The sequence below is a fragment of the Cucumis sativus genome, chromosome 1, assembly GCF_000004075.3.
Source record: "Cucumis sativus cultivar 9930 chromosome 1, Cucumber_9930_V3, whole genome shotgun sequence".
Lineage (NCBI taxonomy): Eukaryota > Viridiplantae > Streptophyta > Magnoliopsida > Cucurbitales > Cucurbitaceae > Cucumis > Cucumis sativus.
The window spans coordinates 8607803-8679891 of NC_026655.2; the positions used below are offsets into that span (position 1 = coordinate 8607803).

The 72089-nt window shown below is 31.3% G+C and overlaps 8 protein-coding genes across 12 annotated transcripts; 5 read left to right on the forward strand and 3 right to left on the reverse strand.

The window, feature by feature from the left end:
- The first annotated feature begins 3868 nt into the window (after positions 1–3868).
- LOC101217529 (formin-3) lies at positions 3869–5390 on the forward strand. The gene is made up of 2 exons (XM_004147231.3): positions 3869–4079; positions 4170–5390. The coding sequence occupies exons 1-2, from the start codon at positions 4026–4028 to the stop codon at positions 4812–4814; spliced, it is 699 nt and encodes a 232-aa protein (XP_004147279.1). The 5' UTR covers positions 3869–4025; the 3' UTR covers positions 4815–5390.
- A 10478-nt stretch (positions 5391–15868) lies between these two features.
- On the forward strand, positions 15869–18165 carry LOC101217765 (protein NUCLEAR FUSION DEFECTIVE 4). Its single transcript, XM_004147232.3, has one exon. It carries the CDS (start codon positions 16060–16062, stop codon positions 17842–17844), a length of 1785 nt encoding a protein of 594 aa, XP_004147280.1. The 5' UTR covers positions 15869–16059; the 3' UTR covers positions 17845–18165.
- A 1919-nt stretch (positions 18166–20084) lies between these two features.
- LOC101205122 (uncharacterized membrane protein YMR155W) lies at positions 20085–21770 on the forward strand. The gene has a single exon (XM_004147264.1). It carries the CDS (start codon positions 20085–20087, stop codon positions 21768–21770), a length of 1686 nt encoding a protein of 561 aa, XP_004147312.1.
- Positions 21771–25223: 3453 nt separating this feature from the next.
- Positions 25224–30453, reverse strand: LOC101205365 (SHUGOSHIN 1). Its single transcript, XM_004147265.3, has 9 exons — positions 30094–30453; positions 29928–29965; positions 28196–28304; positions 28086–28109; positions 27926–27994; positions 27100–27138; positions 26883–26985; positions 26376–26436; positions 25224–25747 (listed from the first exon to the last, which is right to left on the reverse strand). The coding sequence occupies exons 1-9, from the start codon at positions 30238–30240 to the stop codon at positions 25498–25500; spliced, it is 840 nt and encodes a 279-aa protein (XP_004147313.1). The 5' UTR covers positions 30241–30453; the 3' UTR covers positions 25224–25497.
- Positions 30454–39398: 8945 nt separating this feature from the next.
- Positions 39399–41755, forward strand: NRT2 (high affinity nitrate transporter 2.4-like). 2 transcript variants are annotated; one of them, XM_031880533.1, is made up of 3 exons: positions 39399–40261; positions 40383–40498; positions 40616–41755. In XM_031880533.1, the coding sequence occupies exons 1-3, from the start codon at positions 39452–39454 to the stop codon at positions 41280–41282; spliced, it is 1593 nt and encodes a 530-aa protein (XP_031736393.1). In that variant the 5' UTR covers positions 39399–39451; the 3' UTR covers positions 41283–41755.
- A 5676-nt stretch (positions 41756–47431) lies between these two features.
- NRT2.2 (high affinity nitrate transporter 2.4-like) lies at positions 47432–49261 on the reverse strand (the record flags this gene model as incomplete). The annotated part of the gene is given in 3 exon segments (NM_001282134.1): positions 47432–48096; positions 48214–48329; positions 48452–49261. Coding segments are annotated over 3 exon segments (1591 nt in total), but the record flags the coding sequence as incomplete, so codon positions are not given.
- Positions 49262–53853: 4592 nt separating this feature from the next.
- Positions 53854–58356, reverse strand: LOC101218484. The gene is made up of 4 exons (XM_004147235.3): positions 58199–58356; positions 56231–56442; positions 54222–54370; positions 53854–54142 (listed from the first exon to the last, which is right to left on the reverse strand). The coding sequence occupies exons 1-4, from the start codon at positions 58242–58244 to the stop codon at positions 54055–54057; spliced, it is 495 nt and encodes a 164-aa protein (XP_004147283.1). The 5' UTR covers positions 58245–58356; the 3' UTR covers positions 53854–54054.
- Positions 58357–60812: 2456 nt separating this feature from the next.
- On the forward strand, positions 60813–71580 carry LOC101218719 (ABC transporter G family member 3). 4 transcript variants are annotated; one of them, XM_031887245.1, is made up of 12 exons: positions 60813–61614; positions 61754–62432; positions 62531–62610; positions 62872–63158; positions 63952–64123; positions 64268–64381; positions 66546–66674; positions 67601–67792; positions 68055–68141; positions 69491–69763; positions 69957–70064; positions 71203–71475. In XM_031887245.1, the coding sequence occupies exons 2-12, from the start codon at positions 61961–61963 to the stop codon at positions 71452–71454; spliced, it is 2166 nt and encodes a 721-aa protein (XP_031743105.1). In that variant the 5' UTR covers positions 60813–61614; positions 61754–61960; the 3' UTR covers positions 71455–71475. The 4 variants fall into 4 exon arrangements, with proteins under 4 accessions (XP_031743105.1, XP_031743110.1, XP_011653751.1 ...); XM_031887250.1 differs by having other exon boundaries at positions 60813–61043; XM_011655449.2 differs by having other exon boundaries at positions 60813–61007.
- Positions 71581–72089: the final 509 nt, after the last annotated feature.

A 72089-nucleotide genomic window follows, 5' to 3' on the forward strand; every position in this document is an offset into this window, starting at 1 on the left:
ATGAAATATGGTGAATTGAATTTCATAAGTGAGCTAGTTAACTTATCTCAAGTAAGGTGGTATAGATTACATTTCACTAATATAGTTTGTCTTTAGCTAAACGGTAAGTCATATATTATAAAGTTGATTTTATATAACTCATCAAATCGTTTGTGTTACTTATTTGTTTAGAAATAAAATTTAAGAGTTACTTTTTCCCTCATGCTCGTCTCTCTTTTTGTAAACATTGCTTTAAACCTCTCTCTATTAGAAACACTTGAGTGTTTAGTGGGTAATTAAGGTTGTAAAGTGCTTCAACTGGAAGCCAAAAGAACAAGTTCTCTATACATCTCTCTTAGTGATCTTTGACCATGAAATACTTTTTAACTCTCATCTTAGGTAGTTAATTGATTCCAGTTTAGTTTTACATCTTTTTAGTTTGTTAGCCAAAGGTTTATGAGAACTTTTTCAAAATTGGTATCTTTACAACTTTATATCCACTACTATCCTTAATTCAATTATGTCAAATGCCTTCTTGTCATCTTATATGTATATCTTAAGACAAAATTTAATTTTTCTGGAAAATTAGAAATAATCCAAGAAAAAATCCAAAATTATGCCAAGCACTTTCCCACTATTATATCATGTACATAATTGAGAAATTAAAACAAAACACTTTAGATGGAAATTTCAAATTCGAATTAATAAAGAAAAAACCCCACAAATTGAAGTCCTCAAACTCGTGTGTATGAATGAAACTTATAAAATTTTAAACCATTTTTTAAACATCTCTAACAATGAAATGGTGCTATCTACTTTAGACATAAGCTCTCATGACTTTACTTTTAATTTTATCTAAAGTTACATTATAAATAGTTATCCTCCCTTATAAACTCTCAATTATCATTTTATTTAATTTAGGTGAGAGTTTAATCGTATTCTCAAACACAATTATATATATATAGGTGTTAGTTTGATTTGGCTAAAAGAAATGAAAAACATAAAAGAAAATATAAACAAGGTTGTGGTAACTTTTTGGAAGTGCAATAATGTGTTTGGATTTTGTCACATAAAAACGAATCATATATCCAAAGTTATTTATCAATCTGAATCTGACAATATCTTTCACCCTTTTTAAAAAATTTGGGGTTAATATTATTACATATTCCCAACGCCAATTTTTGAATTCTACTTAGAATATATGTATACAATAATAAATAAATAAGAAAAATAAGTGAAGTGGTATGTCACATCATATGATTAGAATAATATAAACATACACACAATTATCATCAAGATGAAATTAGTTTTAAAAAAAATGAAAATAAGAAGAAGAAGAAATCATTAGGTTGAAAGTCATATGTTGTAAAGTTAAGAGACATTAATTAGGAATTAACAAAGTGTGCTGTCTGAATGTGAGGACTAATCTCAATACATTTTGCTTTAGAGAATTAAAGAGAAAGATGCAATAATATTATTATTTAGAGTAACATATAAACAAAATTCAAGATTTCGTTCATTTCCGTACAACTTTAGTATCTTACTTTAAAACTTATTTCATTTTAGTTCATTTTTTCTTTTAATTTTTAATAATTTTTGTTGCTCATTATATCTTTTTACTAAATAAATCTGTTAAAATATGAATACATAAAAATTAAATCAAAGATAAGGACTAAAATTGTATGGTTTGAAGGAATAGGAAGTTAATTAAATTGAATGGCTAACATAAGCTAAAGAAATAAAGTTTTGATTAGTCCATATCAAAACTTTTGCTTTATGAAGAAATAGAGGTAGTTAATGTAATTTTTAAGGTTTAGCTTTCACAACTACTTTTTACTCCCAATTCTTGTTTTTCTTTTTCTCATTATTTTGATTTCTAGAATATTGTATAGGAAGACACCCTAAATTAGTTTTTAAAACCATGAAATCCTTTCTTGAATGCACTAAAATTTGTATCTTTTAACTCCATGTTTCACGCATTAAAAGGTTCATTTAGTTTAATGAGTTTATAACGGTGTGGTAATGGAAACATATCATATTTTTAATAAATCAATAATTATTCTTCACAATCGTTTTAAATACCATAATGGCGTTAAAAGTAAATTGTTTATTAGTAGTAGATAGTAACAAACATTTATCAAATGAACCATCGTACCTTACTACAAACATACAGACATAAAGGAGAAGGTTGTAAAAGTGATCTCATGATCTACTCCTATGGTCAAATGGTTAAATGAGTGGAGGATCGACCAACCTGATTTTTCTTGAGTGTTGTCAGGTTCGTCTGGAATGCTCGTTGGGAGCTCCTGCATATACTCTAGGTTGATCATCGTTAGTGACGGGTCCAAAAATTTTGTAAATATTCTAAACAATGTAAAAAGTGGGAGTAAATTTCAGTCTAAAATGGATTGGAAGACTAATTTAACACTAGGTCATAATTAACGATATTGATATAAGATTGGTAATATATATACATATATCTAACGAGCATAAAGTTGATGGGGACTTGAGTTCCTCCTAGGCCTACACTAAAGTTCATTGTTGATCATCACCACTTGCACCTTATATCTCGATATAGTGGATTATGTAACCTACTTTCTGTCTCATTCAACTACATTTTGTTTCTATAATTTATAGCCTAACACAAAATGCAACAACAAGAAACAACTTGCCCATACAATAAACAACGAGGATTGTACGCAATTGACAAAGAAACTACCTAAAAAACATTTAACGAACCAAATTATTTACAAATATAGAAAAATGTATACCTATTAATACCGTTAGAACTAATAGATATATATCATTGTCAATTAAAACTTATCCATAAATTATTTACAAATATAAAAAATGTATGTCTATTAGTAACTAATAGACATATATGATTGTTAGTGATAGATGTCTCGCTATCTCAATCCATCTAATAAACATTGAATATTTTCTCAATCCGATTGATTTTATCTTTAAATATCAAATTGGTAAACTAAACATATTGCAATATATTTTTTTAATTTGTTTTATCTCTATTCTAGAAATATCTTTAAAATTCAAATTAAGATTTTTAGATTAGTTGTTTTCCAGTTAAAACTCAGAATAAATCATCTAAAAACGAAATTAAGAATTAAAATTTCAAATTAAACCACATGTTACCATATGATTTTTAAAAATACTACTTCCATTCTATAAAAAAAATCACTAATTTTTCTCTCCCTTAAACAAACTTTGAATTATTAATCAACACGTTACATACAAATACAAACAATAGCTAAGATATGAAAGTCCAAATTTACAAACTACCAACCATTACAAATACAAAGAAAAGTGGGATTCAATGACCCACCTCTAGTTCTCCATATTCCATAAACTACGAAACAAAATTGTTTCTTTTTCCCTAAAAAAATACTTGAAAAGAAGGTAGGTTAGGTATTTTCATATATAGATCATGACCCAATTTCCGAGATGAAAAGTAGTTTGACCCAAATTTTAAAAGGAAGGATGTATGTATATATATAACATTTTGGTTATACTTATCACTCCTACTTATGACACTCATCTCTTCATTCTCACATCCAACTAAGGCAACTAGGTTAGTTGGTGCAATGTGTAACGCATACAAGAGAAGGAGAAATCTTGTATGTTATATTGCAGTACAGAGAAAAGTTTGAAGGCAGACTTAGATTTTGTTAATCCGATGGAGGTAGTGGAAAAGGAATAGTGAAGAGTGATAATAATGTTAAAAGTAGTATAAGGAGTAGTAGTAGTAGTAGGGGTAGATAGATATTGTATAGAATAGAGAAAGTAGGTTGAGTGTGATTAGGTTTTGATGCATACATACATATATATTAACATCCCGCTTTTCTCGCTCAAATCTTCTTATTCCTCTATTTATTCTCAACCCCACTTTCTTTCTCTTTTTTTCAAGTGATAATTTAACCACATCTCCCAACCCTAAAAACTTCTCCTTTTTCCTTTCCTTTTATAAAAACCTTACCATTCCCAACTTCTTAATCCCAATTTCCCCCTCCCCCTTTTTTCTCTCTAACTCCATGGATAACCATCGCTCCCCTGTTTTCACTTGGGCCTATTTCTTGCAAGCCAATGTGAGTTTCTCCTCTGTTTTCAATTTCGGTTTTTCATTTCCATTTCCGTTTTCGTTTTCGTTTTCATTTTTGTGCTTTTGGTTTTAACAGAACATTGATGAGTTACGCCATTCACTTTTATGCACAACTCTAGAGCTTGAACAAACTAGAATTGCTGTTCAAGAAGAGCTTAAGAGAAGAGATGATCAAGTTTTTCATCTCAAGAATCTCTTGAATCAAGCCATTAAAGAGAGAGATGAAGCTAATAAAAAATGTGAGAATCTTCTTCTTCACAAACTCTTCTTCAATCAACATTCTGCTCCAATTTCCACCATTGATGACGACCCCACCAAAGCATTTGACTCACAAAATGCTTTCTCTTCCTCCGATTGCGACGAGAGCATCGTATCTGTCTCATCTCCAGTCCCCCCACCGCCGGATATCTCCGATTGGATCTCTGATAAGCCATTGCCGGAAAAGGGTAAGCTCTTACAAGCTGTCATGAAAGCCGGTCCGCTTCTTCAAACTCTGCTTCTCGCTGGACCGCTTCCTCAGTGGAGACATCCTCCGCCGCCGCTTGAATCTTTCCACTTGCCGCCGGTTGCAATTCCACATCCTCCGCCACCGCCGCCGCTGGTACCTGTTCATTCTGAGGCTACTCATTGTGGGATTGTTAACAAGAAGAGGGCTCTGTCTTTGTGTGAGGAATCGGATACGTTACCGGCGACCAAATTCCAAAGGCTTGTTTTTCACTGACTTTCAACCAAAACAACTTAGATTAATCTTACATAATTATATATTAAATTAGAATCAGTCTCAAAAAAAGAAGAAAACACAAAATGGGTCATTTTTTGTGACTTTATTTTGTATAGTTGTTTGTTCTATATATATTACCCCCCAAAACAAAACCCCTAGTTTAGTTAGCTTGGAGTAACTCAAAAAATGGGTTCTCTCTTTCTTTCTTTTTCTTGGCCTCTCCATAGAAATTGTGTGATATGTGACGACATTGATATAGGATGTAGCGTAGCTGATCTGAGAATAGTTGAATTGATTTAAGTATTAGTAAATGTGGAATGTACGGATTTGTAATAGTAGTTTTTTTTTATAAAAAAAATAGTGAAGTTAGAGTGATAGTTTGATTAGGGTTTGGGGGTATTAAGAGAGATTGAGGAGTCTTAAGATGTGTGGGGGAGAGTAGTTGGGGAGGAAAAGCATATGGTCCTACATATCAAGAAGGATCTTTGTTGTTTGTGTGATTTTGTATGGATTTGTATACCAAAAAGATTTAGACCAAGTTTAATTTTATTGTATTAATTCAACTCTCTTTTCTTACTTTCTCTCCCTTTTTCTTTTCATTTATAACTATAAATGTCCTACCAATAATGATGCTCATTTACGATTTTAACCATTATTTATCGGTAAAAATACATTTTTCACTTTCTTTTCCTTTTAAAATTGGTTGATTGTAACATTTAATAAATATCAACCAATAGTTTACCCAATTGTAAGTAATATAGAAAAGTATGAATGAGAATTGGATGTTGGAAGGATTGGGGATTTAATTCATTTTAATAAATGAATATTTGATGTTGATACCTTAAGTTTTAAGGCATGGATTAAGAAGATGGCTTATCCCTCTACAATACAAGAATAGTCTGTATGAACTTAGCCTTAAACAAGTTGAACTTGAACCTATATATGAACTTTGGACCAAACAATCATGAATAACAAGTAAAAACGTTTCTAGTAAAATAGTTAATTTTGATTTTGATTTTATAGATTAATTAGGTAAGATATGTTTTAGAGTGTTTTAGTTGTATATATGATATTGAAACATATTTGTAGCTAACAAAAGAATGGTTTGGTGGTTGGAGGATTGAAACATTATTAGTTACTATCCAACAATGTAAAGTTATATATTGTAATGCAAACATTTTTATTCAATTTTTTAAAAAGAAATACAAAGTACTAAAAAAATTCAAAAGCATCTAAAGTATTTTAGAATACAGCACTTGAAAAGTTTGTTTGAATCAATTGCTTCATTGACAATTACTTTTCAAAATATCAAAATCATTTGTTAAAAAAAAAAAACTAACGTTTATAGTTATAAGTTAGTTTAGGAGTTTATGATTAGACTATTGGAAAGTCTGAAATTAGAAAATAACTTCCAAATTTCAAACACAATTTATTTCCTTGATAATTTTATTAATTTTTAATTGATGTTTAATTTTAGTATTTCCTAATTTGATTCCAATTGAATCATTATTATGTTTTAGAATGTTTAAATTTATCCTAAGAACTAATTTTTTTAGATTCAAATATTTCATTAATTCCTGTAATTAACTTAAATCAACATAAATATTTTTTAAAAAAGGAAAAACTAATTAATATGAGGGAGTGAAGAGGGTAGAGAAGTGGGTGAAGAATGGGTTAATTAATGAATGAATTAATTATTAATTAATTTGTTGAGTATGATGAGAGTGTATGTTGACTAAATTTCTTTTTCTGAAATTATTGCTTTTTGTTTCAAAAGAGAGACTACACCTATTGACCTATTCTCTTCTAATTCCCTTTTTCTATGCCAATTGCTTCCCTCTCTTATCTTCTCAACTATTCATTTCCTTCCTCATTTAATTCCCCTATTAAATCCTTCCTATCTTTTTACAATATCCATCTCATACGTCCAACTTTAAACTTTATCTACAACATTTTCTTCAACTTTCAATTCTTTTTCGTGTGTTATCGATAACTCAAATGGAATAGAATTTGATTGTTCATTTGGTTCGGCTCTCCCTTTATCTAACCTAAATTATAAGACATTAGATTCAATTTTGGTTAATAATTTAGTTTGTTTTAAAGAAATTTGAATGCACCAAAAAAGACTCATTAGATGCACAAGATTAAAAGTCTACAAACTTACTTAATATTTTAGTAGAATATATAAAATATAATAAAAAGTTCATAGGAACAATTTAAAATTTAGTAGGTTTATTATATGTACATCATGAATAAAGTAATTAAAAATATTATATCAATGAGATTTAAGTTTTATTTTGTTTTTCAATGTTTGATTATTTGCATGTTCATTTGTTAGATATTCAATCTATTTGTGATTTACCACATGAAGAGCAAGTTGTTATACTGACTTTTAGAGAGAAAGATCTGAAGTGATTGGGCCATTTGGGCTTAATGATTGGGCCATCAAACTTGGGATTACATCGGGGCTTTGGGCCAATCAAGTTCTGATGTGATGAAGATTACAAATTAAAGAAGTAAACAACAACCCCTATAAATTTCTCCTCTATACCTAAAAATCCACTATTTAATTTCTAATACCACACTCCAATGATTTAGAACGTACTGAATAACTTTGGTCATCTCAATTCTCACATTCTAACTGTTTTAAAAAGCTTCCAAAAAATTATTGGTTAAGAAACTTATGAACCTACCATGTGTATAACAAAAAAAATATTGTTACGTTAATTTAACCTAATTTAATAACCAAAATAACATTACGAAACTTGGAAAATATAGAAAAACCACCTCTAAATAATAATAGGTTTGTTGAAATTACGTCCCACTAATTTTTAATTTAATCAAATAGCTTTATAGTTTGGTAATTGTTGTAATCAATTTACTGTAGTTTGTTAAAATTGTACCATTTTTTTTTATTGAATTTTCATTCTTTAGATATTTAAGTTGAGATTGATATCAAAATTTCAATTTCACAAATATATTGATATGAATTCTAGCGTAGAGTTGATTGAAGATAATTAAATTAAAATTTTAATTGTGTAATCACAATAAATTATCTAATTCAAGAGTAAAAAAATAAATGAAAATTTTAATAATGTAATTGTACCAAATTCATAAGTCTTTTGAAAATAAAAAGATTAAAATTAACAAAAACACATCCGTATAAAAATTATAAATGAAAAAAAATATATTTAAACTTAAATAAATTAATTATAAATGAGAAAAATGTTGGAAAATGGTTTAGGAAGGATTCATAATCCAACCATTTTCCCGAATACCCCATAATTCATTAAAATTATTTATAAAATAAAATATTTCAAATCTCAATAAATACATAAAACTAAATTATATCCCAAACTTTTTAGGTCAAATCAACTTTAGATCTTACTGAAAATTTGGATATGAAAATATTCATCCTATATTTTAACCCTTTTTAATTAGTTCAACAATACATATCAAAATGAAACTATAGAACAATAGTTAAAAAAACACACATGCATTTGCTTGTGGTACCATAGAATTGTCTTTTATTAGAACTCATGATAGTTAATATAGTTTATTAAAGATTGTTAGCATATTGTTAAGTCTGATTTTTTTTTTTCTATTTATGTTATCTTTGATAACCAACCTTTCATGTACATATATCTATAAATTTTTCTCATTGTTCATAAATAATGTGAGTGAAATATTTCTTCTATTCTTTGTTAATACTTTTCCTCCGCTACACGTAGATGTAGCAATACAGAAGTAAACATGTGTGATTGATTCATTTTTTAGGTTTTTATTTGATGTTTGTTTGGCATTTTTGTAAGATGCTAATTAATAGAATAAAATGGGAATGGTGATATAAAGTGTAAGCAATAATTATAGTACATACAAATTTGTTGAACTGATGATGTGATAGGACAACAATGTTTCCATGCATAGATAGATACAAAAAGTGACATAAAAAATTATTTGAACATATGTCATTGCCATGCACATCATACATTACATATTACCTTCAATATATATATGTGTATATGAATTTAAATATATATACAATACATTGTACTTTTCCTATTTTGCTTAAATAATTGAATACTTTTGAATATGTACATGTTAAATATTAAAGGTTGTTTTGTTGTAGAATGAGTGCTATCGCCATGGTTTATGCTTGTTCTGCCTAAGAGTCTTTTTGGCTCAAGATATGGTCCAAATAAGAAGCTCAACCTCAGTCAAGACTGTGAGACTGACCTAGCCAAACATAAAACTAGACTTGATTATTGGTTGAATATGTCATTTAATTATCATAAGACTCAAGTAGAGAACAACCTAAGTCAACTTCTTTACAAATAATATATGAATATAACACTTGAGTTCTACTATCAAGCTCTCTAACTTACATACATTCTCTTGCTCTTTGACGTAAGTATCAAAATGTGTGTGATAAGCACCATACAATTGTGGATTTTTCTTTTTTGTCTTGTTCTTTTCAAATAAATTTAGTGCTTTCTCATATTCAAAATTTGGTATCCGACCCTTTAAATCATATAGATTAATTTATGTCAAATTTTGAATAAAAGATCATTTATATATTATAGAATAAAAAAGGTTGGACAAAATGGTAAAATTTTAGTCAAAACACAAGAAAAAATTTCAAACTTTTTTAAAGAAACCATATGCATTGAAAAACCTATTTCTTAACATTTAGAAACCAAAACGTACCTTTTAATGCATTTTTGTAATTAAGTATAAAATTATTGTTCAAGAAAAAGTGTTGTTTTTTTTAATATATTATTATTGAACATGTGAGGTTGATAGAGTATTCATGTCTTTAACTAATTGAATATTTATAAAAAGAAAAAAAAAAAGAGTTTTTCAAAAATAGATTTATGAAGAAAAAAAAAACAAAATATTTATCCTATGTGTTGTACCAATTTTCTTTCCAAAATTTGTAAAACACTTATAATTCATGTTTTGTTGTGAGAGAATTATAAGTTTTTACCCCTAAACCAATTTAAACTTTAAAATGTTATTTAATTAATTCAAAATTTATGCAATGTTTGACCATGCATTCAATTATTGATAAGATCATCTACTAACCCTAACAAAAAGCAAGAAAATTTTCCTAAAACTCATGATTTTCAACAAGAAATAGTTTATGCAGAAATTAGACTATCAGTTCCTGCCCACATTTGATTTTCAAAGCTCATAATTTTTGCCCAATAATTTTAGTATCATTTTTATTTGATTTTCTATAATAAGCTTCACAATAAAACATGTATATTTCAATCCATTGCAACTATTTATATTCGAGGGTTTTCTTAAAAAAAAAAAAAAATCAAATGAGTGATAATTAACGACGTACTTCCCTCTCTCTTCAGTTTAGAGGTTCGTTTTTTATTCTAAAATTACATCTTGGTAAATAAATAAAATTTTTAGAATAAATTTAGGTACACCCGTTAGGACATACGTTGTAAAATAAATTGATAACGTTTCATTATTTTTACATATGTCACCCTAGATGTAACAGTGTTCATATAGTATTAAATTTACGTTAACCCTATATTGTTTTGATAAAGTTTAATTTGTTTAATTCTAGTTATATTATAATTCAAACGTTTAATTTTAAACCTAAACTTCAAAAGCATTTTAAATATTTTTTCGAGGTTGATTGTTGGAGAGATGTGGCTAGAGAAGGTTGTCAATGATTGGTTGGACAATGATCATTGATGGAGGTGGTGGTCACCCGATTTCAAGTGTTTATTAAGAACTAATTTATTTTCTAAACTCTTTTTTTTTAAGAAAAATCTATTTCAGATGGATGTCAAATGCATTACTTTTCTTTTTCAAAATATTTTTCCTAAGTTAATCATTTGAAAATGAATTCAAAACACACTTGACAGATGAGGTATTAATTAAGAAACTAATAGATAGCTTTGAAGAAATGACATATACATCACTCCACCTTAGATCAGCAAGAATAGGGGTTCTTTTTACGGGTGGTTGCATGAATTGCAAAAAAAACATTATAAAAATAGGATCCATGTCACTATGTTTTATAAATAGTAGAAATGACAAAATTAAAGGTCCAACCCAAAACTAACAATGAGTCTGAAAGGAAAAAGACACTTATGTTCTTATTTCAAATTTTGACGCAATATTTTTTATTTGAAATATTGAAAGACAATTAACATACGATTGACATTTGATTATTATATGATTGACCTAAAAAATAATATTGTAAAGTAATATTGTTCAACTCAATTAATATAGTTAACACATTAAGAAAAAAAAAAGTAATTGACATGTGATTATTATATGATTGAAATGTGATTGACATGTAATTAATATCTAATTATCATATAATTATCTTTTAATTAAATTGACCTAAAAAATATACCAGGTTTAGTAATTGTCTACAAAAGTATTATTGTTCAACTTAATTAATAGGGTATTGTCTTGAATTCCAAAACAACAGATTCCCACAACACCATTCAAAGAGGTTGATTTGTACATGTTCTTACAAGAGTACATTGAGCGGTGAATGCATATTTTAAGTTCTGCCTATAAATAATTAAATTATTGCAATATTAAAAACAGAATTAAAAGATATCACACTAGCAAACAAAAAAAATTGAACGTTGATATCTGATGATAATCATGTGATTGAAATGTAATTAACATCTTATTATCATATGTTTGACATGTGATTGTCTTTTATTATAGTTTGTCTTGATTTGTACATGATTTCCACAACACCATTCAAACCGGCTGATTTCTACATGTTCTTCTATTACGACCAATACCTTTGCAAGGGTACACCTCTTGCACTTGATGTTTGTGTTTGTCCAATTCACCAATTGAAAGGGATCCAATTCACCAATTTCAAGGTCTTCTTGGTGGATGTTTAACGGTTGGAGACAATATAATATCGTTCACTGCTACGATACTTTGTTCATTATGGTTACCAACAGAACGAACAACGCTATTATAAGTTGATGCTAATGTGCTAGCAAAGTAATACTTTGATACAAAAGAATACGGGATTTAAATCAAGAGTGCATGACTACATGATTTTTTTTCTAAATTCTAAATACGACAAGTGCAACTTCTATAATTCAACTTAACCAAAAAGGTTTTACCTTCATCAAGTATATGATGTTCAAACTGACTAATAGGATAAACCTAAAATTAAAAAAGGAAAATAATTAATTCATAGACTTAAATACTACTCAACAAATAATAGCAACACATAGTAATAAAATAGTACTCAAACAGGAATCAAATCAAATAATTGTGATATCTAATAGTATTCTAATAGCAACAATGGATAACAATCAACCAGAAGAAATTTGAAGTGAATTAATTTGAGGTTCATTTTGTATGAACTTAACAAAAGACTTAAAATTCAATCTCTTCTTCCACTAATACACCATTAGTTTGGTAACCTATATAACATTGTTGATCATTCCATTGACTATGATGGAAAATAACTATTTAAAGTTTAACCGTAACTAAAAAATGCTGCAAAAATATAAAATTTAAATTAAAGTATACACAAAATAGTAATCTAACAGTAATTACATAACAATATCATATAGAAATCAGTTGCCAAGGACAAAAATCAAACTAAAATTAGATAGATATCATATGTCAATCAAACTAAAAATTTAAACTATGTACATACCCTTACTTTCATCCGTTTACAAACCGTAAACATAACAACAAACAAAGAAAAAAAAATACATAAAATGTATAGAAGAAAAAAAAATTGCAAATTGAACAAAGAAATTAGACTAAAAAACAACCCATCTCAAGATTAAAGAAAGCCCTAAAAAATCAACCAATAAAAAACAAAATCATACTATAATACCAACCGAGATCAACTAAATAATACAAGAACACATAATCATAAACGGAAAAAGGAGAAGATGATTGTGAGATCAATGTAGAACACAGAAGGAGAAGTTGAAGAAAACCGTACAAGAAATAGCAAAGAAAGGAAAGACCGAAAATTGAAAATTTTGGAAACTGTAAAAGAAGAATCTGAGCAAGAAAAATAAAATTTTCGAAATTCCAATATGGATACGGAAGAAGAAGAAAGGGAAACGAAAGAGAAAAAAGGAAAACGAAAGAAGAAAGAAAGGAAAGCAGCAGAAGAAGAAAGGTAGGGATAGTTTTTAAAATTTGGAAATATTTAATAAAATTAAATATATTAATTAAAATACTGTCATATTTATAATAATTATTAAAAATGAGACAACATCAAACTTGGTTCACATCTAATCCAATTTTTCTTCTTTTTACCAGAAAGACTTTTCGTTCCTAAACTAAGTGTTAGAACCCGACACTCAAATGAATTCTTGTTTATTGCTACTTGCTCTAGGTTCTTGCTCATTTTTCTTGTTCCTCGTTCGAAACAACTATAACTTTTTCTTTGGTTTTTTTTTGTTTAGATTCTTCCTCTCACTTCATCTCATTCTACCTTCTTGCTCTATTTTTTTTTCATTCTTTGACTCATAACTATAACGCCATTTATTTTATATTTTTTTTAGATTCTTCCTCTACCTCTTTCCCTTGCTTCTCTCTTGTAACTATAATTTTGTACTAAGAAAAAAAACCACAAAAGAAGAAGATAAAGAAATGCATGACACATACAAAATGGAAGAAGAAGATGAAGAAGAAGAAAAGGACATTAAAAAAAATGGAAGAATAGGGGGATGACGAGTACTTATAAATCAACAAGAAAGGGAAGAAGAAAATGTTGAAGAAGAAGAAGAATGCACAATACAAAGAAGAAGACAAATGGTTAAAAATCCATATTATCAGAGAAAAACAACAATAATAATAATGATATATTTTTTAAGAATACTTTAATTATATATAGAAAAGCAAAATAGGATTTAAAACAATGTCGTCTATCATAGACTAGACCGATGATATACACATGGACACAAATTTTATTTATTTGATTTCAAAATAGAGATAATATGGATATTTAAAAGCCAAATTGCCAAACTAGAAAAAGTATAATCTCATTTATTAACTGAACTAGAAAAACAACTTGCCATATTCTAAAATCAAAATAATTAATAGTATTTTCTGTAGTAAAACAAATATATTTTGGGATGATGCTATCAATCTCTTGCTTCAAAATTATAGTATCGGAATTCAGAGAAATCACAGTTAGCAATTTCAAATTATTTATTAAGATGGTGGATGAAAATGAAGAGTATTTATAAGTGGAGACAATTATTTGAATCTCTATTGCATTGTGATATTTAAATATTTTAAAAAGGTACTTTATTTTATCATGTTTTTGACTTTCAACCCATGATTTTGTGATAATTTCAAATACATTCTCTCTAATTTTTTTTCATAATTAATTGTGTTTTTAAAAATGTTAAAATTTTAAAATATATGTAAATAAAAACCCACCCGTGGTACTCCAAGACAAATTCCCTTCACATGTTCAATACAATTAATAATACTCCACTTCTAAATATCAAAAACAAAATTAAATCACTTTCACATTAATTACTTTATTTATTTTATTTTATTTGAACATTTTCTCCTTTCCCAATTTGGTGTTTAATTTTGCAACCCTAAACCCCACGGTTTTCAATTTCCAACTTTCCCATTTCCTTTCACTTTTGGATATTATCTGTTCTTTTTAGTTTTTTTTGGCTTCTGCCTTTCGCTTTCTCTATCTCTCTCCCGTTACCCAATGCTCTGACTTTTAGCTCAAAAATCCCATTTTCCTCACTCTCTCACTCTTTATCCTTTCCTATTTCTTCAATATATCTATCATTCTCTCCATTTCCTACCAATTTACTTTCTACTCCTTATACAAATAACAATTTTTCAACTAGAGGGGTATTTATTTCGAGGGTCATCCACCAATTTTTTCACACCATCTTTGATCACCATCATTTCTCCTTCTCTCACCATCGCCTCTGCGATTTCACAGGTACTTCTAACACAGACCACACCTTTGTCAACCAACCTCTAGTGCTATTCATTAACCTTGAATGTTGTTTTAATGAAAGCACTTTTGGTATATATAACAAACCAATACAATTTGTGTATACAAATATTTTTTTTAAATAAAATTTCCTAGCAGAGGATTTTATTTAAATTAAATAAATTTATGATTTTTTTAAAAAACCATTTCAAATATAATTTTTTTTATTATTATTGAGTTATCTTTTCAAAATTGTCTCTCTTCCTTTTGCTTTTTTTTTTTTCAAGTTAGTGAAAGTGACAAAACTTTGTGAAGTTTTATATTTCAAAATATTAATCAAAATATCAAATTATTTTAAGAGAAGTGTAGGGTAAAATTTGATTACTTTTCATGATAAATGTAATGATAAAGAAAAACAATTTAAGAAAATAAAAATTTGAACATCATTAGTCGTATGACAAAATAATTGTATGAAAAAGTTATACAAATTATAAATTAAACTACGTGTTATTTTAATCTATATTATAATAATTCACACAATTTGATATCCAAACACAAACTATTATAAAATCAAATTGTAACAAGATTCATTTCACGCAAACTATAATAATACATAGTTTATTATAATAATCTATCTTGTTGCCTAAATTCACCAATTCTCCAGCTTAGCTAAAAATATATTGTTGGATAATTATTATAAAACTAGCCAAAAGTTTTATTAATTTTTAGACAAAAGAAAACTTCCAATTTCATCCATTTTGAGGGAATGATTACATCAAAGATTACCCTACTCAATTTAGGCTAATCCAAACTACTATGTATGTATATATATAATATATGACATCCTAGAATGCAAATGAACTTAAACAAAGAAAGTCTATGTTTTATAAATGATAATACATGAAAATGAGAACTTTTTTTTTTTTTTTTTGAAGAAAAATCAAAGGTTTGAATCCAAATTGATAACAAACTAACCATGTTTACTTTCCCTTTGGGTTTTATTTTTATTTTATTCTTTTTGTAAGAAACAAAAATAGTAACAAAAAAGCAAAAAAAAAGAAGAAGAAAAAGAAAAGAAATGCAATGTGGATTTAGCTGGAATTGTGGGCAACAATAATCCCTATGGTTAAGGAAAATCTCCACCAATCAATATCGAAATAAACCATATTATACTGATTTATATTTCACAACAAAAAAACTCAAAACTGATCTAACTATTTAATCTCTCACACTCTCTTCCTCTTTCCCCGAAAACCAACATTCAATACCAAAAATTCCTCCATCCTCATCCACAAAATGGTTGCACAACTACCCCCCAGATCCGACGCCGGCCACTCCTGCCGTCCACTCCAATTCCCTTTGCAGGTCATCACCGGTCGCTGGTTCACCGTCTTCGCTACATTTTTAATCATGGCTGGCGCCGGTGCTACCTATCTCTTCGGTGTCTACTCCAAACAGATCAAATCCGCACTTGGGTATGATCAAACTACTTTGAATCTGATGGGCTTTTTCAAAGATCTGGGTGCTAACGTCGGCGTGTTGTCTGGTTTAGTGGCGGAGGTTACGCCCACTTGGTTCGTTCTTCTTCTTGGCTCCGCCTTGAACTTCACCGGCTACTTCATGATTTGGCTTGCCGTCAGCGGCAGAATCGCCAAGCCCAAAGTCTGGCAAATGTGTCTCTACATTTGTGTTGGAGCTAATTCCCAGAATTTTGCTAATACCGGCGCTTTGGTTACTTGTATCCAGAATTTTCCCGAGAGTCGCGGCGCTATGATGGGTCTTTTGAAGGGTTTCACAGGGCTTAGCGGCGCTATTCTCACGGAGATTTATAGGGCCGTTTACGCCGACGATGCCACGGCGTTGATTCTACTTATTGGGTGGCTTCCGGCGGCGATTTCCGTCGTTTTTGTTTTCACCATTCGGAGGCTTAGATCAGAGAGACAACCGAATGAGAAGAGGGTTTTTTACCATTTCCTTTACATCTCAATTGGGCTAGCGGTTTTCATCATGATTATGAATATTGTTCAGAAGAAAGTTCAATTCAATCATACAGCTTATGCTTCAAGTGCTACCGTGATCTGCGTTTTTCTGTTTCTTCCTCTGTTAGTTGTGATCCGTGAAGAACTTCGTATCTGGAATACAAAGAAATCTACCTCAGTTCCAATCGAAAGCCCACAACCAAAACCAATCGATGAACCCAAAATCATAACAGAAGAATCAAAACAAATCACTGAGATCCAAAAACAAAACCTAGCAACACCACCACCAGAGTCCTGTTTCTCCAACATTTGTCAAAAACCACCCAGAGGAGACGATTACACAATCCTTCAAGCACTTCTCAGCATCGATATGTTCGTTCTATTCGTCGCAACATTCTGTGGATTAGGTACAAGCTTAACCGCAGTTGACAATTTAGGACAAATCGGTGAATCACTCGGCTACCCATTAAAAACAGTAAGCTCATTCGTTTCGTTAGTAAGCATTTGGAATTACTTCGGCAGAATATTCGCCGGATTCGTTTCCGAATCCCTTCTCGCAAGATTCAAATTCCCAAGACCACTAATGATGACATTAGTTCTTCTCCTCTCTTGCGTCGGCCAACTCTTAATCGCATTCCCAGTTCCGGGTTCTGTCTACATAGCTTCAGTAATAATCGGATTCTCCTTCGGCGCACAGCTTCCACTGCTTTTCGCCATAATCTCTGAACTCTTTGGACTGAAATATTTCTCCACTTTATTCAATTGTGGGCAAATAGCAAGCCCATTGGGATCGTACATTCTGAATGTGAAGGTGGCGGGAATGTTGTACGATATGGAAGCTTTGAAGCAGTTGAAGGAAAAGGGGTTGGATAGATCGGCGGTGAAGGAATTGATATGTATGGGGAAGCAATGTTACAGGAAATCATTTTCAATAACGGCGATTGTTACGTTTGTTGGAGCAATGGTTTCGTTGGTATTGGTGATGAGAACGAGGGAGTTTTACAAAGGGGATATTTACAAAAAGTTCAGGGAAGAAGAAATGAAGAAAGAGGAGATGGTCATCAACGGCGGAGGAGAAGTTACTGCTCGGGAATCTAAGTGAGAGAAAGATTCTCTAATTGGGCTCTCCCCCCTAATTGGGCCGGCCCATTACTTACAACATAGTTAGTTGGCCTTTTAGTTTTTTTTTTAAAAATTATAAATATAATTTGTAGGTTTGAGTTAATTTTTATGGTTTGGATATATTTATTATTTCCATTCTGGTGGTATCTTTTATCTTCTCCTATTACTTTAATAAATTTACAAGAAATTGAGATAGAGGGAAATAAAGAAACCTCACAATACATTATACTTATACTCTTATGGATCATAACATATATATCTCATATGGAATATATGAATGGAATAATACTCCCTTTTTATTTATACTATCTTCCATGTTTGTTTGTTTTTTTTTTTCTTTCAAAAACGTAGTATTGGATATTCCAAAATTGAAGTTTGTTTTAAGGTAAAATTATATTATAAAACAAAATAAATAAGATTGGGTATAGATGAATTACACGTGGATTAATTTCTATTTGGAAGTAAAATTTAAAAATTTTCTATGTTAGTATGAATAAGCCCTCTGGCATGGGATACAAATGGAAGACAACCCTACTTATTTTCTTTCTAAAGTCTTAAGTCCCCATTCACATAACATTTTGTTTTTTAAGAAAAATAATAATAATACAAAGTAATAATAATCTAAATTTTATTATATAACAATCAGTTTATTTTTTAGTGAATTTAGTAATCATCCCATCATTGAATTAGGGTAGGTAGGTATGCACTAAGGTCTGATTTTAATTTTTAAACTAATAAGATACAAGAAAGAATAGACCTTGTATAGTTTTAGTTAGGGAGATTTAACATTTTAATCATATCTTTTGAAAAATTATTTGAATGAAATTAAAAATTAAGTTGACAAATTGAAGAATCTCTATAGTAGAAACCAGCACAAAAATGATATCCTTAACAAATCTCTAAACATCCTATGCTTTAGGTTGTGTGTGGAAGTGTTTTACTTTTGAAAATACTTTGCATGCTTATGATCATATAATTTCCTCTTGAGATTATTCTATGGTCATATTCCAATAAATGTATTCGTGGACACCTAATTCATGTACCATGTCAAATTACATTATTTAAAAATCTCAATTTCATAACACGAACTAGGCAACTATATATATATATAAGATCAAATTTCAAATCCGTTACTAAACATCACACATTTGAAAAGATTGAAAATAAGAACAATGTTTGTAATAACATAACTCTATGATCAAATATCTAAATCGATTACTAAACACCACATCTTTCAAAATATCGAAAACAATAACATCAACTCCCATTTTTAGAAAATTTTTTTTGGGAGTCACTAACAAAACACACATCCTGAAGTAATTTTTATTTCTCAATTTGACTTGACTCTTGCCAATCATGAAAACTCATCTTCATCAACTTTCTCCTTCTTTTTTTTTTTTGTTAGGGTACAACCATACAATAATAACAACATACTATGTATATATAATTGTTAGCCACATTATAACAGTCTCCTCAAATAATTTTGGAGGACCTTTTTATCTTTTCATTTTACTAAAAATTCAAAAAACAAACTAATGATGACTTAATTATCATAATGTGTTTTCTTAGTTCAATGGTGATAGGTAGAGGGTTTAGCCCTACACAACTTTAACCATAGAAAATAGATTTATCCACTAAATTGAAATTTTAATACAACTTTTCATGTTCTTTTTACTTTTTTACTTAACAAATGATAATATACTTTATTTTAAAAATTATTAATTACTATATAACTATGAAACCATCCATCTCTCACTTTTATCCTTCATTCTTGAATTTCAAAAGAAATAAAAAGCTCACAAACTAAAGTATAGAAACAAAAATATATATCATAAATTTGAAATTGAAGGACTATGGAATATTTGATAAAATAACCAAATCCCATGAATATATATTCTAAAACAAAAGAGAATAACAATAAATATAAAACACTGAATCCATTAGTTAAAAATTAGCATCATCTTCATAAGGTTTGAGATGGATTAAGATAAACAACAAAAAAACTAGTTGTTAAGGAGAGGAAGTTTGCATTTTGTTTTAGCTTAAAAAATCATTTTCCATCGTTAAATTCCAAGGAAGGTTGAGTTGTCTAAAAATTCTGGTACTTGAACTGTAGAACTGAATTGCTTTTATTAAAGAAGCAAATTAAAAAGAAACTCATTAATTAACAATCTTCTCCATATCATTCCCTTCACCAAATTCATATAGCAAAACTACACAATGGAAGAAAGAAAAAATTGGAGGTTTGTGAAACAAGTTGTGGAAGGACGATGGTTTACCATATTTGCATCGTTTCTTGTCATGATTGGCTGCGGTTCACCTTACTTGTTTGGAACATACTCCAAACTTTTGAAGACCAAATTTAATTACAATCAAACTCAACTCAACACCTTAGGCTTTGCTAAAGACCTCGGTTCTAACCTTGGAGTTTTTGCCGGACTTTTTGCCGAGGTTGCTCCCCCATGGTTGCTTTTCCTTATAGGCTTAACCCTAAACTTCTTCAGCTACTTCATGATATGGCTCTCTGTTACTGACTATGTTCCAAAGCCTGAACTGTGGCTAATGTTTTTTTACATCTACATTTCAGCTAATGCACAAAACTTTCCCAACACCGTTGTTATGGTCACAAATGTTAGAAACTTTCCTGATCAAAGAGGCATTATTTTAGGCCTTCTCAAGGGCTTCGTGGGCCTTGGTGGAGCCATTTTTACTCAGATCTATTATAGCATTTATGGTAACTTAGATCCTAGCCATCTTGTTCTTCTTCTTTCATGGCTACCCTCCACTGTATATTTCTTGGTTTTTCTTTCAATTAGAATCATCCAAGCTCCCAAGTACCCCCATGAACGCAAAGTGTTTTACCACTTTCTTTACATAGCCATAACAATAGCAATTTTCATCTTGTTTCTCACCATAACACAACGAAACACCGTCTTCTCTCACGGTAACTACATCGGTGGAGTCGTTGTCATTGTCGTCTTAATCTCTCTCCCTCTTTTAATCGCAATTAAAGAAGAGTTTTTTCTCTTCAAACTCAACCAACAAACCAAAGATCCTTCAGTTGTTTCAATTCCTGTTCAAAAACTCGAGGAAATTCCCGAAACTTCTTTGCCATTGTCTCTGTCGAACAATTTATCTAACCCCCAAAGAGGGGAAGATTTCAGTATCTTGCAAGCTTTGTTTAGCATAGATATGACACTTATTTTCATAGCAACAATTTCAGCTTGTGGTTCATCGGTTGCTGCCATTGACAATCTTGGCCAGATCGCCGAGTCACTTGACTATCCGCCACAATCCGTAAGCGTCTTTGTTTCATGGATTTCCATTTTCAATTTCTTCGGTCGGGTTTGCTCCGGTTTTGTCTCTGAATATTTTATGTCCAAACACAAATTACCTCGTCCTCTTTTCTTTGGCCTTAGCCAGCTTCTTACCTGCATTGGATTGCTCTTCATTGCCTTTCCTCATGCAAAATCAGTGTATGTAGCTTCATTGATTATTGGGTTTGGATTTGGAGCTCAAACTCCATTGCTATTTACCTTAATCTCTGATCTCTTTGGCCTAAAACATTTCTCCACACTTCTCAATTGTGGGCAATTGGCAGTCCCATTTGGATCTTATCTAATGAATGTTCATGTAGTAGGGAGGTTTTATGATATGGAAGCAATTAGAATTGGTAATGTGAAGAACGGGAAGGGTTTAACTTGCAAGGGAGCTCATTGTTTCAGTGAATCTTTCATAATTTTGGTTGGAGTGACAACGTTTGGTGCCATGGCTTCGTTTGTGTTGGCTTATAGGACTCGAGAGTTTTATAAAGGGGATATATATAAGAGATATAGAGATGAGCAAATGTGGGTTAAACTAAAGGACGATCAACACACAAAGAAAGTTGATGATGGAAGCAAATAAGAGAAAGACGTTCTTTAGAACCTTGTAGTTTCATTTAAACCATTTGTTGGTTATTTGTATATGTTTCATTTGTTTTTTTTTTTTGCAAGATTGTTTGAAAATGTGACACCTTCATTATTAAGAAAAATACTCTTGCGTCTATTTGTAGCCATCCACAATGTCACAAAAAAATATTTATGGAGCAGAATACCAAACAATAAAACAAAGAAAAAAATAACACACGGATTGTTGTACCACATGACAATTGAGTTTAACCACGTTTATTGTTTGGAGGATTACTCAACGAAAAGAAATTTATTAAAGAGTTAGGATGAAACCGTATTTGATATTTTCTTTACACGTGTTTTTCTAAACTCTAATAGTACCAACTCACACGTGTGTCTAACTCAATGGTAATAAAATAATTTAAAATTGAAAAAATGAGCAAACCGATCATATTAAGCCCTATCACGGAGATTGGATTGTAAGAGATTTAAAACACGAAAATCTTTTAATATAGCCAAATCTTTTAATAAAATTAAGTCATATCACATCTATTTAGTATATGGTAAATATGACAAAATTTATTAATAATCTTAGACAAATAAAGGATGATGTTAATTTATTTTTATAAATACCAAAATTACCCCTTTCCTACCCCCAACCTAATGGAATTGGAATAATGCAATTAATCTTTCAAAATACAATTAAACTATAATCTCTTATGCAATTAACTACAAAATTTATCTTCTTCCTTTTTCAATTCTTAGTTTTAATTATGTTTTTTTAGTATAAAAATATAACACATTTTAGTTCTTAATTAAAAAAAATATCATTAAGGTACTTTTTACAAGATTGGTTGGAAGCCTTATAATTCTGTTTATTATTGATTATTAATCATTAGTGTACTGTTTATAATAAATAGCTATTATATTAAAAAGTGGAAGGTAAATTAATAATAGAAAATTTGCACTAGACATCAAAATCTTTCAATAAAATTAAGTCTATATCACCTCTCTATTTAGTATAATATGGTAAAAAATATTAATAATATTGGATAAATAAAAAATGATAATTTATTTTTATAGATATCAAAGTTACACTCTTTCCTTCCTCCTAATCTTATCAGATAAAAAAGATACACTTTCTCTACGTGCTTGAACAACTCCTTGGAATCGAAATAAGGATTGGAAGCAACAGTAGACTGAGCTTCTTGTATTGTTTTCTTAGTATGTTGGTGTGAGCGAATGACTCCACTTGAAGAATCTAGTATCAATTGTCTAGAGAGTTGGCGATGTACAAATCAAAGAATCTGAAAGGAAGTGAGCATTTCGGTGGGGCCGTTAAGGTTTGGATCAAGGTGATGGGCTCGCTTGGTGTACTTAAGAGCATACTTGAGATTGAAATCTTTGAACCTCTTCTCTGCCAGTCCTCTAAGACTTCAAGCTTCTGATTTCTTTTCTGTTACTCTATTCATATTGGCAGAGCAGCGACAACGATTGCAGAGGAGGAAGTTCTTAATCGGATCTTGCTTATTTCATAATACAAATGAGGAAAAAGAGAGAGGTATCACGTGGAGCTCTAATCCACTTTATTGGAATAGAAAAATTCGTGATAATCAGAAAGTAATTAGGTAACATTTGGAATGTAATTATATGAAAATTAGAATGCAATCAAATTAAATGATTATTTTAAAAGGCTAACTAAAATAGAAAAAATAAAATAAAAAGTAGAATGTAACAATCATATGGTAATCAAATGTCTATTTCAAAAGAACTAATCAAATAACAATCAAAAGGTAATCAAGTGATACTATCTCAGAATTTTGTCATTGTGGTTAAGCTTCCAATGGTCATTTTTCATAGTAGCAATATGAGATTATTGATAATGTTATGTAGATTAAAAAATGAAGAATAATTAGAAACTACATAGAAATTTACAAAAAAAAAAAAATAATAAAGTAAGGTAATTAGATGAAAATCATAATGTAATAGAAAAAATCTTTAGCAATTAAAAAAAAAATGGAAGGTAATCATATTGTAATATGATAATAATCAGAAGCTACTTAATAATGGATAAAAGGTGGAAGATAATGAGATGATTATCGATAAACTACTTAGTAATTATAAAAAAGAAGAAAGATTAGTAGATAGTAAATGATATCATATTAAATTAAGTAATAATGAGATGATAAATCAAAATTATCAACAATTAGATAATAATGTACACCAAATAACAATAAGATAATAACGATTAGGGGTCATTTGACGCGCAACTTTGGAATCAAATATTTGAAAATTAAATGACTGTGGGCTTATTTGATAGAGTTATGATGCTTGGAAATTACAAATGCATGTGTTTGGGGTGTAGGAATTAGTAATTAGGATTTCTAATGTTTGTGTTTGGGGTGTTGGTTTTGAATTCCCAGACTTAGCTAATCTTTTTTTTTTACCCATTGTACATCCTAAACTTATCATGTATAAAATTTTTAATTGATTTTTTAAAATATTTTGTACCTATAATTCAATTTCATGATTTATTAATTTTTAGGATTTTTTTAAAAAATAATGTGTTTTGCGTAAATATTTTAAAAAATAGGATTGTTTAATAAGAAATTATAAGAATAACGTTGTTTTCAAAACTATTCTAAAAAATAAGTGTTTTTTTAAAATTGGATGAAGTTTACAAAAATTTCAGCTAAGCAAAACATTAAAAAGCGTCTAATAGCTAAGTTTCAAAATAAGCATAACAAAAGGGTCATCCAAACGTAAAGTTAAGTAGAGTTATATGATAGTTATATTTTGTCAATTAACATTGGTCTTTAAATCATAAAACATATGGCTCGGTTCTATAAAGGGTTAGACGAGGAGAAGATGGGGCTTGAAAAATTGGGGAAATTGCTGGACCAAAATCGATACGGATTGAAGCGCAATGCTGGGTCGGATAGTCTACTGACAGCTTCTTCACATTTAGAATGATACAAAGCTTTGATTTGGATTCCAAGATATCAAGATTTATCATCACATTTGGTTCAAATCCCTTATGGCGTCGCCCCGCGTTTGCTCCAATTTCTTACGCCATCCCATTTGCTCCAATTTCTTCTTACATTACGTATCACTCATTTATTAGTGTAATTTGTAAGAATCTTTTTTTTTTTTTAGTGTAATTCATTCTGTTTAATGGAATAGATTAAAAAACAAGCAGCCTCTGCACAATTAGCAGATTTTGTTTATAGTTGAGATTTGATTTGATAACGACCCATTAATATCTAATTAACAAAAATTCTGTTGGCTTATCATATGCTTTAATTTTGGGGTTACTAACTTCCTAGACTACAATGCTTTGACTTTATTACATTATTTAAGTATTGAATCACTAAACATTAGGGATCATTGTAGTTGTTAATGACAGTTTTGATGGAAGGATGTGTGACCTTTTTGTTATTTAAGTGAAGTCAAAAGAAGAGAATATATGTCAATGCCATAATCCCAAGTAATTAATGATAATTACTTAATGCTCTATTAATTTCCCTTCAATCACAAATATGATACATAAACATCACAAAACAACAAACCATATATGTAATTCAACTGCAAACCTGAAACAGAGTATAGCATATATAATCTGATTTACCACTTAGTCAATCATATAATGTTAGTTTTTCATGTATATATTATATAAGGAGCATAAAGTTGATGAGAACTCAAACTCTCTTAGGTTGGGTCTACGTTAAAGTTGTTGGTGCTTCTCATTCTTGTCTTCTTAATTTAATGTTGAGACGAGATTCTTTATAAGATCTAATTTTTTCAGCTGCTCGGCGTAATGGCCTTCCAATTGAAGTTCTTTGCAAAGCTGAAACTTCTTCAGATCTGGGGGAGGATGGTGAGTTCTTTTCTTTTTCACCAGCGATAAGTTTTATGTCTTCAATTTCAAACAACTTCTCTTCAAGGTCCCTCACTTGATGTCTAAATCTACTAGAGTGCCTTCTTACACAATGCCTGAAAATACATAAATATGTAAACCAAATAGTTGAAACCCTTCCTAGTTTGCTGCTTGATAATCATTTGGTTTTTCAAAATTCAACTTGTTTTCTCATCCTTTTCTTTGCGTATGGTCTTCATTTTTCTTACAAGAACATTTGAATAGTCGAATTCTTGAAACCAAAACAAGTTCTTAAAGACCATCCTTTTAGAAAAAATAATGGTATTTATTTTGTGCAGAGGCAGGAGAGTGCACCCTTAAATCAAAGTATTGTGCGTTTGAGCTAAGTTAAAAGCTTGTCGTGTATTTTAAAAAACATTTATAGAACCAAAAGTTAAGGTCCTGTTTAGTGACCATTTGAGTTTTGAAAAGTAAGCATATTTCCTAATGTTTTGATCCTTTTTAGTAAAAGAGTTGAGTTCTTAGCCAAATTCAAAAAACAAACAAGTCTTTAATACTACTTTTTTTAGTTTTTTAATTTTTTGAGAAGATTGAGACAAATTATACTAAGCAAGAAGTTAGAGGTGGAAGATGTATTTGTAAAACTAAAAACTAAAAACCAAATGGTTATCAAACATGTAAAAATTGGAAACAATCATGCACAAATATGGTTATGTATATAAAACGTGTGCAGGACTGACTAACCTCTTGTTCACAACTTTCTGTTTATCAACCACTGTTGAGTATGAAGTTGAAGGGCTCATAGCTGCATTGGTCAAAGTGCCATTAGTTTTCAACCAAAACAATAAGTAAGATAAGTAGAAGAATAAACAGAGAAAGGGAATGATAGTATACATAGTGTCAATATCTCATCAGTTTCAATAAATGTGTAAAATCAGAGTAATATGACGGTTCTGAGGGCAAGCCAAAAAGGAGTTAAGAAGTGTTTTAGTGTGTTGTATGAGAAAGGATTCATGGAGAAGCATTTTATCAAAAGCAATTTCAGAAAAGTAAACTTAAGATCAAATAATTTCTTGTGGAAAGTTTTTTACTGAGACCCCATTGGGTAATATTGCAATCAAAGTACTATAATTCCAAATTCAAACACTAATCCCCTAAACCTTAAATTGTTGGAATCAAAGTTGCTAATTCTTGGTCCCAAAATAACAAACCCTTTACACAGTTTCTATATATCGTTTCATGAAAACTTACATTTACTTCTAGTTCTTCCAGGAGGCTTTATATTTCCATTGCCAGATTTGGTGTCAGTATTAACAATTGCAAGTGAAGGTTGCCCTGTTGCCTTCTCTCCTTCCTGGAGGCAGGAAAATAGGTGAAGTTATCTAAAATATTTGTGAGCAATGTGTGAGGACTAAGCACAATAATAAATCAGATACCTTGAAAAGAAAAAAAGAAATCACCAAATTACCTGCCATTCAGAATTTCTATTATTCATCTCTGCTTTACCCTGTCAGAATATAAAGTCATTGTTCATCAATGAGAATTGGTTCAGTATTTTTCATAAAACTAGCTTATCTAAATTGTTTAAACTTTGATCTCCCCTCAAAGCCTAGTTGGTTCTTGTTTGTAAAGAAGTGTTGTTATTGTACACGTAGCTGCTATAATGTCTCATTTGTGCTGAATGTGCTGATCCCTTTAATAATTAGAATCTTTTCTACCAATCTATAAGAATGCATTGTAAGAACTTATTTATTTCTATTCTTGGTTTGTAAGCTCTTTTTAGTTCATTATTTTCCTCATGATTAAATAACAAATTTAGTCAGCAAATTTGGATAATAATTTTATTCTGGGTAAATTTGGACTCTAGAAGAATCAGATTCAACTGAAACAAAAGATAAAATATTGAGCTGAGGCTCATGAGGAGTACCCTTGACTCGCGATGAGGCTAAGGGAAACCCCTTTTGGTTCAAGAGTGGACGCACCCATAGCCAAAGAGGAGAGGGAAATAAGTTTTTTCTCATCTCGAAAAACTTTAACTATAGACCTCATGCACTGAACGTGTTGTGCCAAGATATGCAACTAGTGCCTAAACTCTCCTTGTTTTACGACTTCGCTAAATTAAAAATTCACTATTGCTATCATGTGAAGGTCATGTTCAACCCCATTAGGAGTTTGGCATTATATAGTTCTAAACATTGGAATGTGATTCTACCAAATCTTTATCATTAGATCACAGAAAGATTAGGAACTAAGTAAAATAAATGTCCCTGCTAGTAAGAGTCTTAAGATAATACCTCTACAGTCAAACGCTTTGCCCTTAGCAAAGCCTCCTTGCATTCAATCTCATGCTCCAGTGATTTTATCTACAACACATCAGTAACAAATTATTGACCATCACATAGAAATAAATGCATTATGCACCAAGAAATCAATTCAAGACATTTTGAAACTTACTCTCTTTCTCCCTAAATTGATTTCCTGCAAAAGAAAAGCAGTGTGGTTATAATTAAATAATTATTAACAACACTCGTAAGAGGAATAACAAGAATTGTATATAATCTTACTGCTAAAAATCGACTGTTTGATTGAGCAAGATGCCAATTCTGAAGCTGCAGTTTCTGAATGCTTGCCCTAAGTTTCTCCAACTCAGCTTCACTCAGCTCAATTATTTTACTGTTGAAACGTTTAGGAATTCTTTTTCAAGTTTCTGTTTCGATGGAAACTTCAAGACCTAATATTTAGGCTAAAGTAAGTTTCTAGGTCAATCAAAGAACTGCCCAACCATGAATAGCAGCAGTAAAGCTATTCTCATTCTTGATTCTAAAATAGCAAAAGTAAAATCAATTTCAGAGATTTCATGATGTAGAGTTTTTACTTTGGTGAAGTATTGGTTGATAGTTATAGTTATCTTCCTCTCAGCAATTGACAGGAGCTCATTCTGCAATCTTGCATCGTTTTTATTTGAGAAAAGTGAGGTGTTTCTCATGTCCAATGCTTTCTTTGGCATCTAAAAGATATTAATGTACTCCAATATTTAATCATCAACTGTAGTTTGTTTTAATTGGAAACATTGCCTTCGCTATTTCATTTTATCATAAGGTGGATTCACTTCATTGCCTACTACAACATCTACAAATCTTGGGATTACAAATATTTTCCAATGCATGTAGACCAAGTTTCATAATTCTAAATGTCCAGCTTTTTTATTCCTCCAACAACTTGAAAGTCTCCCATCATCATGTAGTGACGAATTCACTCAACGAGTAGCTTTTTACTCAAACTCTCATGCTTTCTTTCTTCCTCTCTCTGCTTTTTGCTTTGCTTGCTTACTTAGATTTACCAATGAAGGCACAACCACTATTTATAATGTGAGATCCTTAAAGCCTAACCAGGTGGATCTTTCTGGATTGATCTTGGCTCATAAATATTTAGATATTTTTGGTTTTCTTGTCTAAAGGAATTCTATTGGAACCTAAAGAAAATCTAGAATTTTTCTAAATTCTCCTTTTCAGATATTTATTTACATACTTCCAAAAAAATAATTCTAGAGATGTCTAATTTACACACTAATATATCAAATTGGGGATACTTCAAGAATCTTCTAAACTAGTTATATTAGTTTAACTTTCTTTTTGCAAGCAACTCTTTAATAGGGTGTGACTTGTTAAAATATATTGCAACACTAACTAGTCTACAAGAATCCTGAAATATCCACAATGATATCGTTAGGGTGTAAATTAATTTTCTCTAGAATTATGTTGAAAGATGTTAACAAATATCTAAAAAAAAATTTAGAAATATCATAGGTTTTCTTCAAGTTAAGAAATTATAGAATTTCTTTAGAAAATATAAAACCAAGAAATATCTAGAATAGTTAAAAAGTCTATAAATAGGGTTGTGTCTTCATTTGTGAACCAAACAAGCAAAGATTGTTAGAGAAAAAGTTTGAGTAAAAAGTGAGTGAGTGTGTAAGAGAATAAAAGTTAGAGAAAGAAAACAAGAGAGAGTTAGAGAAATAGTTTGAGAGAAAAGAAAGCGAGTGTCATGAGGGAGTAAAAGGATATTCTCTCCAAAGTGTCCATTTTTGCCATTTCTCAATAAAAGTTTTATTTTTCAAATAAATTGTCAAATTTCTTCATCAAGACTAACTGTATTTAAATTCTTAGGATTGGACAAGTAAAATGAAAAATTCATTTATTAACCTATGAAATTAAGAGCCAGTGAAACAAGTAATGTAAAGAAAATTTATTGAAGACAACAAAATATGAAACAGAGAAGCAAAATCTAGAAGGATACTTCCTCTCCATGATAAGTTTCATAAGACCCATATTTTCCTGTTCCACAAATTAAAATCAAACCCAACAAAAGTCTCAGAAACAACAACTTGAAATTAAAGAAACAAGAAAACAACATTTAATTTAAAAATCTGAAAGAAGATGCAACAAAGAAACCAGATACTTACCTTCACTAGCTGATCTATGACGCTTTTCTTCGGCTGCGAAGCTTCGGAAGAGTTTTCATCTTCAAGGTGAGATCTCATTGTTTTTGAATTCGTAATATCTGCAAGTTTGTTTCTCATTTTGCTTCCAATCGAAGATGTTTTTGCCATTGCAAATAAAAAAAAATTGGCAACAAAATGGGGGGGGGTTTTATAGAGTTTATGATGAGAAAAATTTTTGGTTTTAAAGAGATATGAAAAGCCATGAATACAGAGAATTAAAGTTAGAAGGGAATAAAGGAAAAAGAAGATGTGATAAAGAGTTCAAACTAAAGACGAAGCTGAAGAAGAAGGGAGGTCCGGGAAAACAACGGCTTTCCGAACCAAAAAGTTAAACGACACCTAATTTTGAACTTCTCCCACCCAATATTTAAATATTTGAACGTTCCATTCAGAACCTTTCCTGAATTTGAGGAGTTTTTATTTTTTTACTCATATGCTCTCATTTTAGTTCTTTTCAAATATTGAAAAAATAGCTAAAATATTTACAAATACGCAAAGAACGTGCGATGTCTAGTCACACACACTTTGACGTTCAAGTCAGTTTAGTATTTTAGAGTAACTTGACAGTAGAGAAAATAGTGAATATTCAGGCATATTTGGACATATTCAAACGTACCTTCAACCAATAGTCTTGGTCGTTTATATAATTAACATAGTGATGTGTAACCAATGCTTAGGTCATAATTACGCGTGCCTCTTGAACTTCCACAATGTTTGAGTTGATAATCAATGGGCAGTTTTACTACCATTATGACAAACCCATATGCTCCTAACGATTCTCTTTACGACACTTGTTCGTTCGAAATCCAAACGGTTTCACATTCAATGGCTCAAAGGTCTTCCTCTGTGGAACCTTTAAGCTCTTCTTGGTAGTGCTCTAGGAGTACTTTTCCTTGTAGGTTCTCATCTTAGGAAGTTAGGTTATCCCTAATAGATTTCCCTTCTATTGAGCTTCTCTTGGGAGGCTAGGTTCTCTCTAGTAAGTCCTCCTTCTGTAAGCTCCTCTTAGGAGACTAGGCTCTTCCTAGTGGATCCTCCTATGAGCTTTTCTTAGCAAAAGCTATGCAGATCCTTCTCCTCTGAGTTCCTCTTAGAAGGCTAGACTCTCCCTTGTGGATTCTCCTTATGTGGTTTTTAAGAAGCTAGTTTCTCCCTACTGGTTTTCCTTGTATGAGTTCAAATAAGGCTCTCTTAGACTTACCTCATAAGTCCATTGAGCTATCACTAGCCTTGCTTATATTCATCTCATGGATCCACCAAGATTTTATTGAGCTCACTTAAACTCACCTCATGGGTCGACTGACCCTCATAGGCCCATCGAGCTACCGTTGAGCTCGTCTAGCTAGGTTCACCTCATGAGTCCATCGAGCCCCTATTAGGCTCGATTAGGTTCTCCTATAGGTTTGTTTGAGTAAGTTAAAATTCACCCACAACAAATATAATAAAATATTTGTCTACCGTAATTTATATAAATAAATTGTAATATTTGTAAATATTTTCTAAAGCTGAGTGGTTTAAAATAATTTATTGAAATTAAGTATATAAAATTATTTCTAAGACTTATGTTCACCTAGTTGTTAAAGTTAGCTCTTCATTCTTTTGTAAAAGAAAGAAAAAACAAAAGTTATTCACATGCTTTTTCATTATCCTATCATCTTTGGAATCAATTTTCAACATTGCTCTTTATAATTAAGATATATTTTATACATATAGTAATATATCTTTTTCACATTACCAAACTCATCTTCCAATTTTTCATATATTTGAATAATGTGACCACTTTTTAAAATTAAAGTTATTTTCCTTCATACTTAACAATTATAAATTATACAAAAAAAAATAATTAACAATTGTTTTTTATATAGTTATTATATCTAAAACACAATTGAAATCAAATATCTATTTGTTAAGACTAGTTTATACTTCCTCCCAATTATATGTTGTTGCAATCAAAAACTCTTATTTATTGGACTTGTATACACAAATAATAAAAGATCTTGAATGCGGCATACATAGTAACATTTGTGTATTCAAAATTTTTATGGTCATCTTTATTATCCAAGAGATGTACGTTTTTCATTTTGGTCTATGCCGCACAAAACCAACTTAAACACAATTGATAAATACTAAACAACATCTTGTACATCTTAACAAGTATTCCACGCCTCACTTTATGGATTAGTGGAAGGTTGTAGTGTACTAAATCTATTATCTTTTGTAATTGGGAAGCATCTTTTATGGGGCTAAATTGGAATGCTTTTCTTTGACCTCTCCATCTTATTGTATTATTTTTCTCCTCTTGTTTTCTAACTCTCCTTATTTGAACTTCTATGTACTTATATTTTTTGAAATGCATCGACATTGGAACAGCATGATGAAGGTAGTATGAGTTTGTATCAATCTAGTTGAAATATCATAGAGATAGCATAGATTACTTACTAGTTTTACTTTCATTCCTATCCTATTAAATAAAATGGTTTTTTTTTAAGATACTCTAAAACATGAGAGTTTTAATTTTCATATATTGAAGGCAAAACAAAATTAAAATTAAATTGCCGCCCTCCCCTTATTAAAAAAAAAGAAAAAGAATGTGTACTTCAACTTCTCGTTGGCATTGGCCGTTGAATGTACAAAGGACGGCTTTGATCTTATCCGTACATATTTGTTTTTTGTTTTCTTTGTTTTCTTTGTTTTCTGTTTTTTGATTCTTGTTTCTTTTAGTTTTATGGTTTCCGTACTTATCCAATCCTTGTGGTGATGATTTTAAGTCTTTCAAGTACTTTAATCAATCAATTCTACATTATATTTATTATGACTTAATTAAGGCACCCCTCTCTAATTCTTAATACTTATATTTAATGCAATAATATATGTCCATAATATATATATATATTTAGTATTTTAATTACTTCATAATGTGTTTCTATATATTCTTTAAAATACCTAATTATTTCAGTTCAAATAAAATTAAACTTTAACATATGAATTTCTTGTGTTATATAAATTCAATATGTCTTGTGGTAAGGAGAAGATGTGTCTACGTAAAATAAATAACCATGACTATGATAGCTTTTTATGCAAATTTAAGAATGAAATAAAATCGAAAAGACTGCATTAATAAAATGAATACAAAAGAAAATAGAAACGAAATATGACGATGGTTAATTAAAATAAATTATTAGTTTGGTAATTATGGGTTGTGTTTAGTTGTGAGAACTCGTTTTCTATTTCTTAAAATAACTAAATAACTAGATCAGAATAATGTCGGATAAATAAAATAAAATAAAATAAAATAAAGCAGAAAAACCATAATCTTATTCTACATAATTTTTATAATGATTGCATCATCTATTCAATATGATTAAGTCAATCACAATTTGTGAAATTGATAAAGTTGAAAAAAAAATAAACTCGAGCATAATAATTCAATTAACTACAACCAAAGCCCAAATAAAACAAAATTCAAACAACATCAATGAAAAAACTATTAGCTTTAGAAAATTTTATAATAGTTATTGGGAGAAAAAGTTTAATTAACCAAGTTAAAAAAAAAAAAATTAAAGCTCCATTTAGTGATTTAATTGATTTTCTTTTTATCTTTTTGAAATTTTAGTCTATAAATACCATTTCCAAATAGCGAAGAATACATGGTGGATGAATCATTGTAAAGTTGATAGAAAAATAAACTTAATTTTCTAAAATAAAATAACTAACATATAGGATATAGGAGACTAAATTATTGATATGCTTTTTTATATATAGGTGATTTAATCACAAAGCCATGTGAAAAAGAGATAATCTACGTTGGTAATTTGGTACACAAATTAATATTCAATTTGGTGATGGAGAAGAAAGTCAGCCAATGGCAAAAATGTCAGCTCTACAATATTTTAACCTTAAAAATAGAAATTAGTCAATATAACATTGCAATAATATATTGATACTTAACAAATAATTGTTTAATTATGGAGGTTTAATGGTAATTATTAATCTCATAGTCATCGCCTTAAGTTTATTTTAATTAATTTTGTTGAAAAAAATGAGTTGATTGGATGAATTTAAAATTAATGTTTATGTTAAATAGCTAAAAGAGACATAAGCTAGTTGGCCTTTAACCTACATAATAGCCAAAAAGTGTTGCACATATTTGATCAAGTTCTTGACTTCATTCCAAAATTCATAAACTAATTAAAGTGAGAAGAAAATAAGAGTTTATATATTGTTTTATCGGCAACATTCCAGAGACAATAACCCCTTGAGGATTCTTTGCATTGGCCAAAGGTTAGGTTATTCTTTTTATTGAAAAATAGCTTTGAGATGGGACTGGTGTTATCTAATTGGTATTAGAATTAGATGTCCAAACATGTATTAGGGTTTAGAAAACAAATATTGAGATCCGATAAACAAAATGGTAAATTTAAAAAGAAACCAACTTGAAAAGGTATATTATATTGAGAATCTGTACACAAAGGAACGTCATACTTCCTTATCAGATACATGAACTACTTCTCTCCTTGTCAATTATTACTCTTGAGATAAACCTTACACTATCTAATATATTGAGATTTCACATTGGAAAAGATCTCATAATTTTAATAAATAGATGAGTTATTCTTCTTATTATCAATTGCTTTTGAAATGAAAACTGATCATATATAATTATCTAATGTTGAGATGTTGAGAATTTCATACTGAAAAAAGACCAAGATGACTCACACTTCCTATAGGATATATAGATGAGTTACTTTTCTTATTTGTAATTGATTTTTGAGATAAAACCTCATGTATTATCAAATATATAATATCATATCGAGATCACAAAGCTCAAATGGGTATTTGGTCCAATAAAAAGAAATTGAGGTTCAGTCTAAATTAGTGAACCCAAAAGAGACACTATCTTCAGAGACATGTTGAGTTGTTAGGAATCCCTTATATTGAAAGAAAAACTAAAAAAACCTATACCCAGTTGTAAAATAGATGAACTACTCCTCTCTATACTATCAAATATTTAAGAAGGTATAAATTTTTTCCACAAACTTACTATTGTAGACTATATATGGATAATATCTAAGTGTGTAATATGTTTGATTAATATTTAGATCAATCTAAAATGCACAAAATTAGTACTGTATTCATTACTTCTTTCCATAAAAAATTATACACTATGTGTTTTTATACCATATTCATATTTGGACAAAACATAATTTGCTCAATATAATATGAATGATTCCAAAATGTTATCAAAATAAATAAAATAGTTTAAAATTCATCATTTGAGATAATGGCTACAATTTTTATATTGAAATTTTGTTGGCTTTATCATGTTGGTAGTGAGCTAAGCCCTTTTGTTTCCTAATATATATTCTTTTATATCAAAGCTTTTGAATATTCTCCGTACAAATTAAACTTGGGAACTTTTAATATGACACTATCTCTTACAATTAGGTCACCATGATAAAATAGAACAAAAAAATGAATGATCTATAATATCCAAGCACATGATTTTTTTTTTCAACTTTTTGTTAGATATATAAAATCACATATCAAAACTTTGTTTATGTTATCCCTAAGGGCATATTTATAAGGGCATCAAATTGTATTATATATGATGTCTTAAATTAATACATTGGACCTATAAAGTCTCCACTAAAATTAAAGTGATTTTCCTTAATAAATTATTAAAGTAAAAAAAAGGAAAATATATAGAATTTTTCGAAAAACATGTAACTAGTTTGAACATGACCAACGAACTTATGAAGTTTGTAGACCAAATATCTTTAGCTTAAATTCTATCGAACAATATCAAGAGATACGTACATTTTTTTGTGGATTTACTCTAAGAAATTAGTAATTAAACTTTTCATTTTACAATCCAATTTAATCGTTGAAATTTGTTTGGACAAACACACAACGTTGTGATGTGTGTTTAAGAAAAAGGTAATAATCGAGAAGTTTTCCTCTTTTAGTAGGTTTCTTAAATGTTTATATTTTCGATTTTCAACCTCTATCAAATTAATTAATTAATTAAATTAACACATGTAATAGATCTTATAATAAACATTTTATCATTTGGTCGACAGGTACTTATCAAACAATTCAAACACCTAACAATTCATAAAATTCAACTTATATACAATCAAAATTTAAAAGTCATCTATTATTTAAATATTTTTATATGAGAAAAAAATAGTGAAAAGAACTCTAAGAGTTGATGAAAGGGTAAGATAGAATATATAAAATATAGTTTATGTGTCCAACAAGCCTTGCAATTTTGTGTAGACAAAAAAGATATGATACAAATTAAAGTTGACCTCATAAAAACTATACTCTTAATTAGAGATTGTGGGTTATCTTAATTATCTAAGGCTGTGTTGGATTATATTAAGAACTTGGATATTTTATAATTTGTAGCCAAATGAGGTAAGACAAAGCATAATAATAATAACATGATATATAATGGTTTTAGGAGTTGATTGAAGAAATTAAAGTAGGGAACAATTACTTCCATACCATTATTTGGCACTTCATTGACTTGGAATATTCAATAGATCAATGTTCATATGTGGGAATAATTTATCAGTTTGCTTGGAAGTTGGATTATTTTAAGTTAGAAGGGGTGTTTGGGTTTACCTCTTTTTTGTGTTTATTAATTTTAAAAACGAATGTTTTGAAATAAAATGAAGTGTCTTGACAACCGTTCAAATTAGGTTTTGAGGCGTCTTCATAGTTTATACTAAACCGTTTTTATAAAAAAAAAATAAAGTTTAGATAAAAGTTATCCTTTTTTAAAAAACATTTTTTCTCTAATCAGTTCAAACAGAGACTAAATCATAAATGTATTATTATAGGCTTCAAATAACTCAAATTAGAACTTAGAATTCTATTTTCAATTCCTATTAACATTTTGACCTTTTGAAATTCGTATGATTGAGTTACCAAAAAAAGGTGTACACTGTTTGTATATGTAGTAGCTATCAGTATAATTTTATTTTAAGTCATTGTTAATAAGTCATACTTCCATTCAAGATCTCTCTCATCCGAAATATGTTTTTGGTTAATCTAGGTACCTCTCCTAAATTTGAACATTACAATATGTTTGTTTTTTTCTCTAATTTAATTTCTTAAAGTTCACATTGTTAAACATAAATTTGAATTCTTTATGAGCTTTTAAAAATAAGAAATAACGAATTTTCGTATGTCTATTAACATTGTAGTATATATGGTTTCTTCATAGCCAATTTCTTAGAAAGAAGGGTGCACATCGTTCTTAAGCACTTTCTAAAGTCATTCCAAACAAACTTTAAATGTATTCACTAATTAATATACCAATGTTAAAATATATATTGATATATGAGAAACATATCGATTTGAACAAGGTGTGACAACCAAAATAAATATAATCTAACGGTCAAAGGTTCATTACAAAAGTTTCCTTTCATATATAGAGAAATAAATAAATGAACTTTCAAAGACAATCACACAAGCTTCATCAACTTTTGGAAAGATATTTGCACTCTCTAATGGGTGTTTGGTACCACAAAAGCAACCTCTTCCAGGATTACGATTTTGCATATATAACTATATCAACCTTAGACCTTTTCTAAAACAACTAATTTCATGATTATATTAATGTTCTTTTTAGGCTTATCTCTAGCTTCAACTAATTTTGCTTGTGCTCTTTTTATTAGAAGATGATGAAAGTGTTGAAAAAGAGTCTACCTAATAGAGATGTGAGAGTGTATCTCCAATCCATTGTTTCATTTTCAAAAGTTTTCATTTCATGCCGATGTCAAAAAAAAAGAAAAACAAAATATAGTGTGTGATGACAATAGTTATAGTATAATTAACTATTATAGCAATGAAGAAGGAAAATAAACCAAATTAAAATCATTGAATATAAGAACTTATCTCTTTATATTTTTATCCTTTTTAGTTTGTTTAATTTGCCCCTTTCTATATATATTAATCCACTAATAGTTCTATGTAGCAGTCTGTCAAATCATCACTTTTGAATTAATATGTTAAGAGAAAAGCTTAATTAATGACGTGATTAAAAATTGTTTAAAATCAAATTAGTTTAGATGAACTAAATACAACATATATAAATCATCAACTTTAGAGACTTTATAATTCAAACACTAATTATACAGTCACCACCCAATTGGTATAAGAGCTTTTTTTATAAAAAAAAATTTCTTTGTGTATAATTATGAGATGGTTTGGATGTACAACTATATACCAAATTGTCAAAATGATGGTTGCCCAAGTGGTGAGGATCTGTTTACTTAAATAACAAAGGTGAACTTTGACAAAACAATTATGTTGGTTTAAATAATTGATTAATGTTGAGAAACTACTTTCATATAATTATATATAAAACGAATAAAGTATTAGTAAAATAGAATTATTTTGAAAGAAAATTAGTAATTAAATAAAAAATTATGGCTAACCATGTAGTGATATGGATGGATATTTTCATTTAATTCATTTGTGCTTTGATCTCAATTTTTGCAATCTAAGATGAAAGTACAAACTCAATTATAGAAAAAAAAAGAAGGGAGAAACATATATATGAATTGTTTTGTATTACAAAATTCATAAATATTGAAGTATTTTGATTTTTATTGTAGCTAATTACTAAATGGGATCTCAAGTTTTCAAAACCTGTCTCTGGGTTTTTGAGAGCAAATCGTAATAGAACAGAGAGAAAACATAGAGACTTGTAAGTGGTAATACTATCCCATGTATATAAATTTAATTTTCAAAACTAAAGAAAGAAAATGGTTCTCTTAATCATTTATTTTTAGTTTTCTCTATTTTTTAAATTTAAATTTGTTTTGTTTAACTTAAAATTTAACACAGTAGTAATTAACTCTTTTGTTGGAGAAAACAAAACCCTAGTATTTGTCCACTTCAAGGGTGAAGTAATTACAGTATGGTTTTATGGTTACAAGCGTGTGAACATAGCAACACAAGTTGAGATTTGGAGTTTTTCCCATTACCAAAATGGTCAAACACAAAGCCAACCAGCTCCCAACTCTCACATCTACTTTCTTCAAATGCCTATGAACTGTATAATCCTTTGGGACTTACGATGGGACTTTTCAGCTCTAACCAATATGCGGCGAAACTCTTTTCTCATCCTATTAATTAAACTTTATTCTCTTCTTTGCCCCTTCAAAACATCTATTTACAATCTCAACCTCCTCAACTCTACTATAAATACCTCCACTCTCCCACTTCCCCATTTCAACAATACCCTTTCTTGTTTTTATCTTCTTCATTCTCATAATACAACTAAAGCCAAAACAACAACAAAATGGGTGATGTTGAAGGTTCTCCAGGAAGCTCAATGCATGGAGTGACTGGAAGAGAACAAACCTTTGCATTCTCTGTAGCTTCCCCGATCGTCCCAACTGACACCACGGCTAAATTTGCATTACCGGTCGACTCGGAGCATAAAGCTAAGGTTTTCAGGATATGGTCTCTAGCCAACCCCCACATGAGAACCTTCCACCTTTCTTGGATTTCCTTCTTCACATGCTTTGTGTCCACCTTCGCAGCCGCCCCTCTCGTCCCCATCATTCGCGACAACCTCAACCTGACGAAAGTCGACATCGGGAACGCTGGAGTTACATCTGTTTCTGGGAGTATCTTCTCTCGTCTTGTGATGGGGGCTGTGTGTGACCTTCTTGGACCACGCTATGGATGTGCGTTTTTGATAATGTTGTCGGCTCCGACGGTGTTTTGTATGTCGTTTGTGTCGAATGCTGCTGGTTACATAGCGGTTAGATTCATGATAGGGTTTTCGCTAGCGACGTTTGTGTCGTGTCAGTATTGGATGAGTACAATGTTTAATAGTCAGATAATAGGGCTTGTGAACGGGACAGCAGCTGGGTGGGGTAATATGGGAGGAGGAGCAACTCAATTAATAATGCCATTGTTGTATGAGGTTATTCAGAGAGCTGGTGCTACTCCTTTTACTGCTTGGAGGATCGCTTTCTTCATTCCTGGTTTCCTTCATGTTCTTATGGGCATTTTGGTTTTGACTCTTGGTCAAGACTTGCCTGATGGTAACCTTGCTAGTCTTCAGAAGAAGGGAAACGTTGCCAAAGACAAATTCTCCAATGTATGTATAATTAACTTCTCCTCTTAATATATTATAATCTCTCTCATATTTATGCTTTACTAGTTAATTAATCATCATCTCTAATAATAAACGTTTATTATATATATCCTCTTCCTCACAGGTCTTGTGGTATGCTGTGACCAATTATCGAACTTGGATCTTCGTCCTCCTCTATGGCTACTCCATGGGGGTCGAGCTTTCCACCGATAACGTCATTGCTGAATATTTCTACGATAGGTAACATAATTAAATTATATTACTATGTTTTTGTTGTGATTTAAATTGTAGGTTAGCTACATCGTCAACAAGCAAAGCGAACTAAAGTACTTGTGTTTCTCGTGTATGTTAAAACAGGTTCGATCTAAAGCTTCACACAGCGGGAATCATTGCAGCAACATTCGGGATGGCGAATCTAGTGGCTAGACCGTTTGGAGGGTATGCGTCTGACGTAGCAGCGCGATACTTTGGGATGAGAGGAAGGTTGTGGACACTATGGATCCTACAAACATTTGGGGGAGTGTTTTGCATGTGGCTGGGTAAAGCAACCAAGTTGCCAATAGCAATAGCGGCAATGATATTGTTCTCAATAGGAGCACAAGCAGCATGTGGAGCAACATTTGGTATAATTCCATTCATATCAAGGAGATCTCTGGGAATAATATCAGGACTAACAGGAGCTGGTGGAAACTTTGGAAGTGGTTTAACACAATTAGTATTCTTCTCAACAACAAAATACTCAACTGACACAGGATTGTTTTTGATGGGAATAATGATTGTTTGTTGCACTCTTCCAGTAACTTTGGTTCATTTCCCTCAATGGGGAAGCATGTTTCTACCACCAACTAAACATGTTGAAAAATCAACTGAAGAGTTTTATTATGGTTCTGAATGGACTGAGGATGAAAAGAAGAAAGGTTTGCATCAACAAAGTATTAAGTTTGCTGAGAACAGCAGATCTGAACGTGGTAGACGTGTTGCTTCAGCTCCAACTCCACCAAATACAACTCCTACTCATGTTTGAATGAAAAATCAAACCTTTTAATTAAAATGCTTTCTTTTTGTATATGCATATAAAAAAATACTTAGGTGCATATATCATGGTCAACCAGCATCTGTCCTGGTTTCTGGCATCTATCGTTTGTGTAACTCATCGAATTGTTCCATTATAAATTGCCACGTGAAGGTTTTTTTCTTGAGTGATGAGAAGAAATTGATAGAGATGAGTGTGTTTTAAGATGCGCCAAATTAAAGGATTGTTGTTTTACTATTTCTTATTTCTTTTCTTTTCTTTTTTTCTGTACATTTTGATGTACTTTTGTTGTATTTTGAATCGGAAAGTATATGCTGTGAAAACTCCCCCGGATGAAACTAGCAAAATGGGTTATATTTTGGAGGTGATGTAAAAGGATGCAATTGGGAGTTTTTTAGTATATTCTTGGGAATCTTGTTCTGTATTAAGAAAAGAGTTTGATGGAATTAATGTGAGTTTTATAATGGCCCTTGTGGGATGCACACACTTGATTCAATGGCTTTTTGTGATTGGATTCGACTAATTTTAAACATTAAAAGTTATTGAGTTGGATTTTATTTGGTGATATCATGTAGGGAAATGTTTGACTTGTTCCTAACTTTTGAGACATAATTGGAGTGGGACCTTTATGTTATAAATTAAAAGTCATCAGTTGGTGATTCCACAATTTTATATACAACTTTTATTGGGTTTCATCATGTTGATGTACCAAGTTGCACCAAGTTGTGTGGCTGTATGATTAACATTCTACATCATTTTAATATATATATGCAGGGTTATATAGGGTTTTGATCAAAGGTAATTTAATTTCCAATACTTGGGGAAGAGGAGACTTTTTCCATTAGTTAATTAAACATTAATATTATTTTTGTCTTATTTTATACTCTTATTTATTAATTTAGTTTTTTTATATATGTTTTTAAGGGTTAAATTGTTATTTAACCCATCAATAATTAGAATGGTTATATATGGTTAATTAAGATAATATTGATCAAGTTGGCATATATGATTCATCAAACTTTGTGGAAATATGTCCACAATAATGGTTGAGAAAATCAAGATTGGGGGTTGAAATATGGGATCAAGAAGTTTGAAAATTTCCTCAAATAATTAGGATAGTTGATAGTTCCTCAAGCTAAGGTCCAAATTTATAGGGGTATATCAAGGAAAGGCATATGGGAACATGTGTCCCAATTAAGGAAATGCTAGTGCTTCCAGGTTTGGATTGACTAATCAATTAGTTGAATAAAGATGTGCAAATTAGAAAACAATCAAGTTAGGTTGAAGTACGTCATTCAACCCCTTATCGTAGGCATGTGTTAATTGATATATACTTATAATAAATAGTCTCACTCGACTACTCCAAGAATATAGACTTAAGTTATCATGCGAGAAACCTAATTTCACCTTTTTGTGAAAAATTGGAACTTCATCACCCTCTACATTTAACTAAACTAATTTTAATATCTAAAATTAAATATTTAAACTACCCCAAGTCAACTTGAAAGACACGTGTTCAACACATAAAAAGAGATTAGGGTAAGAATATACCAACTAATATCCAAAATATATCTTACATGAAAGGTTAATTATAAACTATATAAATAGAATATATCATCAAAATAAACTTAAAAATTTTAAAGAGTCGTATTTAATTTATACAAATGATTTATTTTGTGCAATGAGATTTGATGTGCCAGCCAATCTTACCACTCAATTACAAGTATCCATGATTATATTTACAAATTTAAACATACTTAATCATTTTCGTTTTCAATTTTCAATCTTCAATCAAACAAATTTTACGTAATCGCTATGCTGATTTTCTTACTAGCCAATGTAAGCACGGGCGCACAGACACATATAATATGTGGTTGCACTCCCATATAAATATTAGACGTTACACAACTAAATCAATAGGTGTTTTGGTCTATATCCCAACTTGAAATTAAAATAATAATAACGATTATAGAGACGGATTGATATATATTTCTAGTTTAGGGTTTATATTTAATAATAATATATAATATTGCACTTTTATATACCTAAAAGCAAATGATAAACCTTCTCCAGCTAAAAACCAAAAGAAGTGAGCCTAAACTTATGTTGGCTAATAGAATCCAATGTGGAATTTTTTAGTATTATGGGATCTCTTTGTAATCTGACTCAATGGATCCATCCAAAATGGCATTTTGTGGTTAGATTCAACCAAAGCCTTTTCTTTTCTTTTTAATATATAAATTTGATTGCACAAAGTTTGATGATATTATCTGGGGCAAGTTTGACTTTAAAAAAATGATTGGAATGTGACACATATTTTACTTTATATTATAATCAACTGCATATTCATTATTGTCATCTGTGCTTTCAAAATTGAATTATTATTGTGTTCATCTTGTTGATGTGGCTCTATTTGATATTTTTCATAATTTTAATAATTAATATATATGTTAGCTAGCTAAGACTTGGGTTATGATTTATGAACTCTACTCATATCCAATACCCAGGGAAGAAAGAATTTTGCCAACGTTTCCCTATTAATTCCCCACCCTAAACCCTAATAAAATGGTTCTTCACCCAAAATCCTAGGGTACAATTGTACAAAGATATATAATTTGTTCAATAACTGAGTAAAGAACAAAAGTAATAGAAGAAGATAAAAAGATAAAAAGCTACTCCAAAAATCACCCCTATTACTTCAATTAATCGTTTTCTATCTAATGTTACATCAATCATTGTACATTTAGAAAAAAATTATTCACAAATTAATGAAAATGATGAATTGTAGTGCTTTAAAGATTAACGTGGAAATGATGTATTATGATGCTTTAAAGATTAACGTGGAGAATTATCTAAATACGAGTAAATATAATTTTCATCAACTCAACTTAAATATACTTTTCTATCTAAAGTTTTTTTCAAGAATAATAATTAAAAAAAAGTTAATTAACTATACAACACAATAAAAAATCATTCAAACACAAAAAATCATTCATTTTTTTCATATTTTGTATTTTTTACAATTTCCCTTCCTTTATGTAACTTTGAAAATGAATCAAAAATTGATATTATTAAGAAAAGTTCTTCATATGAGACTCAACTAACCATTTTATTTATATTTGGCCTATTTAGTGGAAATATGTGCCCTACTTGATATTATTAAAATTGGTACCTTGTTTGTAGAGAGTTTTGAAAATATATTTTTTTTCTAAAATTATCCTCAACATAAATTTAATTATATATGAATGATATTTTTTGTTGCAATAAATTTTTATCACTAAAAGCAGTTTTTGTTGCAGCCTGGCTACTAAATAATTTAGGGTTCAATTTAATCAAATTAAATGTTCTTGTGGAGACAATTTATCTCCTTTTAATTTTAATTATAGTTTTTACAAAAATATTTTTAAGAAAATATTTGTAAGGGTGATGATTTTGCAAATATAACAAAAATAATCAAATTCAAATTTTATAATTATATGTGTGGACTAGGCTTTACGTTTTGCTATTTTCATAAATAATAATGTATGTGTTATAAAGTTAATTATTATAACTTATTTTGTCACTTTTTAAAAATGCCTCTTTTATTATTTTGTTTATAAATACAACTTTGGTCCATATACTTATCAAAACTCATTTTTAATTAGTTTTGTACCGTTCTAAACGTTGGTCTCTTTACTTTAAAAGATATTATTCATTATTTCAACTAGAATGAGTGCAGTACATAAATGAAATGAATATTTTAAAAATACAAAAATCAAAATACACCTAAGTTACAACCACATACACGACCAAAATTAGTAATATTTAAACGTTAATGATTTTGTGGCATGTGAATGATATATAGCAAAATTGAAGCAATATATAACATCACTATCAATAACCCACATGTTGGTATATATGTTTGAGGCAAAGATGAATAATTAAAAGGTAGAAGAAAAAAAAAAAAGGTTTAAAACTAAACTCATATACATTCAACCAAGGCCTAGGTGATATATTTTAATATTATATTAAGAGAACAAAATAGAGCAAATAACTCTAAGAACTCTTGAAGGGGTAAAGTAGGCGATAATAAGATATAATTTAAATCTCCAACAAACCTAGAAAACGTAACATTTGAGAAGGGCTAAAAGTATATTTGTAATAGGTAATTTATGTTGAATAAAATAGGGAAACTGTCCAAAATATCATACCAACTCGACCAAAAATATTACAATAGGCTTAAATGAGATTATGACTCATTACTCCATCAAATTATCAGTTGCTTACTTAATTAAGTAAAGTTTGGCATAAGCCTCCACTAGTCGGTGAACCAAATGAGTGCATATTGAATCTCGAGGGCACGATTATAGGATAAATTGGGACTCTCTCAACCTCAACATGGTCGAGGGTGAGGGTGTGGTGTTGATCGGCCTCTCGTCGAAGATAACATTATATCCTCAACCTCCCTTATATCATAAGGGGGCACCGGTAAGCCCCACACCTTTGTTTTCAACACCAAAAACTGAGCACTACTTCCTCCAAATTATGTATTAGATCATCCATAAATGACTTTTTTAATAAGTCACAGAAAGGGTGGTGGAATTAGTAAAGGCAACTAACCACATTTTGAACATACAAAGTGTTACTAGACCACCAACAACTCTCACTAATTTTTTTAAAAAAAGTTCTGTCGACATTGTTTTACTGTATTGGCTGACAGATTTTATTAAAGGCAAAATTTGTGCAACATGTTAGACAACGTATCAAGACATCGTGAAGAACATTGGCGTCAACTGCATCAACAAAATATTCTTTTCATATATGAAAGATTGATTTGCATATATTTTTGTGGAATATTTATCTTCAACCTTTATTCTCTCCAAAAATAGATATTTCCATAGCTACTCATATTTTTGTGTTATCATTCATTTTTAGGGTCTCATGAGAAAAGTGGGTGTACAGTGAACATTTTGAGTTTAGGGTTTGTCTAAGCGTCGATATTCATGTATTGATAATGAAAAATTCTTGTACTTGTCATTGAGACTTTTGGTTCGGTAGCCATTGTAGAACTTAAGAGACATTCGATATTGATATTGTATTTTGGAGAGCCTAAATATAGTGAATGTGAGGGGATCTCACTCTTGGGAGGAAGCCTAGGCATATTGTATTGAGTGGATCTCATATAGAGCTTGAATGAGCATATTGTGGAAGTGAGAGGAAAGCTCAAACTTAGGGGGAGCCAAGTCGAATGTTGAAGAGCAAGCTATATGAGAGTCACTGAATAGTATTATGTCAAATAAATACTTTTGTTGTAATTGTTAAACTTTGTATATAGTGAAGTTTCATTCCATTGGTCATACTACATGCCCTGGACATAAGTGATTTTGCACCAAAGTGGGTTATCAATATCTGCATCATTACTTTTTACCTAAAACCTTTTATTACTTTAATACCATTATATCTTTCACACATTAAAATATGCTCCTCAAAAGGAGGAATAAGTGAACCTTCCCTAGATGCTATATGAGCAAAGTAATCTAAATCACTAGCTTTTAATATCAAAAAGAAGAGAGAAACCTTTTAGTTGAATCCAAGCACAAAATCCCAAATATAAGTTGTATCCAAAGTCTCATTATGTAACACGATCCCTATGTGTATACAAAATAGAGATTCTAAAATGCTAAAACTTGGGGATTTTATTTCTTTCTTTTTAATTTCTCCATTATATATATTTCTGTTCATTCTCGTTGTAGTCTACTGAAAAGCCTTTCCCCAAACACCTCAGAAGTAAGAATAAGTCAACCTTCCGTATATGATATCAGCAAAGCAATCAACTATAATTAATTACTTTCAACATCAAAAGAAGATAGAAACCTTTTAGTTGAATCCAAACACAAAACGCCAAATAAGATGCATCCAAAGTCTCATTATGCAACACACAATCCCAATCTACACATAATCATACAAAATACAAAGTACTAAAAAGATAAACCACTAGAGATCCATTTAGCAAACAAAATATGAACTCATTTTCATAACTTCAATTTAGAGTGGTTGCCTTGCCTTTAAGGTCATGAATAAAGTCACAAACATACATATGACAAAAAGCAAAGAAAACACATTATATTAAACATTACTATATGTTACATTGTTCTAATATTAAACACGAGAAGGAGTTGTATTTGGTGGAGTTGGAGCTGAAGCAACACGTCTACCACGTTCAGATCTGCTGTTCTCAGCAAACTTAATACTTTGTTGATGCAAACCTTTCTTCTTTTCATCCTCAGTCCATTCAGAACCATAATAAAATTCTTCAGTTGATTTTTCAACATGTTTAGTTGGTGGTAGAAACATGCTTCCCCATTGAGGGAAATGAACCAAAGTTACTGGAAGAGTGCAACAAACAATCATTATTCCCATCAAAAACAATCCTGTGTCAGTTGAGTATTTTGTTGTTGAGAAGAATACTAGTTGTGTTAAACCACTTCCAAAGTTTCCACCAGCTCCTGTTAGTCCTGATATTATTCCCAGAGATCTCCTTGATATGAATGGAATTATACCAAATGTTGCTCCACATGCTGCTTGTGCTCCTATTGAGAACAATATCATTGCCGCTATTGCTATTGGCAACTTGGTTGCTTTACCCAGCCACATGCAAAACACTCCCCCAAATGTTTGTAGGATCCATAGTGCCCACAACCTTCCTCTCATCCCAAAGTATCGCGCTGCTACGTCAGACGCATACCCTCCAAACGGTCTAGCCACTAGATTCGCCATCCCGAATGTTGCTGCAATGATTCCCGCTGTGTGAAGCTTTAGATCGAACCTGTTTTAACATACACGAGAAACACAAGTACTTTAGTTCGCTTTGCTTGTTGACGATGTAGCTAACCTACAATTAAAATCACAACAAAAACATAGTAATATAATTTAATTATGTTACCTATCGTAGAAATATTCGGCAATGACGTTATCGGTGGAAAGCTCGACCCCCATGGAGTAGCCATAGAGGAGGACGAAGATCCAAGTTCGATAATTGGTCACAGCATACCACAAGACCTGTGAGGAAGAGGATATATATAATAAACGTTTATTATTAGAGATGATGATTAATTAACTAGTAAAGCATAAATATGAGAGAGATTATAATATATATAAGAGGAGAAGTTAATTATACATACATTGGAGAATTTGTCTTTGGCAACGTTTCCCTTCTTCTGAAGACTAGCAAGGTTACCATCAGGCAAGTCTTGACCAAGAGTCAAAACCAAAATGCCCATAAGAACATGAAGGAAACCAGGAATGAAGAAAGCGATCCTCCAAGCAGTAAAAGGAGTAGCACCAGCTCTCTGAATAACTTCATACAACAATGGCATTATTAATTGAGTTGCTCCTCCTCCCATATTACCCCACCCAGCTGCTGTCCCGTTCACAAGCCCTATTATCTGACTATTAAACATTGTACTCATCCAATACTGACACGACACAAACGTCGCTAGCGAAAACCCTATCATGAATCTAACCGCTATGTAACCAGCAGCATCCGACACAAACGACATACAAAACACCGTCGGAGCCGACAACATTATCAAAAACGCACATCCATAGCGTGGTCCAAGAAGGTCACACACAGCCCCCATCACAAGACGAGAGAAGATACTCCCAGAAACAGATGTAACTCCAGCGTTCCCGATGTCGACTTTCGTCAGGTTGAGGTTGTCGCGAATGATGGGGACGAGAGGGGCGGCTGCGAAGGTGGACACAAAGCATGTGAAGAAGGAAACCCAAGAAAGGTGGAAGGTTCTCATGTGGGGGTTGGCTAGAGACCATATCCTGAAAACCTTAGCTTTATGCTCCGAGTCGACCGGTAATGCAAATTTAGCCGTGGTGTCAGTTGGGACGATCGGGGAAGCTACAGAGAATGCAAAGGTTTGTTCTCTTCCAGTCACTCCATGCATTGAGCTTCCTGGAGAACCTTCAACATCACCCATTTTGTTGTTGTTGTTGTTTTGGCTGAAGAATGAACGAAGTCAAATAGAGCCAGAAAGTTAATGATGTTTGTAAATTGTATGATGAGTTTGAGGTTATTTATAAATGGTGAAAGGCTAATAAAAGTATAGATTATGGAATTGAGAAAGGGAATATCCAGTAGCCGCATATGGAAGTTTGAAATTTTGAAAGGTCCCATCGTATATCCCAAAGGATCAAATACAGTTTAAGGCTACAAAAATATTAGTATTATAAAGTCTGTCAAGTGACAACTCAACTCTAATACATTTAATTATATGTTTGTATGTTTAGGCCTTTGGATTTAAAACTTCTCATCGTCTATACATTAATTATATGTATTTAAATACCTCAAATGGCTTTCATTTAGACCACATATAACCTTTTTAATCTTCACCATTCATTTCCTGCTCTTTCGAGTTTTATTAATGGTTAATTTTGTTTTAGAGATAGAAGATTAAATCTTAAATTTTGTGGAAATGGTAGAAAATAATAAAATAGACAAACTATTTACATTTTGTGTTAAATCAAGTATAATGAGTTTTTGTCACTTTAACTTGTTAAGGGTTAAATACATTATAGTTAATATAGATAAACAATATTTTCATGACTTTGACATGAATACGAGCTTGTCGGTGAATTGATATTTCTATTATATTGTAAAATAAATGTTAAAGTATTATAAAAGTGACAAATAAATTAGAAAGAGAAAAAATGTAAACATTAAAGATGAGAATATAAAGATTTACGTGATTTTTGTATCAGTCACATTTATATGAAAAGATATTAATTTATTATTAGAGAAAAATATCATATATATATACATACAGAAGCACCTCTAGAATTATTAAAGGGATATATATCACACCTCTCTAAACTCTACCGGAACTATGTTTAATCATCTAAAGAGTGATAACATGTTCATTAAATTCTTCCAAGAAAATGAATAAAGTATAAAAATTTTTATCGTTTACTCACCACTTTTTTTCTCTACCATTTTGTGAAATATGTGCGTATGTGTATGTATATAAGTGGATGTATGATTATTTTTATTTTTTTGTTAACTTTAAGTTAGAATATGTGCTACCAAAAGAGTTAAGATGAAGCAAGTTTGTTTAAGTGTGAAGTAATCAAAGCAGGTATTATTTGGACCCATGTGTGTCTAAAAGCCAAATAAAAGTATATATATGTATGTTGATAAATACATAGAGAAAGAGAATATGTATTTTGTTTCCAAAGTTAAAATAAATCTTTTAATTTTAGATAATAGGTAATTATTACAAGTTTAGTCCATACTTATACTTATAAACATGTATCATACAACAAAGTCTTAGTTTATTAATAGATTTAAAAATTTTATTTCTAATAAATTACTTGAAAATGAAGTTTTTAAAATTCACCATCCTATATAAAGTTTTCAAATTTCCAAACACTAGCTGCATTATTTAAAGTCTCCCCAACCTATTTCTGATCTATTTTTTACATATTGAGAAATTTTATCCTTCCACCTTTTAGATCTATTTTTCACATTCATCAAGTAGCTTTAATTTACTCTCTTTCTCTACCTTTTATATATATAAAAAACACTATATCTTGTAATTGTACATCTCCAACAAAAAAAATTTAATTCCAACATGTTAACTTTACCCTGTGGATAAAACGTTCTCTTAAACTTATATTAATTTTTAAGAAATCCAAACTAAAAGCATTGTTGACGAGAATCAAATAAAGAATGATATATATATTTGAGAAAAGAATTAAGCTTGTGAAGTACTTCTCTATTGGTTGGGGATTCCCATCTCCTTATTAAATAAAATTACATCATCAAAAGGACATTCAATATTAATTTACAAATTGAGTAGTTGTACATCTAAACCTTTCTTATTAAAAAAAATGCATTACATGATTAAATAAAAGGTATGACCAATAGATATGAATGCTATTTTTTGATTTAATCAATTCTCCCAACAACCAAAGCCAATTGGTTGTAACACATTTTCAACTCTTTTGCACATTATTATTCCTAAGTCAACGAAAGCTCCAATCATATGGAGTTTTATTGTGTCCTCTCTACTCTCTACAAATCCATTATTTCAATGCTCCAAACCAAAATTGTTGTATCAATCCCTACGTGTGCATGCCTAGTGAATTGTAGTAATCTTAGTTTTACAATCATATGAAGTTACTCCACTATTTTCATTTTGATTATACGTGAGAGTTTGAAATTTTCGGTCCCTATAAATACTACTTTCACCTTTAAACTGTAATTATGTTAGTATTCTCCTTTAAAGTAGTCTTAAATTTTCTGTTTCTCTACTAGAATTTGGCTAAGAATTCAATTGCTTTTTTTAATAAAATGAAAACGGATGACAAGAAAATTCAAAAAAAAAAAAAAAACGAGGGATATGTTTCAAAAATTAATATTTAAGTGTGAAGTTGAAAGTGTAAACACTTCAACATTTTATTTTTAACTAACATTTTGTCAATTGAACTATACTCATTTTGACAAATCAATAACCACGTTATTACGTAGGGGCTTTGTTCAATAATTTGTTTTTGTATGAATGACACGTTAAAGTGGTCAATCCTACGTAGTTGTGATCATATAGAATGACCCACCATCTCATCTCATTTATGTCTATTGCTTCTTGTTTTTAGGGTCAACTTATATTATGTTTTTATTCAATATAGAAACTAGGACAATAATAATTTATGGTTGTAAGCTCTTCCTAACTGCTATTGCTAAACTTGGTCTCTTGGAGACAAATGATAACCTTACATTGCCTACCTTACCCTTTCATCAACTCTTAGAGTTATTTGCTCCAAAATTAATGTTATTAGATACGACTTTGAATTAGTTTTTGATTAGACATGAGTTGAATTTGTAAAATGTTTCATAGGTTTTAATATGTAGGGATTAATAGTATGATACGTACATGAATATGTGACCATATATAAATATAGAGGTTGACAATGACGTTGTTGTGTCAATTTGGCATTCACATTAAAAAAGACAAATTAAAATGAGCCCCAATCTTTACCCATAAACATAATTCACTACGCATATATAACATTATGGTGTGCTAGGAAGAAAATGTCACTTTTAACACATCAAACTTTTAGGACTCCACACTGGAAACAGTCTGCTCATTGTTCTCGTTATGTTATCAGCTTTTCTAGTTTACAAGAATATGTTTAGTATGTGATTGTATTACGATTAAGAAATAATTCATTATTTTTGGATCCAATATTGCCTTCTCTATTGCCCTCAGGCCATGTTCAGGCACCTGCAACTTTAATCCATCAATGAAAATACAAAAGGTAGAGAACCCAATGCACCCTCATATTTATTCATTGTGTTTACTGCACTATGTAATGAGAATCAAGGTTGGGCCTCACCCTGATAAAAAAATGTAATCCTAATTACTACAAGTAATCCATCTCATTTCTATAACAGATTTTGGACAAGCATCATTTAATAAACAACTAAGATATAACAAAGTTAACAAGATGACCTAATTCGAGCCTAAGAGACAAATTAGAACCAAATTAAATATTGGCAAAGGGAGTTAGCGTGGGCTTGGTCCAAACTAGCATGTTTAGCCTTGATCAAGCCCAAAGTCTAGCCTCACAAAACTTGGTATGAAATTGCAATCACTAAAACCCGAATCAATATGATTTCAACCCTAAGAATTGTGTTAGACACGGATTGCTTTAAAATCAAATATTTTAGACAAGAACAAATTCTCTATTCAAGATTATTTAAACACTTCACAAGATAAGATGATCATGTTGTTTGAATGTTCTGAACATGCAGGTCAAACTTAAATGGAAAATTCAAGAAGTTCTCTGGCTAAACTTGAAACAAACACAACGGACAAACACAACGGATAAATTTGATTCATCGTCAAATTTTTCTTAAAATAATCTAATAGCAAAACTTAAAATAGTTTTCCAAAATATAAAACCGTAATTCTTTGTAAAAAAGACTAAATTATCCTACTTAAATGTCATTAAATAGTATAATACTAGAAAATATTAAAATCAAAGCTTGTGTTGCGAACACACACTAGTGTGCATGTCTATTCATCTTGTAAGTCACACTTCCCCAAACTATAAATCTGCTCTTATTTTCACGTGAAGGTCTGATGTGTTTTAATTTTCCTGTCCAAATTTGGCATCAATAAGTGACATCAATTACGCAAAAAGTTTACTACTTAATGGCTAGGACGAACTTGAATGACAATTACCCACCGAGGGAAGATGACATTGATCAAGGTCATCGTCACCCATGAAGAATACACAAGAGGAAGTGTCTTCTTGGATTCAATCACATGAAGATGGTGCTAAGGTGACGATTGAAGCTTGGAAAGAGGGATTGGGCAAATTAGAACCCCGTAACCCAAAGCCACAAGCAAAGGAGAAGACTCTTTGTGCAACAAAAAGAGGGAATCTTGAGTTTAGGAGGAGCCTACACTAAATAAGCTATTTAACAATCAATATAGAGAATGTCTAACGCAAATAGATACATCATTGTAATTTTTCTCTTAATTAATTTGACTTGCTGTCTTTCATGTTGTTTTTAACATTGTAAGACTTGTGCATTAGATTCACCTATTTGTCAATGTTAATATTTACAATATGTTTAACTCTAAACTGATTCAGCAAACTCATAAAAGAACAAAGTCAAATTTCCTTTAAACAATAAGACCAGCGTTTGTGATCTAAACTCTCATGTACATTTGTAAAGAATTCATCACTTTATTAAAATTTCTAACTAAGAGTTCAACGTCCCACTGCCACCACAAGTACTACAAGAACGAGCAGAAGAGCACTTGGAACAGTAACTCCATTTTTTAGGAAGCCTGAGAAAGATTAAAGTCAGATTATTAGTTGAAAGTAGAAGCTTCCTAAAAAGAGGAGAGTGTGTCAAGAAAATCATACGCTGCGGTGAATCGAGTGGCCATATTCTTCGCAGCCAACCTCGCCCGCTCTGCATTTTCATCTGACAGTTTCTTAAGCACAAATCCTTCACCTTTGCATTCAGAACATAAGCCTGAACCACCACAATCTTCGCATGTTATCAAAGGAACCTGAAATTTAAAGGGAAACCATTGCATTAATTTCAGACAATCCACAAAATAAGTCAGTAGAAAAGAAAAGATCTAATGTAACACAACCACACCAATTTAAAATATTTGAGTTTAGTAGTAGTACTGTAAGGTTTATGGAAACCAGAAAAATGCTGCTGTAAAGGATTTGTTGCCAATAGATCTTGACATTTGGAACATAAAACTAAAAAATCTTAAGAGTGAGGACATAGCCGAATAGGCAGAATTAAACCACTTTCTATCACCAACATAAGCAATATGAGCCTAGCTTAGTTAATTGGCATGTAATTCTTTCTAGGTTAGAGGTCCAAATCACCATACTCCACATTTGTTGTTTAAAAAAAATTACTTGTCTGCCTTACACCTTAATCCTTTTGGAATCCAATGGTATGTTTTCCACTAAATCCATGTTTAGTGATTCAGAACAAAAGGGAGATGCTCTGCAAACTCTTTTAACAGAGGCAATATAGAGAGATAAGCCAACATGAGTTTAGCTTAACTGGCTTCTGTATGTTCCCAAGGACAAGAGGTTCCAAGTTCTAATTTCCCCACCTTCAAGTTGTACTTAAAAAGAGATTTTAAAATATATATTATATATATGGAAAGATAAATATGGCAACAAACACGCAAAATGAGCTCCAAAGAAGGATCCCATCCATGATCTTACATCCTCAAACGGTGCATCATCTTTTCAGAAGGATATGCTTTCAATTGGTCTCTGGCTCTCCCAAAGAATCCAAAAGCTCTCCTCTCCACTGCTCTTTTGGGTCATCTTTTCAGAAAGAAGTAAAAACTCTTTAAGATGACCTAGTGCTTTAAAAACCCCTTTTGGGCGTGTGCCTAGCTCAAGGCAGGTCTAGAACCTCGCCTTGGAAAGGTGAGGCTCATTAAATAAGGTGTGCCTCAAGCACACGCCTTTTGTGAAGCCCCAAGGCTTAAAGCCCTGAGCCAGGGGGCTGTTTCATTATTTTTAAAAGATTGCAAGAATTAAGGATTTTCTTTAAAAAAAAATTCATTAGGTTAAAAAGCCCCAAGACTTAACTTTCTTCCCTTTTATAATTTTCATACTTCAATTCAATTGCTTCTTTAAAAGACACAAAAGAAAAGAAAAATGGCCATTTAGCATGTTATGACTGGAAATTCAATGTACGAACCTCTTTAACACTATTTCTTCCTAAAAATATATTGCTAGTCAGGTTCAGGTATTGTGTTGATTTTCAAGTCCGCAAGTAATCTACTCTATTAAGAATATGAATAAAAGATCAAATGCACATATCAACTTAAGCATTTGAGCATAGGGGTAGTTCAATAACCAAAATCTGGTAGATAAGAAACTCAAATATGAACTTGAGTCATGAGTAAGACATAACACAGACATGGTGACACATTATTTTAAAAATAGGATGTGAACATGATAAGAAAACACTTTTTAGTGTCTAAAATATATATCCTTTCTATATAAGAAAGAAATTCAAATCCAATAAGCGCATCTATATGCTTAAAAAATGAACTTGATGTATTTTACCCTCAAATTTTATTATTTTTATCTTAAACTACTATGTGTCTATTTAGCATGAAACAAGTGTTCGATACATGTCTAACAAATATTTGACCCAACTTTTAAAGTCTAACATGTCTATTGTGCCAACAAGTATTTGATGTGTGTCAAACAAGTGTTGGAGTGTCCAAGTAACAAACATGTACGTGGACATGTAAGCTAAATGCAAGTGCCCGTGCTTCTTAGATAATGACACAAAAACAGTGTAACTGACAAGATGCAGATTCCAGAAACTTGACAATAAGGTAATGGCAAAAAACAGTGTTTCATATGTAAAAGCACACCTCCACTGCCTCAGAATTTTTGTTTCTTCTGGAAAGAAAGGTGGCTGCTGCACCTACAACTGTAGCAGCAATTGCCACAGAAGCAGCGGTTTCAGGTAGAGAAGAAGCTATAGTCAATGTTCTTCTTCCTCCTTGTAGTTTCACATCAGCTGAAAGAGGATTGGAGTCCAACAAGCAAAGGCCATTGTTGTTGGGTTTAGAATTCCTAACGACTTCACATGAACAGCATTCCAATCAGCAGAAAGTTTTGACGTAATAGCATAAGTTCATAATGTAGATTCCAGTACAGCACTGTGTGAACTAACAAGTCTAGAGGAAAGAAATAATAAATTCACGCATGGTTTGCTCACATGTTTCGATTTTAGAGCTTTAACCAACAAATTTTTATCCCCTAATTTCAGAGAGATGATTTAATAAAATTTATCAAATCTAATTTTTAATTCTAAATGCAACAGGTAAAGAAGATGGTCTTGTGAGCATAACCTGTTAAAATAATAACAGAAATATAAAAAGGAAGGAAAAAAAAATAAAATAAATGAAAAAAAAGTGAGGTCTACGTGAAGTAAATTATCAGTAGGACACTTATTGATGAAAATATACGAACGGGTATAAAAAGGCATCATAATTAACTATTGGTGGACCAAGTAGAAGCATCAAAATGACTGATCTCCCGGATTTTGCTACAATTTCAACTTGTCATATTGAAGCTTGTAAACACTTACGTAAGCATTCCCAAATAAACATTGGATGCTTACGAAGGAATTGACAAAAAGTTGTTCAATAGCATGAGCAATGGATCAATGATGAAATCGACTAAAGTTGAACTTTGGGAAGAGGAGAGCCAAATATGTGGCTAAACAAAATGAGATACAGAGTTTCGTTCCAAGGTAGTCAGCAGTAGCACTTAGGTGAGGAAGGTCATCTTATAGATAAAATTTAGTTGGTAGAACGCAAGGACACAGTTGTACAAGCTAAAAAATAGATCATGTTCAAGTAAGGTTGTAAAAGAACTACCACACATCCTCCTAAAAATAGATCATGTTCAATTTGTGACACTAGCACACACACATCAAATGTGGCCTTCTAATGGAATGTAACGAAAAGAACTACGACGTAACAGCTACGAAAACTTTCTAAACAACCAACCACCTTCAAATAGCTGGCTCCGCCAGCATGTCATAAATAACATGCCACAACCTCCTAAAGGCAACTTTAGATTGTGTCTTCCACATGAATTTGAGACATTGTTCTGGATCACAACATCAATGACACCTTGTCATCCTCAAGAGAAACTAAAGGGCTTCTCCTCGTGACAACAGGCACTTACAAAGTGCTCTTAAAGCACCCTCAATACAAAACCAATGTCTTCAAGAGTGGCACACTGCACTACTTTATGATCTAGATTTCGCAAATTTGGTTATATTCCCTTCACCATAATTTACTAGATATAGAAGATCTTAATCATGAACTAGTATATGACGTTAATTCCAGCAATGTGATACAACACTCTTCACTGTCAACCATCATATAACTGAAGAGTCTTATTCCAAACGTTTCAAACAACTAAAAACTGCTAGCGAACAGCCAACCAATGTTCATCTTGATTAAACTACAATATAGATGAGTAAGCAACTAAACAATCACATTAATAATAGCAGACCAACAAAGTCTAGTCTCTCAAAGCTGTCCAGCACAACCAAATTATGCAAAACAACTCCAATAAAACAAAAGTCACATAATCATTGAAAATCCGCATATAGACAAAGAAACTGACTGAACCCCTCTTGCAGAAAGACGAGAGAGAAAGAACGGATAATTGAATTACATCAATCTCTGAAACTTAATATGAGTCTCGAGCATAAACTTCAATTGGAAAAAACCCAAATTGGAAACATGGGTAAGTTAAGTGTGTGATGATATGAATTGGGAAACAGAGAAATGGAAATGAGATAAAGAATTAAAGCGTACTCTTGGGGATGGAGACAAACAAGGGGGTAGGCAGAGTTAGCTCCATTGAGAAACAAACTCCAGTATGTAGTTGCTTGGCGCTCCCAAAGTCTTGGGTCCCTGCTTATCTTTTCACAGATATTTTCAAGAAGCAGCAGAGACCGACGCATTTTGCTTTATGATTTTTTTTTCTTTTTCTTTCTTTTTTCTACGCAATTCTTTAGTACTACGTAATGTTAATTTTAAAAAGACTACAAATTTTTAGGTTTATTTCAATTTGGTCCCTTGAATCTTTGAAATGATTAATAGGTCTTCAAATCGGGTTGTTGGCAAATTCTATTCTTTTCCATATAAATTTGAATTTTATACTTGATGGCAATACACAAGTATGTATTTTAAGATAGATGAAAAGATAATAAATGAAAGTAGATAATAGTTATAAATATTATGATGCAAGTTTCAAAAAAGAAAATGATGATATAGATAAATGTTCATCATTGTCCACAACTTAATGGTAACAATAATAATGAGCATCCCCATTTTAGGTTTGTTGCAATAGTTTTTGTATTGCTTGAAAAACAAAATTGTTTTGTTTAGTAAGGTATTCAAAATGTCTCCCAAATTTGACCCTACAATACAACAAGGAGGATTCTGAAGTTGGCTTCCATTAATCAAACTAAACCTATCTTAGCTTTTAATATTAATTAGTTAGTAGGTTTGCATTAGAATTTTAGATTAAAGAGAAAAGACGAAGTTATCCAATAAATAAAAAATAAAATTACTCCATAAGTAACAAACTTTAATAATATTTTATTGAATATGAACTTAAAAATATATTTCAAATAATGGAATATTGATGCCAACAATTAGATTCTCTCACCGTAACTAAAACATTGTGTCCTTCAAATAAACTTTTATTTGAATATCCAAATTTTATAATTATGTGCGAATCTTTCTATCTTACAAACAAATATTCTTATTAGTTTAGTGTTGTGAATAAAATATAATATAATATTTTCTCTCACTTTTCTTTTCCTTTCTTTATAATTTATTTTTATTATTTTCAGTTAATTATAAAAATACCTCCAAACTTTTTTTCTTCAAAATTACTCATCCACTTTTAAAAGTTTCATTAATATTTTATCATTTTTCCTTCTTCCATATTCTTTAATATCTAAAAGTGAGTTCTTCAATTCCAGATATATGGGTTTTAGCCAGAATAATCAAACTATGAATATGCCTCAAGACTTAAATATTATTGGTAGTTGAACGTGAATTAAACATATTTGGATCTAATAAAATAAAAGAGGGACATATTGGTAGTTTGAGTGATAATCAAGCAAGATTTGGATTGACATCGTGTAACCTCGAGCACAAAAACAACTGTTGTCACACAGAATTATTGTAGACTTGTGTCTAAAGACATACTTATAATTAATAACCTCATTCGATCACCTCAAAAAGAAGAGTAAGTTGTAATATTCAAAGAAGAGGCTCAACCATATTTTTTTTTGTACTTAGTTGAATTATACTAACTTAAGCACTGAAGTGTAGTAGAATCAACACTACACTAATGCAAGAATCTCTTACATAGGTTAACTTGGAAAATATCGAAACCAAACCAAAGGAGAAAATGAGTTAAAGGTTGTTAAAGAATTGGTACGTACTGACAATATTTTTTAGAGGACGTTGTTATAGGAGATGTTCATTGGAATGTTGTTGGCCGGATTATCTTTTGGTTGTGTGTGTATGTATGAAGTGATGGTAGGGTACATTTGAATTGCATGACAAAATTAAAAATGGTAATGAAACGTTTGAAAATTTGAGAGATATTTTTTGAAACATAATACAAAGGTGAGATGTGTTTGAATAAAATTGTCTTGGAATGATTGAATGGGCCCAATGAAATTGATTATTTGTTTGGTAAAATTTAAAATATGGTTCCTTTGAAAGGAGTTTGGGAAGAAGTATGATGGAAATCATGTGATCACAGCTATGATGATGCTATAAACTCATTTCATTTTTAAAATTAAAATATGTATCATGAGATTACAACATTTTTTAACTCGTAAAATATTTATAAATTAATTAATAATAGTTTATAGTGAAGAGTGAAGAAGTAGAATAGTTTGGAGTTGATGTTACATTTAAATGGTTTCACAAAAGAAGAAAAAAGAAAAAAAAGAATGAAAAGAATAATTCTATTAAATGGTCCCAAAGATAGAATGATTGAAAGTTGGAATTGAAATAATGAATGAAAAATAAGATTCTTGTGAGGTTGAATAATAATTTGAAAAGGAGTATAAAATGGAAATAGAAAAAAGAGAAAAGAGAAAAGAAGAAGAAATGAATGAGGAAATGGAAACAGTTTTGTAGATTAGTTTGATTAAATTGAAAGGGGAAGTGTTGGGAGAGCTGAAAATGAAATCATTATGTCCGGATAGAAAAATGGAAGTATTTGTAATAAATAAAGAAAAAGGAAAACGACAAAAAGCCAAAATTAAGGAAAGAATAGGAGAAAAAGAAATAAAAAGAAAAGAAAAAAAGAGAGTGCCAAAACTGGAGTAAAGCGGGTCAAACCCAAAGGATCCACTTCCCCTTAACCTCACCTTCTTCACACTCTCACTTCAATTTAACATTCTTCATTTCTTCCTCTTTCTCTTTCCCTTTTCTCTGTTTCTTTCTTTTATCAAACAACGAAACACACCCACTTCCCTCTTTCTTCTTTCCCTCAGATCCAGCTCTCTCTCTCTCTTTCCTTACCCTCTTCAAGTTTTTCATTAATTTCCGGGTTTCTGCACCCTCTTTGAAAGCTCAGAAATGGAATCAAGTTATGTAAAGAACACTGAGGATTTCGTGTTTTTCAGTTCTGTTTTTATGTTTAATCCGGTTTTTGCTTTAATCAATAATCCATTCCTTTTCCTTTTCTCTCTTCTGCTTTTCTCTGCTTTTCTCATTGTTTGGAAATTGAATGTCAAGTATTTGCATTTCTAATGAGGGGTCTTAAGCTCAGAATGTTCTTTTTCTTCAACTTAATGTGTTTTTGGCCTGTATGTTGTTATTAGTTCAGGCGGTGGATTAAAGTTTTTTTTTTTTTTTTTTTTTTTGCTGGGGTTGGTGGATTTTCAACTTAACTTCACTCCACTTTTTTCTGCAAATCAATATTTTATTTTCTTCAGGAATATCTAAATCTTGATCTCTCAATGTCTACAATTTGCATATTCATTTTTTCGTTGACACTATACATATGGACTTGTTCTTCTACTGCGTAAGGAAGTTTGAGCTGGATTGAAGTTTCAGATTTTTTATGGCTTTTGAATATCGTGAATTTTTTTGTAGCCTATTGAGATAAAGATATTATCCATAATGCAAGTGCGTTCTGTTATTCACTGAATATATATTTTTTCAACTCAAACAGTTTAGGGCTCTGTATTCAGGTGAACAAATTATTAGCTCACGTTGTTCACTAATTGTTCAATCAGAAATGCTAATTGTTCACTAAGAAATGGCATTGTCAATATTAACTTGTATTCTATTGCTGATCATGAAACTGATGTAGCCTGTACCACTTTACAGTTTCTTGAAAAGAATGGCGTATCATGTTTCGTGATGCAAGGTTTTCAGCATAATGAAGCAAAGCTATTATAGTTTATAAGAACGTAGAGTGCTTCTATTTCAGAAGAGTAGAGTAATTGGGATATGTGGAGGAGCCAATCGTTTTAGCATGTTTTCTCAAACTTGAAGTTTTAGAAATTGGAAGCAATATTTTATGAGAAAAATATTATGGAGGAAATTCAGTCTCAATCAGATAATTATAGGTCTTCATCATCTTCAGCGAGTAGTCCAGTGAGTAGAGTACCTTCAAGTAACTTCTTTTACTTGCGGAAACCTGGTTCACTTCGACAGCCTATCTCTTTTGAGGATTCACCTGACTGGGAGGAAACAGATATTGATGTGAGGATTGAGGAAGGGGGTGACTCCATCAATGCTGCAACCACCCCTGCTTCACCCTCTCTCTCAAAACTTAACAGTTGTTCTTTGCCGTCCCCTCCATTACCTGAGGGTGCAGGTGTTGGAAGAAAAATTTCTGGGGCATACATTGCATGGAAAGATTTGACTGTAACGATAAAGGGGAAAAGGAAGTATTCTGACAAGGTTGTGAAAAGTTCCAATGGTTATGCATTGCCTGGAACTATGACAGTAATCATGGGTCCAGCAAAATCAGGGAAGTCTACGCTGCTAAGGGCACTTGCAGGTCTCCAGCTTACTTTGCATAATAACAAATATTAAAAATTTCATATTTTTTTTTTCTTTCTCATGTTGAATTTGGGAATTTTTTGAGGTCTATTGTAGGAAGATTACATCGTTCAGCAAAAATGTATGGTGAATTATTTGTTAATGGAACAAAATCGCGCATGCCGTATGGGTCATATGTAAGTGAGATCACCTGATACTGCATTTTCCATTCATATCTTTCGTTTCATATGTGATTTTATATTCTGCAATCTATGATTTTTATTTCTAACCACCTCGACGAGTTAATTATTTCCTAATTTTAGTTGAGTATTAGTTATCTGAAGTCATGAGAGGATGTAAAATGTCTTTTAGCATTGGAAATGCTAATGATTTCATGTTTCTTTATTTGGTGACATTACTATTTTTTTCTAGAATTTCTAATTGCCTCAATTTTCTAGGGTTTTGTTGAGAAAGAGACGACATTGATTGGTTCCCTCACGGTCCGGGAGTTTCTTTTCTACTCGGCATTGCTTCAACTGCCTGGTTTCTTTTTTCAGAAAAAGAATGTGGTAGAGGATGCCATCCATGCAATGTCATTAAGTGATTATGCAAATAAGCTAATTGGAGGCCACTGCTATATGAAGGGCCTTCCCAATGGTGAGAGAAGACGTGTTAGCATTGCTAGAGAACTTGTTATGAGACCACAAATACTATTCATCGATGAGCCACTTTATCACCTTGACAGGTACTTCCAACATTGTTCTTAATTTTTATGCAAACCGTGAAAATCTGCGACAGTCATAGATTGCACGCTTTGTCTTACATATTCATTAAGTTAGTCAATACTCAAAGAGAAATCTTGTTAATGTTGTGTAATGGTGTTTGTTTAGCGGCCATCGCTGTTTAAAGTACAAGGAGCAAAGTTTTATTTTTCAGGAATTTAAAGTCTTTTTTTTTTAAAAAAATATGATGGTCAAGAACAGTAGGAATGAGAGACAAAAGAAGGGATCTCATGGAGTACTAAGGAATGAGAGTACGAGGACTTCATGATGTGCTATGTCAACAGAATTTCTTATGATTTCTCTTTTGATATTAATTCTTGTTCAGGAGCTTTGGTTTAGGGATTTTAATGATTGCTTAGGAGCTTTTGTTTAGGAATTGGTTTAAGATTTGGAATTTAATGATTATACATATATAGGAATTGGTTTAAGATTGGGATTTTAAGAATGAGAGTACAAGGACTTCATGATGTATGGCATCCTTGAAGGAATTCTAGCTTTGTAGCTTTCAGTAAAGGTAAGGAGAGAAAAGGGGAGAGAAAGGGGAGAAAGGGCTGGTATAATAGGTTAGATCATTTGTCTTCATTATAGCACTTACATTGGTTTCCATGAGTGGTTATGGTGACAAAATGGAGGCCATGGCAAGGGCTCAATTGACTTGATGTTGGCATTATCAGTTCACAAGCCTCATTGGTCAGGGCGAGTGTCTTGTTGATGCTTTCCTTGAGGTTGCTGAGTTCGTTCATTTGCTTCTTTCAGTGTCTCTGCACTCTTAATGATGGTCACGTTGAAAAAACTTGCAAGTACCGGATGTACTCTTGTTTTTACCATCAACCAGAGCAGCACAGAAGTATTCGGCCTTTTTGATCGGATTTGTTTGCTTTCAAATGGAAATACTCTGTTTTTTGGAGAAACATTGGCTTGCTTGCAGGTAATATTAATGTGCATTGTGCGAGTATTCGGATATACAATCTACCTTTTTTGTATGGTTCCTCTAAAGCATTCTGTAGGGAATCGTGGCTTCCAAATAAGCATCTTAGTTTCAGTGGCTAATATTTCTCTTTTTCTTATGTAGCATTTTGCTAATGCTGGATTTCCTTGTCCAATCATGCAAAGTCCTTCTGATCACTTCTTACGAGCAATAAATACAGATTTTGATAGAATCATTGCAATGTGCAAGAATTGGCAGGTAACTCATTCCAGTCTTGTTTTTGTTTATTCAAATGTTTTCTTTTAATATGTTTGGAAATATTGTTTGAACACCTGCCACAGTAAAGGTTCAATGATTGTTTAAGTTTATCTATAATCTATCATATAGTAGATGGCAAACTCAATGATATAATCCCCCTTTTAAATGGATGAAATTAGAAAAGTTGTCTTTGAGGGGACATGACAAATTACTTTGTCTTGATGGTTTCTCCTTGACCTTCTTGCCAGAGAATTGGAATTTCCTAAAGGAGGATCTTGAGTGGGACTATAAGGAATTCTTTGGAAGTAGAGTCTTGGACAATTCCTTGAACAAAACCTTAGTATGTCTCATCCCATGAAGGATAGAACAAATATGGTTATGGACTTTAGGCCCATTGGTTCGGTGACCCTTGTTCAAGTTCATGGCTAAGATGTTGGCTAATAGGTTGGAAAAGACCTCTCTTTGATGATCTTGGACTTCCATAGTGTCTTCATTGTCAGGATACAAATCTTAGATCAGACATGAAGCACTCTTAGAGGATTGTCTTCAACAATATTGAAGGGAGCATTATTGAGGGCTTTGAAGTTGGGAATGATCGGGTGCCCTTGTCTCACCTTCAATTTTCTGATGACATTGTTTTCTTCAGGTAAGGAGGAGTCTTTTCTCATTCAAAACCACAATTTAGCTTTTTTGAGGAACCTCAATAGGGGAAATGCCAAATTTTGGGGTTGACTTGTGACTTGGGGAAGGTGAGTAATTGGGCTGATTATGTGGGCTATGAGGTTGGTTTTTTTCTCCTCCTCCTATCTAGGTCTTTCCATTGGACACAACTTGAGGCCTTCTTTCTGGAATTTTGTTGTGGACAAGATGAGGAAAAGACATGCCTCCTAAAGAGGAGCTTTTTCTCTAAAGTGAGTATAGTGACTTTCATCTCGTCAATTCTGAGTAGGATCCCTATCTACGTCTTCTCCCTTTCCAAAGGCCATATACTATGTGCAGAAATTTGGAAAATCTTATGAGTCATGAGAGAATTCTTACGAAAAAGGGGTGGATGAGAGTAGAGCTGTTTTTCTTGTGAATTGGGAATTAGGTGGTGAGTTGGTTAGCCTTAGGGTGTTAGAGGTAGGTAACCTTAGAGTTTGTAACAAAGCTCTCTTGGCCAAAATTCTTTGGTGGTTTCCTCGTGAGTCTTCTTTTTATATCCGTGTATGTCTTGGTCAACTTATGCGCACTTTGACTAATCTCACAGGACAACTCGCCTGACCCTACAACATTTGAGTGTCAAGGAAATTCCTAAGACATTAATTCCTAAGTAGATGACCACCTTGGATTGATTCCTTGACCTCTTAGCCATTTATGGAGACTATGTCTCCTAAATACCACTAGGTCAACCCATGATGGTTGGTTTTTTTGGGAGGCTAATACCCTTTGTATAAGATTATTGTGAGCAAGTACTACTCTCGTCCTTATGAGTGGTTGATGGGTGGGGCCAAAGTCACTTTTAGAAACCTATGGCAAGCAATCCTCTCTTTTTCCATATCTTGTGCATTAATTTGTGGGCGAGGGAACAAAACATATTTCTAGGTGGGCAAGTGGATAGGTCCTCTGTGTTATGTTTTCTCATTTATCATTTGTTCAATGAAACATAACTTTGTCAATGAAGTCTTGGGTACAACGGTGAGCTATCCCTTTCACTTTTGCCACTTGTTGGATCCCTCTTTCCCTAGTGACTGGTTATACCCACAGAAGCATTAAAAACTCATAGATCTAAGAACTCATGTGTTCATCTTTACACCATGAATACGTAGTGTCCTTTTAATTATTAGTAATGTGTCAGAGAAATCAAAAGACCTATTGTTGGAGGTAATTTGATTGATTGGATTTAAGCCCCTAATTAGTAGTCTCCAGGGAGAGACATTTTTTTTATATTTTAGAATTGCTAGTTGTGTATAATAGAATTATGAAAAATGATTATTTTTTTTTTTAAAGTTTGTTAGTGAGGATCTGATGTATAACGTTTGCTGAACTTGTGCAACACTTAGGTGAAATGATTAGTTTTATTAAACAACTAGTTATTTGAGGTTCGCGATCTACTTGGCTGATGTACTGTCATATGTTTCTTATTAATTGTTATTGCATTTGGTTCCCCATTTGATCATAATAGGATGACCAAGGGGAGTTTTCATCTGTGAATATGGATACTGCTGTCGCAATCCGTACACTTGAAGCGACATACAAATCATCAGCAGATGCTGCTGCAGTTGAAACTATGATACTAAGACTAACGGATAAGGTATAAAATCTTGTGTGTGTGTGTGTAAATAACTGAGAAGTCTGGCACACGTACTGTTTTCTATTACTCAGCTTCTTGGCATGCAGGTCTTCTGAGATGAATTATGTGCTGTAAAAGATAAATTTGGAATTTAGTCCTTTTGTGATAATTTAAAGGTTTAAATCCCATTCCAGTCCCTAAAAATCTTATGCTTATTATGTATTGGTTCTTAAACTTTTGAAATCTTGTTATAGCTCCTGAATATTGCATAACAAACCATTTCAGTCCTTGTTATTCATATTTGATACATCATGACCGAGACCTAACATAGACACATCTTTTGTTTATTTTGTTTCTATGGAAACATTTTTTTGTAAATTTACCTTATTGATAAATATATGAAGTAGCTATTTAGGTCTTAGGTTAAGAAATAAATTTGGATCTTGTAATGATTAATGGAAAAACTAATGGTAAGGACTAAAATAGTTCTTTTATGCAAAATTAAGAGACTAAACCAAAATATTAGAAACTGAGAGACAAACCACTAGAAATTTATGGACAAAAAATGAAATAAATAAGAACATGAGGGTACCAAATATGGATTTACCTAATATAAGCAGTCTTGGATAATTTTGAAATAAACACGAAAGCTTATTGGGTGATTTTCAATGAAGGCACCTGTTTATACCCTTGTTATAATTTCTTTGACCCCATGATGAAGGCATGCAGAATCACACAAAGTTAGAACAATTGAATTAGTCAATAAGAATAAATCATTTTCATTTTGTGCCTGTTTTATGTCCAAGAGCACACTTTGCTCCAATTTACGTTCTTAAGTGTATGGTTGATTATCTTCCAGAAACCTCTTCATGGTAAATTTTTGATCTTGTTTAGTTCAATCTCCAGAGGTGAATGAATTAATATGCCACATGTTGTTTCTTCGACAGGAAGGTCCATCTCTTAAAAGCAAAGGAAAAGCGAGTAATTTAACGAGGATTGCAGTTTTGACTTGGAGGTCTCTATTGGTTATGTCAAGGGAATGGAAATATTATTGGCTTAGGCTTATTCTTTATATGCTACTTGCAGTCTGTATTGGTACAGTGTTCTCTGGGTTAGGACATTCTTTGTCTTCAGTTGTGGTGAGTATCTGTCTGTGAAATATCACAAAAAAGTTATCTATGTTTGTGATAGCGATTATGTTTTCAAGATTAAAAAAAAAAAATTAACTAGTAAGGTTACTTAGATTATGCTAAAAAGACTACTACAAGTTTTTGTTGAATATGAGATAGATTTTCATTGCCTGTTATTGGCACTTAGTAAAGAAAAAGAGTTGTGTATCCAATTTATATGATTTATTTCTATACATTTCATTCCTTTTTTATTTTATTGTCTTAAATGCAGACAAGAGTTGCAGCAGTTTTTGTATTTGTTTCATTCACTTCTCTTCTAAGTGTTGCTGGAGTACCTGCGCTCATGAGGGAAGTTAAGGTAATACTCTTAGGTGTTATTTAAGAATGTGGTTCATTTTCATGGCCATGAAATATAGTTAAGGCATCGTTCATTATCTCATTTGTCTCGGAGTTCATAGAAGCAACTATACCTGTTGTTCAGGAATGTTTGATCTTAATATTGGTGTCATCCTATGAGAGCAGTGGATCTAATTTCACTCAACTCCTGATGAATAATATGGTATTTGTATATATTAATCCTTAATGAGAGACACTGAGAAGTTTAGTAGAGGTTTGGTTAGAATTGAATTGGAATAGAGAGCTTAGAAATAAGCATATTTTTAGAATAATTTTATGAGTGGTTTGAACTCTTCATTTTTCCTTTCTGGTAATAGCGTCTAGCACACTTCTGGGTGGTGTTCCAATCAAGAAATTTAATTCTTTGGTATAATTATCTTCCAGTGGTTGAAAGACTCTTCTTTTGGGTTCCTTTGCTATGCGTATTAGCTTTTGGGTGCTCTCTCCTCTACTTAGTTCCAAGGTCTTTCATTAGTTTGGTCCTTTTCTTATTACATACACATACGCACATACATGTCTCTTATTGAAAGAATCGTCCCTTGAGTGCTTAATAGAGAGGAGTTCATCATCGAGAACATGGTGAAACCAAGGGGAATATGTTGGCTTGACAGTTAGCAAGTACATATCAGGAATCAGTTTATAACTAGGGTATGATCAAAAGTGTATTTAAGAGTTATTTTGTAAATGATAAGCTTTTATTTAAGAGTTATTTTGGAAATGATAAAAGTGATTTTATCTATTTTAGAATCACTTTCAAACATGTCTTTTTCTAAACTAGGGTATCAAGGGCCTCACACTTTGTATTATACACAATTACACATAATGATAATGCACCCACTAATTGCGGAATGGCGGAGAGGCTTCACCTACCCAAATGCTTGCACCAAGAGAAACAAGGGCTTTAAGTTATTGATTTTCCAACTTGGGCCTTGGGATAAGGGTGGCAAACTTTTGTTTGCTTTTGCTTGTCTTGGTCCTGTATTCCTCTTGAATTCTTTCAACCTTTTCCCCTCAATGAAAGCTTGGCTTTATATATATATATAACTTCGACCTTGGGATACAACTTGTATGACAGAATCTTATTTCCAAACATTTAAAATTATCACTGATGACCTTGCAACAGATATATAATATTAGTTTTAATAATATGAACATCTGGAATAAATATGTGAAATATATGTAAAAAGTACTCATATTTATCGAACTTCTCCGTTATGTTTTTCATTAATGTGGTTCATGAAATCCTTGGCTTGTGAATATGATTTTATCTTAGTCTAATACATCTAATGGAAATGTTTATGCTTTTTGCAGATATATAATAGTGAAGAATCAAATTATCATTCTGGCGCATTTGTCTTCCTACTCGGGCAACTTCTCTCCAGCATACCCTTCCTTTTCCTCATTTCCATTTCTTCAAGTCTCGTCTTCTATTTCCTAATAGGACTCCGTGACGAATTCAAATTGTTGATGTACTTCGTGCTAAACTTCTTTATGTGCCTCTTAGTAAATGAAGGGCTGATACTGGTTATGGCCTCGTTATGGAGAAACATCTTCTGGATTGTTTTGACACTTGTATCTGCACATGTAAGCTCACACTCACTTATTCATGACTCGGTTTTGAAAGAAAACATATACGAACTCATTTCTAAACCAAAAAAGAAAAAGAAATTAAGAAGAGAATCCAGCCATATTTGTGCTTGTTAACTTCATCTTTCTTTAAAGTTTCTTCCAATACAACTGTCCTCGTCTCTAACAGATGATATATATGTCGTTTCAGGTCCTAATGATGCTCTCAGCAGGTTATTTTCGAATTCGAAATGCTTTGCCGGGTCCTGTCTGGACATATCCATTATCTTATATTGCTTTCCACACCTACTCCATCCAGGCAAGTTTACTTGTGACATTCACTCTTTACTTCCACTATTCAAACTGGTTTACACCATTTTTTTGGGTACTGTCTCTAGTTAAACCTGGATAAGTTCCCTAATGGTTTACTTCTATATAAACCAGGAGTTGACATTGTTTTAGAAGAAAATGAAAAGATTAAATTTATCCCAATTTTATCTAAGTTGAACAAACTTTTTTTGATGGAAACAATTGCTTTCATTGAAAATAAAAAAAAGAAAAAAAACAATTGCCTGCAAAAAAACCCAAACCCACAGGAAAATTAAACTAGAGAAAATATTTCCAACTAAGATATTGCCTAGAGAATAATTTCAAAAGTTCTTCGAAACTGAAGCCTAAAGAGAAACATGGAATCCCACCAAGGACCCAATCGCACAAGGGTTTCTGTCCACACCTCGGAACATTCTGTTGTTCCTCGCCCTCCAAAGATCCCACATCAAACCACGTATACTTGTGAGCCACAAAAAGCGACCCTTCCTGTTAAAAGGCGAATGGAGGAGGAATTTCCCAATTATCATATGAATGTAAATCTGGCAAGCAATCACAAGCTCAAATTCTTGAAAAGAACGAAAAAGAAAAAGCAGTTCCACACTGATCTTGCAAATTGACTCTCCCAAGAAAGGTGGTCCAGGTTTTCTTCCACTTTCTAACAAAGGATATAACAGAAAGGACCCTTAACGAAACTAAACTGGAACAAACTTCTACATAAGTCTAATACGAAAGAAATACTCATTGATATGTTTGAAATTCCTTAAGATGGAGAAGATAGACCCCAACTCAAAGAAGTTACAAAAAACTTCTCCAATTGGACAACAAAGTAACAAAACTACAAGAATGAAAAAGCAATTTGCACCAAGAAATGGCAAAGTGATGTTTTTATTAAGTCGATTGAATGACTGCTCCTTGCTCGTAGGAAGCCCTTGGATTCTCCCATTCAAAGTGACCCAAAAGAAAAGGTCTAATAGTATTAAACCAAAGCAGTCCCTAATATTACATCTTTTTTGTAGTCTACGTGTTAGGCTCAAGAAAATCATATTGAATGTATGTATAAACTTATATTGGAGTTTGTTTTTTGAACCTTACCAACTATACATGATTCTTGTGTACCATTTTTGCAGGGGCTATTGGAGAATGAGTACCTTGGGAGTTCCTTTGCAGTTGGTGAAGTAAGAAACATAACTGGTTACCAGGCTCTCCATAGTGCATATGAAATCTCTTCTAATACTCACTCCAAATGGAAGAATTTGTTGGTGTTGTTTCTCATGGTAGTAGCCTACCGCATCATAGTTTTTATTCTTTTACGTTTTCGTGTGGGTAAATTTATGAGTTTGCGTAAAGGTTTTCGTTGTAATCGGGATATAAAAGATTGAAAAATGTGATTTGATACTAGTATAGGTTTTTTTTTTAGATGTTTACAAACACTATTTTTGTTGTGCACATTCAAGGAATGATGCAAGTTAGTTTATTCTATTCATTTTGTTTGCAAATTGCAAGCCTCTTCCCTCTTAATCTCTTCTTCCCTTCCGAGTGAAGCTTTTGTTTGATTCTATTATTATTGCCAATTTAAATATACATTCAAGCTCGATTCAAATATTGGATTACAAATGAGAGCGAGAGAGATTCAAAGCCACAAACAATCAAGAGACGTTCAGGTCCAACTACTTGACTGTCATCGTGGTTAGTTTGTATGAAGTAAATTGTAAGTTTGCAATACGATTGTGTGTGTGTTTGGGGTTGATTTTACAAGAAATAAAGGTGATTATAATACAAATTTTAAGAAGATTATAAAAGAACTTTAACATTTTTGTGAAAAAAAGAATTGCTGACTGTTTATTGTTTGGTAAAACATGCTATAAACAAGTTCACTAAAGTAACTTCTAAATTCACTTAACACCCTTTTTAAAATAAGTTATTTATGGTTATATATTCTAAATTCACTTAACACCCTTTTTAAACCAAGTTATTTATAGTTTTTAAATAACCATAAAATATTCAATTTTTAACA

Coding starts and splice junctions, on each gene's coding strand:
- LOC101218719 (XM_004147236.3), top strand. CDS start 61,961: ATGGAGGAAATTCAGTCTCAATCAGATAATTATAGGTCTTCATCATCT. Junction 66,675..67,600: donor TACTAAGACTAACGGATAAG/GTATAAAATCTT, acceptor TTTCTTCGACAG/GAAGGTCCATCTCTTAAAAG. Junction 68,142..69,490: donor CGCTCATGAGGGAAGTTAAG/GTAATACTCTTA, acceptor TGCTTTTTGCAG/ATATATAATAGTGAAGAATC.
- LOC101205122 (XM_004147264.1), top strand. CDS start 20,085: ATGGAAGAAAGAAAAAATTGGAGGTTTGTGAAACAAGTTGTGGAAGGA.
- LOC101217529 (XM_004147231.3), top strand. CDS start 4,026: ATGGATAACCATCGCTCCCCTGTTTTCACTTGGGCCTATTTCTTGCAA. Junction 4,080..4,169: donor CCTATTTCTTGCAAGCCAAT/GTGAGTTTCTCC, acceptor TGGTTTTAACAG/AACATTGATGAGTTACGCCA.
- NRT2 (XM_031880533.1), top strand. CDS start 39,452: ATGGGTGATGTTGAAGGTTCTCCAGGAAGCTCAATGCATGGAGTGACT. Junction 40,262..40,382: donor CCAAAGACAAATTCTCCAAT/GTATGTATAATT, acceptor TCTTCCTCACAG/GTCTTGTGGTATGCTGTGAC. Junction 40,499..40,615: donor GCTGAATATTTCTACGATAG/GTAACATAATTA, acceptor ATGTTAAAACAG/GTTCGATCTAAAGCTTCACA.
- LOC101218484 (XM_004147235.3), bottom strand. CDS start 58,244: ATGGAGCTAACTCTGCCTACCCCCTTGTTTGTCTCCATCCCCAAGA. Junction 56,443..58,198: donor GTTTGTCTCCATCCCCAAGA/GTACGCTTTAAT, acceptor GTTCATGTGAAG/TCGTTAGGAATTCTAAACCC. Junction 54,143..54,221: donor GCCACTCGATTCACCGCAGC/GTATGATTTTCT, acceptor AATCTTTCTCAG/GCTTCCTAAAAAATGGAGTT.
- LOC101217765 (XM_004147232.3), top strand. CDS start 16,060: ATGGTTGCACAACTACCCCCCAGATCCGACGCCGGCCACTCCTGCCGT.
- LOC101205365 (XM_004147265.3), bottom strand. CDS start 30,240: ATGGCAAAAACATCTTCGATTGGAAGCAAAATGAGAAACAAACTTGCA. Junction 28,305..29,927: donor AAACTTATCATGGAGAGGAA/GTATCCTTCTAG, acceptor ACGTTTCAACAG/TAAAATAATTGAGCTGAGTG. Junction 25,748..26,375: donor CAGAAAGTTGTGAACAAGAG/GTTAGTCAGTCC, acceptor ATGTATTTTCAG/GCATTGTGTAAGAAGGCACT.